The sequence below is a fragment of the Amaranthus tricolor genome, chromosome 17, assembly GCF_026212465.1.
Source record: "Amaranthus tricolor cultivar Red isolate AtriRed21 chromosome 17, ASM2621246v1, whole genome shotgun sequence".
Taxonomy (NCBI): domain Eukaryota; kingdom Viridiplantae; phylum Streptophyta; class Magnoliopsida; order Caryophyllales; family Amaranthaceae; genus Amaranthus; species Amaranthus tricolor.
The window spans coordinates 14,868,386-14,930,819 of record NC_080063.1 but is presented as its reverse complement, the minus strand read 5'-3'; the positions used below and the strand labels follow the sequence as shown (position 1 = coordinate 14,930,819).

The 62,434-nt window shown below is 32.9% G+C and overlaps 4 protein-coding genes and 1 non-coding gene across 5 annotated transcripts; 4 read left to right on the top strand and 1 right to left on the bottom strand.

Moving 5' to 3' along the window:
- Window positions 1-1,744: 1,744 nt before the first annotated feature.
- LOC130804570 (amino acid permease 6-like) lies at window positions 1,745-7,089 on the top strand. The gene is made up of 6 exons (XM_057669037.1): window positions 1,745-2,022; window positions 3,879-4,206; window positions 4,315-4,532; window positions 5,079-5,218; window positions 5,312-5,539; window positions 6,395-7,089. The coding sequence occupies exons 1-6, from the start codon at window positions 1,929-1,931 to the stop codon at window positions 6,818-6,820; spliced, it is 1,434 nt and encodes a 477-aa protein (XP_057525020.1). The 5' UTR covers window positions 1,745-1,928; the 3' UTR covers window positions 6,821-7,089.
- Window positions 7,090-9,361: 2,272 nt separating this feature from the next.
- Window positions 9,362-17,094, top strand: LOC130804569 (amino acid permease 8-like). The gene is made up of 7 exons (XM_057669036.1): window positions 9,362-9,541; window positions 12,706-12,939; window positions 13,764-13,857; window positions 14,477-14,694; window positions 15,874-16,013; window positions 16,250-16,477; window positions 16,590-17,094. The coding sequence occupies exons 1-7, from the start codon at window positions 9,424-9,426 to the stop codon at window positions 17,013-17,015; spliced, it is 1,458 nt and encodes a 485-aa protein (XP_057525019.1). The 5' UTR covers window positions 9,362-9,423; the 3' UTR covers window positions 17,016-17,094.
- A 183-nt stretch (window positions 17,095-17,277) lies between these two features.
- On the bottom strand, window positions 17,278-22,837 carry LOC130804568 (UDP-N-acetylmuramoyl-L-alanyl-D-glutamate--2,6-diaminopimelate ligase MurE homolog, chloroplastic). The gene is made up of 6 exons (XM_057669035.1): window positions 20,858-22,837; window positions 20,344-20,460; window positions 19,371-19,546; window positions 18,529-18,674; window positions 18,167-18,412; window positions 17,278-17,815 (listed from the first exon to the last, which is right to left on the bottom strand). Exons 1-5 carry the CDS (start codon window positions 22,779-22,781, stop codon window positions 18,394-18,396), a joined length of 2,382 nt encoding a protein of 793 aa, XP_057525018.1. The 5' UTR covers window positions 22,782-22,837; the 3' UTR covers window positions 17,278-17,815; window positions 18,167-18,393.
- Window positions 22,838-36,017: 13,180 nt separating this feature from the next.
- LOC130804567 (receptor-like protein kinase HSL1) lies at window positions 36,018-44,411 on the top strand. Its single transcript, XM_057669034.1, has 2 exons — window positions 36,018-40,086; window positions 42,099-44,411. Exons 1-2 carry the CDS (start codon window positions 37,515-37,517, stop codon window positions 42,485-42,487), a joined length of 2,961 nt encoding a protein of 986 aa, XP_057525017.1. The 5' UTR covers window positions 36,018-37,514; the 3' UTR covers window positions 42,488-44,411.
- A 7,367-nt stretch (window positions 44,412-51,778) lies between these two features.
- Window positions 51,779-51,886, top strand: LOC130804919 (small nucleolar RNA R71). The gene has a single exon (XR_009040098.1). It is a non-coding gene; the product is annotated as a small nucleolar RNA R71 (small nucleolar RNA).
- Window positions 51,887-62,434: the final 10,548 nt, after the last annotated feature.

The window sequence follows — 62,434 nt, the reverse complement described above, 5'->3', positions numbered from 1 at the left end:
TATTTCCCAAATTAGTGTTCATTAAGAAAAAAAACTAATTAAATCTATTTGATTGTGGTTTGGAAAGTTTCAAACCTCTTAAATATCTCCCAAGCAAAACAAAACCAAAACTAAATTAATTTCAATTCCAAAAATAAATTTAAAAAAAAATAATGAATAGGAATTGAAATTAGAGAAGGTATGAGTTGGAAATGAAGAAGTTGTTTTTTTACTTGGGTTGGAATTGTGTTGGAATTGGGCTAATTCCAATTTCAATTTTTCAGCTTAGCCAAACAATGAAATTGGGCGAATTCCATCAATTCAAATGAAATGACCCAATCCAAACATACCCTTAGAAAAATTTACCTATAATAATTCAATTTTTTTAGGCTTTTTCTATAATAATTTTACCAATTGATTAATCATGAATATTTATATTTCCAACTTTAGGGTGTCTTTGCCTGGAATATACTTGGGTAATTCGATGACCTGCTATAGTAGGTAATTGACCAAAAACGTAAACTGAATATTAATTTAAACAGAGAAAAATTTTGAAAATTTATATAAAAAATTCTAAATAATAATAAAAAAATCATAAGTTTTTTTTAACATTTTTAAAATATCTCTTTTGACATTTTATTTTAATTTATCTTTTTTTTTAAAAAAATTAAACTTGGTATAGTAAGTCAGCCGGTTACAGGGATCACTATAAGAAAATACCCCTCAAAGTTGGAATTATTTATGATTAATCACTAGGTGGGATTATTGCAGGAAAATTATAAAAATGTTGAATTATTCTGGATAATTTTTATTTAAATTTTAAAAATAAAGTAATTGTTATTATTAAGAAAGTGATGAGTGCATGAATTTAGTAAAACCTTCTATGTTTATAAGTTGTAATAGAGGAAGTGTTTTACTTATACCAATCCGTTGCCTTAACGTCGATAAATGAGTATTGTCTATAAGAGTTTTATGAGAGTAAATTTCAGAGCTACGGTTAATTAGAAGTTTAACATAAATGAATTAAAGTTACATATGGTTTTCATAATTAGAGAAAGTGGGTTAACTTAGTAGTATAACCCAAAACTTAAGTGAAAATCAACTTTTTGTGAACCTTTATGTTTTTTTTTTTTTTAATTTTTTAATTACTTTTTTGTTATATTTGAATAGTTTGGCCTCTTCAAAAAACTTGCAAAAATAATTTGGTTAATAGTTTTGTTCTTATACTTTTTTAAACTTATTTTGTATATTGCAACTAATGTTTAAACAAAAATATAGTTTTGTGGGATCTTGTTTGAATCCTCTAATCGCACACTTTCATAATAGTAACTTTATATATTTTTTAGATGTGTATAGTTTAATATATAAATAAACAAAATAACACATTAAATTGCGTAAAAAGTCAAATGTAGCAAGTATAATAGCACGGAGGAAGTATTATAAAGGATGGAGGCGAAAGCTAAACCTTACCAACCCTACACCCAATTGATAATATTTCCAGGGGCGGAGCAAAAAGTTCTAAATTTATTAAAAATTCTGTGCAATTTCAAAAGTTATGATATTTGTATAAGAATTTTGTATCTTTAAACACTTAACATGGAATACTACATAATTTAATATTGAGACTTTTAATTTATCGGAGCCCTGTACGATTGAACGTATTGATTATTGAACATGGTCAGAACCTCCTCTGAATACTTCTAAAGTAATTATTACTATAATTAGTGTAAAAAAAAGTTTATAGTTGGAAGAGAGATGTTTAGTTACTTATATAAGTAGGCATGTGACACAAGACAAACACTTCCTAGTTGATGAGAAAGTGTGAAAGAGTTTCCTCCAATTAGATCAATTATTCCATTAATCATTGCAAGGCTTAATAAATCTTCCTCTTCTAATATTTTTCTTTATCTTCATTTTGTTCAATAATAGAAAAAGGGAAAAGAAATAAAATGGGAGGCACAAAAGATGAAGAATTTCAGAAAGGAAATTACAAATTTGAAGAGGAAGGAGAGTTTGATGATGATGGGAAGCCCAAAAGAACCGGTAATTTTATTTAATACACACATTAATTACTTTCTTTATAGTATAAATGTATTTTTTTATTCGGGTTGAGTTAAAAATCCTTATAAATTAAAAAAAAAAATTATGCTTGTAAATAATTAGAATTAAAACTCTATCATAAGGGTGAATAAGAGAAAACTCTCAACCACTAGACAAATTTGAGTTATGATATAAGTGCACATTAATTAATTGCTATCTTTTGCATAAGTGTATATATTACTAAGTAGATTTTCTTTTCTATAATTACTGATTTAGCTAAATTAAACTTATTTCTTTACTAAATTATATATTTTCATACTTATTTTACTATTAGTTCCTAATTCAATTGGTTATCCGTTATTATATATTATGAAGAAATAGAGGGTGGTTTTACCAAATTATCGTTTAATAAAGTGTAGTTATCCCTCCGTCTCAAGTTAGTAGCAATATATAATTTTATGTCCATTTTTAAAGTTTGGGATTGAGTAAATATTTTAGGATTTAATTGTTTAAATCCATTAAAATAGAGATAATTGAATCAAATACATGATGTAATTGCATATAAGTAGGTATAAATAAAATTATTTAAATCTAAGTTAGATTCTAATGTTTGACAAGAAAAGGAAATTTTGCATTAAATTTGGGACGATTTTTTTTTTTTTAAAAATACTTTACGATTTACTAATTTGAGACGGATAGAGTAACTTTTATTATAGAAAATTTGTAGTTATAGAAAATTTGTAGAGTAGAATAATGGTTGATTAACAATGCGGTTGCATCATATTTGTTCTTGCTAGTAATTAATTAGGTGATAAATAAATGTTTAATTAACTAGTAATTAATTAGGTGATAAATCAGATTTTCCCATCATGCCTAGTGAACCATAGAGGAAAATGGAAAGCTATACTAGAGAATTATGAAGTCACTTTACAACTCATGATTGTAACATGAAAATGTTACTTGAACTTTTTTGCAATGTTAGAGAACTGAATTTTGTCTCAAGTTGCAGTGAATATCACTTTTTTTACGTAAGGTCTTATATATGTGTTAGAGGAACTAACATATTCTAGAGCTTTTATAAGTTTTAACTTTTGATTCAGCTGGTCTCTGGAGATGATATCAAAAGCCAACTTGACAAGAGGTCACGAGCTTTAAACTCACTCACCCTTCATTTAAAGTGAAATATTTTGCGTGAGAAGGATATGTGTTGCATCCACACTTCTAGCCTTAAATACTCTTGTGTGAGGGGGAGTGTGAAGTATAACATATTATGGAGCCTCAAACTTAAAATTTTGATTGAGTTAATATCCAATTTCGGAAAAATTCAATTACATATGGCCATCCCTTTTCCTTCTCCCCTCAATATACCCTAAAATAAAAAAATTAAAAACTTAGTTTGATATGTGGGCCAATGAAGATGTAAACACACTTTCTTTTCTTTAGTAAATTTCAAATTTTGGCTAAGCAATTTTTTTTGGTAGACTTTATTAAATTTTAGCCTTAATTTTTCATGTTATTTCAATTAAGGAATAATTTATAATAACAAAGAATATATTATATAGAAGGAGCAAAACTAAGAAAAGGACAATTAAGATGCCTTGTACTTCAAAGCTCAAAAATTGGATATAGTGCATGTCATTCTCATATTTAGTCTCTTATCTATTTAATTAAGTATTAATTTATATCAAATACAATAAAACTCTTATTTTGATTCGCGACTATTGGAAAATAACCCACATCGATGAATTAAAAAGGATTGACTAGCATATAAACTTCATGGATTACGACTCCTATTATCAATTGATTTTATGATCATGTTTCATCGAATTTGTTTCATTTGTATAATCGGGTTATGGCAGGGACTGTATGGACTGCAAGTGCACACATTATAACAGCAATCATCGGATCAGGAGTACTATCATTAGCATGGGCTACAGCACAATTGGGATGGATAGGAGGAATCGGGACCCTTGTAATCTTCTCCGGTATCACACTTTACACATCAAATCTTCTTGCAGATTGTTATCGATCTCCTGATCCAGTCACCGGTAAAAGAAATTACACGTACATGGAAGAAGTTCGAGCCAATTTAGGCAGATCGAGCTGCATTGCTTGTGCAGTTGTGCAGTACGCTAACTTAACTGGAATGGTTATTGGTTACACAATCACCGCGTCTATAAGCATGGTGTAAGACTAGACAAGCCCTTCTATATTCCAATACGCGAATATTTACTTTTATTGATTGGTCATCGTCTGAGTCTAACTAGTCGATTCTTTGATCGAACATTATTTTAGGGCGGTCCATAAATCGAACTGCTTCCACAGGAAAGGACATGGTGCAGCTTGCAAGTTTAGCAACAATCCTTATATGATTGGTTTGGGAATATTTGAAATTTTTCTATCTCAAATACCCAACTTTCATAAGCTAACTTGGTTATCAACTGTTGCTGCAATTATGTCTTTTGGGTATTCTTCAATTGGTATAGGACTTGCACTTACTAGGATAATTTCAGGTAATAACCTAATCTCCATAATTACAATGATTTCATTTGTAGTTATTACTCATAATAACTGTTAAGGAACCAACTCAACTAAAAGTTTAAGCTTATGATTGAAACGCTAGGATATTTTATATAATGCCTCCTTACACGAGAGCCTTTTGAACTAGAATTGTGGATGCACTATAGGCCCTCCTCATACCTGACGCTAAATATCCCACTTTAAACGAGGATGGTTGAGATTTGAATTCGTAACCTCTTGTCATGCGGCCCCTGATATCATATCAAAGAACCAACTCAACCAAAAGCTTAAACTATAATTAAGGCCCCAGGATATGTTATATACTCTAACAATACCGTCTTGTCTTGCCTGTATTGCTATTTATCTTGTCTATGACTTGTTTTGGGTCTTTCTTGAGTCGAGAGCCTCATTGGCTGCAACCTGTATGGTCTGCCCTCTTGACCTCTTCCAACTCCCCTTATTCTCTGTCATAACTTCTATGAGTGAGATATACTGGGTGATGGATATGATGATCAAAGTATTTCTTTTGCAATAAGTAGGGAACGGAGGCAGGACAACAATAACAGGGGTGGAAGTAGGCATAGATGTAACAGCTGCTGATAAAACATGGAGAATGTTTCGAGCGCTTGGAGATATCGCGTTTGCTTACACTTTTTCTCAAGTACTTGTCGAGATTCAGGTACTTTTTTATTTCATTACACAGAATACTGAGGAAATTGATGAATGATCATGTAAAATATCTAAAGACGGTTCCCTTAAATTCATTGTAAAGGATACACTAAAATCGACACCAGCAGAGAATAAGGTGATGAAGAAGGCAAATACGATATCAGTGTTCACAACCACTGCATTCTACATGATGTGTGGTTGCTTAGGCTATGCTGCGTTTGGAAATGGTGCACCAGGAAATATGTTAACTGGATTCGGGTTTTATGAGCCTTTTTGGTTGGTAGACTTGGCTAACATCTTCATTGTCATTCACTTAGCCGGTGCATATCAGGTATATTCCACATTATGCTTGGTTACATGGATTCATTCTAATAATCCTTGTTTGTTATCACTTAGAGTTGGAAACTTGGAATGTGTATTCTAGTCCAAATTATTTTGAAGTGATTGTTGATGTCTGAACTAGTGTAACATAATTCGCTAGTTAATTAGTTTTTTTAATTTGTGATTCGCTCAAATTTGTCCAAGAATAGCCTAAAATCGATTATAATTCACTTTTTTCGATTCACGATTTGCGAGGAGAGCAGCGAATCACGTGACAATGGTCTGAATTCATGAACTCATAATCTTTGTAATTCTTCTTCATTATCATACCCAATTAATCCCGCATATACCCATTCCAAAGAGAAGGCGGGAGGAATGTGACTCAAGTGACCTCAAAAAACTCATTATCTCTATAATTCTATTTGCTAAACTGAATTTTTTTAGCCAAATTTTCTACTTTGGAAAAAGAAAACCTTAAAGTCATACTCTATAAAAACTAGAAAATTGGAGAATTTTAAGCCTTATCATACTATTTTAGAGTCAATTTTTAATTTTTTGAATCAACGTTTCTTAATTAAGATCTAAAAATTTGTTTTTGCCCAAAAAATAAGAAAAACTAAATTTAAAGTTTAAATAGAAAGATTTACATAATATTTTATAGCTATTTATGGAGATAAGAATAAATTAATGATAGATTTATACAAATTTTTGTATAGGATGATTTTAGTGTGCTTTATATTTGGGTTAGATAACCCAACGAATACAAATTATGATCCTTTAGATTAAACTTGGCTGACCCGACTGACTAATTTGACTTGTGTTGTAAGAACTTAAATACTGAAGCTGTTTATTAATGATGGGCCAGGTATTTGCTCAGCCCGTATATAGCAAGGTGGACTCATGGGCCAGCGAGAAGTGGCCCAACTCAACATTTGTAAAAGGAAACTATCCCATAAAATTAGGCAACAAAACAATTTTCAGCTTGAACTTACTTAGGCTTATAGGAAGAACAATGTTTGTGATCTTAGCAACCACATTGGCTATGGCAATGCCCTTCTTCAACGATATTCTCGCGTTTCTTGGATCACTCGGGTTTTGGCCCTTGACGGTGTACTTTCCAGTCGAGATGTACATCGCAAAGAACAACATAAAACGAGGCTCAATGAAGTGGTTTATGCTCCAACTACTCAACATACTTTGCTTGCTTGTGTCCTTGGCTGCAGCTGCTGGCTCAATTCAGGGTGTTGGTGAAGCTCTTGGTTCCTCCAAACCCTTCCAAGTTAAAGTATGAAACATGATCAAGATTCTTTATCATAATCGTATTCAGTGTATTCCGCCCATAAAAACTATAATGAGGGTCTGAAGATGGTAATCCATATCTATGAATCATGAATATGATTTGCAATAGGTTTGTTCCAACTTGTAGTGATCAAGTCCTTTTTTTTTTTTTTTTTTTTTTTTTTTATGGCAATGTGTGTGTGGAAGTGATGTTATTTCTTAATTTATTTTTGTATTTTTGAGCATGCACTTCTGGTTCGACCAATCTATATACTTTGATCAAATAAGTTCAATTTTGCTAAATTAATTTAATAACAAAAAGTTCAATTTTGTAAAAATTATTCATGCTTAGAAAATTTATGTTTATCCAAAAATAGCACTTATATTATAGACTAAGTATAAAATAAGTAATGAAAAGATAAACAAATTTTATTCTAATATGTCAACAGATAGTAAATGATACACTAAAAAATTACAAAAATTTTATACTTGAATCAAAGCCTATTCAATCTAACCTAAAGATGAAAAAAACTTCTAAATTTTTTTAATCAATCAATAATGTCATTATTGGAGCAAGATGATTGATGAATATATTCAATTTTTCAAATTTCACATAATTAATTTAATAATGTAATTATTGGTACGACATGATTGATGAATATATTCAATTTTTGGAATATTTGCAATTATTTATACTGTGCTTTATTTTTTAATATTAATTAAATAATGATTCGTAGAATGTCTAAACATTAACTTTAGGAAAGATTAAGTTGATAATTTTTGCTTTTTGTAAAAACAAACATATTTAAAAGCAATAGCAACCCGTTACCGTGTATTATAAAGTTAAGAATGTAATCTAAAAAAAAAAAAAATTAAGCTATGAGACCATATCTTTCTAGAATATTTTTTTTTGATTTATGATTTGATGGGTTTAAGAGTAGCAAATCTAAATTATCGCCAAAATAAGATCCAATGTATTCTTAATAATAAGTTGACCATAATTCTTAATATTTTTTTTCTTCTATTTGTTTTTTTGTTGTTTAGTTTTATACTTCTATGATATTGTTTGAGTTAATTTGTTTATGATAGTTTTTTAAATAAATTAAGAGTAATTACTTTTTTTCTAAAACTTTCTATTTACAAGAAGATGACTTTTATATGAATGAATACCCCCACTAACAAATTCCTAGAAATTTAAAAATATAATGTTATAGTGTATATGTGTTAATTGTATGAACTTGTTGTGAACATCAGTACAAATGTTAATCGTATGAGTTGTTGACCTAGAGGTCTTATTATTTGATGAAATGATGACATCATATACTTGAACAACTTGTCTATGAGTTTTTCGTACTATTACCTATACGTTATTTTTTTCCGGGACTAGTGTTTTGTCGCTATAGTTCACGTAGGAAGATATAGTAATGAAGTAATTAGTTGTCAAAGAGCAACACATCGTTGAAGATGTCTTTTTAAATTGTCAATACTTTATATATTGGTGCTACCATTATTTTTCTTTAAAGATTCTCTTGATATATGTAGAAGTTGTATGTAGGTACTGATGTAGAAATCATTATTTTTTGAGTACATGATAGACTAGAAGAAAAAGAAGAATTAAGTGAAAATCAAACTCATAACCTTACTTGAAAAAATGATATTTACTCTCTAATTAAGACAAATCTGATTGTATCTCATGTATCCCAAAATAAGTGTATAATTGCTTGATAGACAAGAATTCAGTAGTACATAGGTATTGTAAGTACATGAGAATTGCACATTTGAGTGAAATCGACCGGGTAAGTTAATCCATATGCTAAGCTTATAACTCGTACGATAAGTACATAGACAAACGCCCCTCACCGAGCTCACCAAAATTGCGCCCATCACATATGAATTTTTCTTTTATTTAGTAAGTCACAACTTGAACAATAATTAATTGATTAGTGACTTGACAAATTGCAATTTTAACTGCTCTTGGGTTGTTATGTAAATTTGATATTGCAATTTGGGGTCTCATATTACATGCTTTATATATTAACAAATTTCTTATAGTTTATCGATCAAGCATAACTTAATTGGTGACGTGCTTCTTATGATATTGTTGTTAGGGGTTCCAAACCTACCAACCTTAAATATTAATCCCTATTTTACCATTAATAACTAACGAAGGCCTCAATTTTCTAAATATCAAAAAAGTAAATCCGCTAATATGATGTCATCTCATAATGAGACAGATTCATATAATTAGTCTATTTTTGTAATTAATCACTCTATAATTACAGGTGATCACTTTAATACACTAAATATACATGGACCAGCTTAATAGAGCTGTTATCACCATAAAACCATTTCATTTAAGAATTTGTAAAAGTAAATAACACCCTATACTATTTCCTCCGCCTCTAAAAGGTATTACGATGAAGTAGGTAAATGTAATTGTTAATGTACATGAAATTAATTACAGCTAAATTAGCAACAAATAACGAATCATAAATGAATAAAGTCAAAAATTAGCTGGGTGCCTATAAATAGCACATGTCAGAGTATTGTCAATATGACGCTTAACTAATGAAAACCAATTGATGTAATTGTGCCTCAATTTAAACAGTAAGTAAAATGGGAGGCCTAAGCGATGAAGAATTTCAACATGGCCATGGTGTTTTGTCCACTGATGCTCCTTACCAGCTTTCTTATGATCAAGAGTTCGATGACGACGGCAAGCCTAAACGAACCGGTATTTTCTCCTTTCTTTTTACCTTACTTTTTCATTATTTAGTTTTTTTCTTAAAACAATTTTGGAGTCTCGAATTAAAATTGTTTACTCCTAAATAATTTTATTTATGAACCAACCAAATTAGATCTAACTATACGTATTAAAAAACTATTCCTCTGTACCTTTCATTTAGCAATGTTTTGGATTTTGTCATTTCGACTTAGGTTCGTAAATTAAATGAAATAGAAGAGTATTATGATTGATTAATTGATTGATTTTATTGATGGGTCTCCTATGTTTAGAGGTATTCAAAATCGACCCGAATTCTAGTAACCGAACTCGACTTAACTCGACTTTGAACCACCTGAAAAATATGACCTGAAATGAATCCGATGAATCGAATTAGCACCTTTCAGTTTTTCTTCATTTGAGTTTTAAGGGTAGTGCATGCATGCGTAAGTGTTGATTGTTATGATTTGTTTGATTGGTTTTGAGTAATTGGTGGGCAGCTTCCCGACTCATTTGGTGTCAACATTTCTCTATCAACCTTGTTTACAGTAGTGACGGATCTTGTCCTATAAATTTATGAAGATTAAAATTATTATTTAAATAAAGATAAATAATTAGAAGGGTTAAGATTTAAACTCTATTAATTCACATATTTTTATGATTGTAATAAAACGTTTTTACTTCTATTTTCAAGGGAAATATAAATAATTGTTATTTTGATTCATAACAATTAAAAGGTTATTTCATCCACATAATTTTCCATCCATTCCCATTTTGTCAATGCATATATGAAAAAAATGAACACTTAAAATCTACATGTATTAAATTTCGTAAAAACGAACTTATGCAAATATAGTTGTTACAAAATTTCATGGTCCTCCGCTAATGCAGAAAATTAAAGCAAGTAGCTTTAATTGTTTTTAATCAACATGCATATACTGTTCTGAAATATTCGCTATATTAGATACAGTAGTACTATTTATCTTTTAATTTTATTTTATATACTGCGGCTAATGTGTAAGAAGTTATATAATATAATTAAGTGGGATCATGTTTGAATTGTTTAATCGCATACTTTCACCATGTCAAATTTTTATAAATTTTAGTCAATAATATTTTAAGATATAAGTGATCAGAATCACGCATTAGATTGAGTAAAAAGTGATATGTAGCAAGTATAATTAAATGGAGCAAGTACAATTTTTATAATTTCTAGTATTAACATTTTATATTTTTTACAAAATTCAGAATATAAAATTTATGCAAAAAATCAAATATAACAAATATAATAAAACGGAGATAAGTATATAGTAATTGCTACCTTGACCCTTGGGACAATAAAAATTTGCAACAACTATTCTAAAGTAGTTCAAGCAACACAAAGTGATCGTCATGAAGTATTAACTTCCCTGATTCTGTACGTGGGGTAGCTTTCAGTTTGGTCGTTGTTTTTATTATTTTCTCAGTTAAATTGTTACTCTATTATGTTTTTTTTTTTTTTTTTTTTTCGTAACAACTTATTTTCTCCATGCAAGTAATGTATGTGTGACACAAATTTGCCGGTAAATGTAATTTGTGAGTTACTATATTTTCTCCTTCAATTTTATATTAAAAATCTAAAATAATAGCCCTCTAAAAGCATCTTCATGGTTGTTTTTAGACATAGAATTCGTGATGGGCATTTGTGGGTCGTACTGAAGCAAGACTTTGTGCATTGATTGCCATACGTGTCATGTTATGGTGTCGTGTTAGACTGTTAGGCCATGAGTAGGTTGTTTTGTGTCATCTGTTTGTTGGTCCGACTTGACCTTTATATATGTTTATGTTATTGTATTCGAGATGAAATTGTAATCTTATCTTTATTTAAATTTTTTCCTTTTATATTACAAAGTTATAATTTATGTGATAAAAAATTACACATATACTGTATATTAGAGTATATGTAATATATTTTGAAACTTAACTCAAATCCAGCTCCTAATATATTGTATCCTGTAAATATACATAAAAGTATATTATAACCACATAAATTCTTTGTTAAAATAATTGCTAATTAGTTAGTGGAATGAAGTGATAGCAGCAAGACCCAAGGCCAAGGGTTAGTTGAAAAACTTTTGACACCATAAGTATTGGTGTATTTTACTTTAGGTTTTTATATTTATAATATAATATATACAAGTATTAGTAAATGATCCCAGCCAACTTTGTAACAAAAATATACGACTTGAATTGGACTTTAATATGTCTTAATACTCCCTCTCTTTTATTTTAAATATCTCTTATAATTTTTCACGTTTGTCAGTATACTAATTTACTACTTAATAGTGATAATGTGTAAAATTAAAAAAATATAAAATACAGATGTATGTTAAGACAAATCAAATAAAATTTTATTTTATTATATTTTAACGTGTTGGATTAAAAATAAAATACAAATTAAAATTAATTAATGTATAATAACCTAAAAATAAAGAGATCATTTGAAATTAAAGGAATAACATATTCGACGGTGTTAAGTGTTCAAACCATTGAGACACTAAAGTTTGTCTTATTATTAGTTGGGAATGAGGTATGAGAATTGACATGTTGACATACATTTATATGAAATAGACATTGTAAATAATAAATTAAATAAAATTTAAATTTAACATGAATACATATTTAATATAACAAACATAAACCATTCAATAAAAAAATTATTTTTATTACTAGAATATGAACAATATAATAATATATTAAATACAAATTATTTTATAATAATATATTAAAAATCAAGGATCTTAAGCAAACGGCTCACTTTGTTGGTGCCTTCAAAGCTCTTTTATTAACAAGCATCAATGATGCTCCAAGTTATTTGACTAGGCTTTAATCAAAATTACAAACTTTTTTTATGAAGGCATGCAAAAACTTGCAATTAGAAAAAAAAAAATGAAGTATTACTACATAATTCTTTTGTACATTTTGGAGTACATGTACTAGTAATATATTAATTAATTAGCAGTGTTAATTATTCTTAATTTTACACATTTTGGGTACATCATATATACTAGTAAATTAAACTTTTAACCTTTTTCTATAGAACAATTTAGTAATTTTATAATTTTTTTTTTGTTCTTTTAAATTTACTGTATTAGAAAGTTTTCATTTTAATTTACGTTATGTGTGTTTATTTGTAGGGACCATGTGGACCGCAAGTGCACATATTATAACAGCAGTGATAGGTTCTGGGGTACTATCACTAGCATGGGCCACGGCTCAGCTGGGATGGCTAGGAGGAGTCACAACTCTTTTAATTTTTTCAGGAATTATGCTTTACACTTCAAACTTACTTGCTGATTGTTACAGATCTCCTGATCCCATCACTGGAAAGAGAAATTATTCCTACATGGATGTAGTCCAAGCTAATTTAGGTACATTTTGGATTACTTTTTGTACCTTTAATTTCTTTGTACTACCCTCTCTTCCAAATAATGAAATAGCTCCAGGTAGAATTGTACTAAATTTTTTTTAAAAAAACGAATAAAAGGGTAAAAAAATATTTTATTAGAAAATAAAGAGAAGTGTATAAATGAGATAAAAAGTTTAAAAGTATATAGCAAAATTAAAGATAATGCAAATTCAGTTGAATGGACTAAAAGTGATTATATAATTGAAGGAATTTATAAAACAATATAAGTTTATATTTCACTAATGTCACCATATATATATATATTCAGTGTATTCCGCTCATAGAATACTAATGGTCAGGGTCTGGGGAGGGAAGAAAGAGGGCAACTCATATCCATAAAGGAGAGTGTGGTCAAAGAGTCCATCTGTTCGAAAAGAGTCTTTAAAGAGAAAAAAAAACTTACAACTATCCAGAAACCTATAACTTACAACCCACATTGATCATTTGAATTTTAAAACTGATCATGTCCATGGAAAAAATAGAGTGAATGGTATGGAGAGATGCACAATAATTTATTATTATGACACTAACTCTATAACAAAATCCATCCTAAAACTTATCATGTTCATGGAAAAAAAATTACAAGTGGCTATTTTTGGTTATTTCGATTACATTATGTCACAAAATAATCAACACAAGATAGTTGATAGCATGTGCATGGAATTGATCGACCATCTGAGTTGAACAAATTTATTCAATGTTTGGGGATAAAGATTATGATATTATTGTTATTGTATACAAAATAACTTATTCACTTGACTGACCCAAAATTGTTTGATTATACAGGTAGATTAAGTTGCATTACTTGTGGGGTAATTCAGTACGCCAACCTAAGTGGTTTTGTAGTTGGCTACACAATTACTGCACCCATAAGCATGGTGTAAGAAAACCTTCTATTATATATATGAGTTCAATTTTCTGCTTATCTACTATTCCGTTTCTTTGAGTTTGCTTTTTTAAAGAGTTTGTTTATCAATTGGGACAAACTCTAAGAGACAAACTGAGAATTTATTATATATTGTTCCTAGAGGTGTTCAACGCGGTGGGTCGACCCAACGGGTCAAGGGTCGGGTCATATTTTAACGGGTCATTAGCAGGTTGGGTCAATAACGGGCCTTAGTGTAAAGGGTCTGACCGGGCCGGGTGGGGTCAAATAATTATAGAAATTGGTTGCGAAAAAAATTTTACCACTTTTTTTTTTATATAATTTTATATGATATTATTATTTACATAAGTGAATTGAACTAACGGGCTATAAAGTAGAATAAAAAAACTATTTTTTAAACTTTTAAAAAACAGGCCAAAGTGGGTCAGATTTAAACAGGCTTTGACCTGGCCCGCCCCAATCCGGCCCGTTGAACACCACTAGACTTGTTCCGCCCCTTTGAATTTACCCTTTTGAAAGTTTTTTTTATTATCAAATGGGGCATTCTCTAAAAGACAGACTAAAGTATTTATTACTATATAATATAAGTTAATTTTCATTGAAATAATTTCAGGGCCATCCATAAATCAAATTGCTTCCACCAGAAAGGGCATAGCTTAGCTTGCAAGTTTGACACATACCCTTATATAATAGGTTATGGAATATGTGAGATCTTTTTGTCCCAAATACCCAAATTCCATCAGCTAACTTGCTTGTCTACTATAGCTGCAATTATGTCTTTTGCATATGCCTCAATTGGAATAGGACTTGCAATTGCAAGAATTGTCTCAGGTAATCAAACTAGTTTCCTCATCATGATTTGATATAGTATTTAGTCAACTATTAGCTTAAACTTTTAGTTGAGTTGGTTCTATAATATGATATTAGAATTTCAGGTCACAGGTTCGATTCTCATTCACTCCTCATTTCAAGTGAACTCTTTACACTATGTTTGTATAATAATTTTGAAGAAAAAAGAAAGGAGGAAAGGAGAGGGAAGGGAAGGAAAGAGGAAGAGAAATAGAAGTGAAATAGCTTTTGTTTGTATAGGGGAATGGAAGGGAAAGGAAGAAAATGGGAGTTTTCCCTTCAAATCTTTTCAACGTTGAAAAGATAGGAATTTTAACAAAAAATATCCATCAAATCCTTCTAATTCCCTCCCCTTCAAATCCCTTTCCTTTCAATTTGCTATTCAAACAAGAAATTCTTCCTCCCTTCAAATCCCTCCCTTTCCTTTCCCTCTATTTCCTTCCATCTAAACACACCCTATATGTCATGTATGAGAGACAACATATGTTAGATCCACATTTCTAGCCTAAAAAACTCTTACGTGAAGGGCATGATAAAAGTATATTCCATTATCTAAGGGCTCCAAGCCTCCAACAATTGTTTGACTTATAGTTGAATTGGTCTCTTTGACACATGATTTTCCCCTTGTTGGTGAAAAAGGTCGTCTCTGAAAAGAGCCATTACACAAGTCCATCACTCCAACTTTTGTAAGCTTGGTGTATGCTAAAGTGTCTGTTTGTTACCCACATATGAATTGTATCACATAGAGAAAGAGAATGGGCGTGATCACCAATTACTAGAGTAATTCCTACTTCCGCCAATTACTTTTAGTATTAAACCTACTTTGAACTTATAAGTGGGTTATTTCACTGTGACATGAGAGAAGAGCGCGGGCGTGATCACCAACATTTGTTTTTCTAACTTAAGAGGTTGGATTTAAACCTTTGCGCTTTGCCATTGTTGGTAGGAGAGGAGGAATTCCTACCCCAACACCACCATAGTTGTGACCCTTTTATTAACTACTCCTATACAAAATATGAAATTAGAGGGTTCCAAGGGTGAGGTCACAACCCGTACCCTCGACCCCCTCAGTAGGCTAAGGCCATAATTAATTAGTTTAATTAGAATTTAATCAAGTCTTTATGCAGTCAAGACCGAATTTAAGCCTATAAAGTTGTGTAGGGAACGGAGGCAGGACAACTTTAACAGGAGTAGAAATAGGCATAGGTGTAACGACTGCGCAAAAAACGTGGAAGATGCTTACAGCACTTGGAGATATTGCATTTGCTTATGGTTTCACTCAAGTTCTTGTTGACATTCAGGTAATTTCCATGCAATTCATAAAAATGTAAAGTTCTTGATGATGTTTGCTATAAGGGCAATCAGAAATAACCTTTTTATTTTCAGTATCAAAGATAAGCTTGCGTACATTCGATCCCCTAAATACAGCTTTGGGTTGATCGTAGTTAGCCAATTTGGTCTTAATCATGCATTTATTTGGATTTTAAAGCCTTAACAAAGCTTAAGAGTTGCATATGAAATTTGGTATCCCCCTCAGGACACACTAAAGTCGTCACCATCGGAAAATAAGGTGATGAAGAAAGCCAACGCGATATCTATGTTAACAACCACTGTATTTTACATGTTGTGTGGTTGCGTAGGCTACGCTGCATTTGGGAATGATGCACCAGGCAATATGTTGACCGGATTCGGGTTCTATGAACCTTTTTGGTTGATAGACTTGGCCAACATCTTCATTATCATTCACTTGGTGGGTGCATATCAGGTACTAATATCCCCTTCCTCGGTCTTTAAGGGATTCTCCAGCCTTATTCCGATTAAAAAATCGTGTTTACGATTTGTTAAATGGACTGAGTTTATTTGTTATGATGGGCCAGGTACTTGCGCAACCAATATTCAAGAAAATTGAATCATTGGCTATAGAGAGATGGCCTAACTCAAGTTTTGTGAAAGCAGAGTACCCCATAAGGATAGGTAGCAAAACTGTGTTGTGTCTCAACTCATTGAGACTAGTTGGAAGAACTACATTTGTGATGATAATAACCTTAATTGCCATGGCAATGCCCTTCTTCAATGACATTATTGCATTGTTAGGAGCCCTCGGGTTTTGGCCGTTATCAGTATATTTCCCGATACAGATGCACATCAACCAACACAAGATCAAACGACGGTCATTCAAGTGGTTTATGCTTCAACTACTAAATTTGTCTTGTTTGCTTGTTTCGTTGGCGGCTGCTGTTGCTGCCGTTCAAGGCATTAGTGAAGCTCTTAGAACATCGAAGTTGTTCCAGTTCAAAGTATAGTGAAAATCGACGTTTTCTTATTGATGATTAACGCAATGCAAATGTTTTGTATGGTTCGGTTACAAGAGTTTGACGTGTGTGAAACGATGCCGATACAAATATAAGAATCAATGATCTATAATGTTTCAATTTGCACCAGGTATTGTCAAATTTCAGCACACTGGACGACAGTTTCTCCTACAATCATCTAATTCATCATAGTGACCGAATTTTTGTCAAAAGAATAAGTAATGATAATGAATTAAATTTAATGCATGGTTCATGAAACGAAACAATACAAGTTAAGAACATTACTCATTCAGAAATTTCGTACAAAATCGAAAAGAGAAATCGAAAAGAGAAAACCCTCATTTTTTAATCAATCTAACATATGATCAACTGATATAAGAGATAGTACAGGAGAATATAGAGGTTCAACGATTTAACCATCTTCATGGCTACGTCAACAGAGCTTGTTAGTGTTGATGATCTCGCAGACCCGACTGATGATATCAGATTGATGGATTTTCTTTTACTTGCTCTAACACAGAATCACAATCGTAGCTGCTGTAATCGATACAAGTGAAAGCATCTACGAGACTTTTTCTCGTTTAGAGAAACTATATTGGTCATGTTATCACATAATTTTCCCTTTGAAACATTACCAACGCCAAAACTGTAATATACACCTACACTGCATCGTCATCTTGTTACAAAATTTGATTTTCAAAACTACGGCCTAAGTGTTAGCAGATAGACGAAAAGCCTAACTGTTGGGCTAATGCGAAGTAATTGTCCGAGTATAAGCAACAATCCGCACCCTGCATATAGACACAAATGAAAATTAGTGTGAACGTTTGCGAGAAAATAAAAAGAAAGATTGAACATCATGTGGAAAACTGAATCTTTAGTTACTATTATCATCTTAAAAGATCACATAGAAGAATCATACATCGGAAGTTACTATTACTCACCAATGAGAAATATTAAGTTCAAAACAAGTGATGATAGATGAAAGATTGGATAAACACCAAGGCTAACATTTTTCATGTGAAACTTATCATTAACAGTATATCAAGAAATTTTAGAAAAGATAGAAAGGGGGAACTAGACCTTCAACATATAATACTACATATAGTTCCAACTACAAAATAAAGATGTATAAATAGTACCTTAGATATATCCACATTGGAGCTTCAATTAGCTTAAAAAAAGGTCAGAACTATTATCGAAGCATGCCGCATTTCAACTTCAAACGTTCAAGATATTGACGTGAAACATATCATTGACAGCATATAAGTTCCTTTAGTCAATGGGTCTTTTCCGAGCACGATCGATGAGTGCAATAAGTTTGATTTTCTCTTCTTAGCCTCCTAGTCTGATATAATACGTACATATATCAATGACTCTCGGGCAACCTGCAATTGATGGAGAAGAATTCGATAACATTTTTCGGCAATACTAAGATCCCAGTGACAACTGATAACAAAGGAAAACAGATTCCAAAGATGGCAGGTCACAATTGGTATCATACCGCCATGGGAATTCACTGGTGTCTATTCCGGCTTGATGAAGCTCATCAACATACTGTAGTGCTTCCCTGCACTCCTCCCTATCATCAAAGAATTCGCTTTTTTCACCTTCAATCTGATATGCCTCATGACCCTTCCCAGCAACTACCTACAGTATTTGGATAGGAAGGTAGAAAAACAGGGCAAAATGAGAATTTAATATAACTTTCATCTCACATAGCTTAAAAATAAGGAAAATTACCATGAATAATTCAACCTTTCATGATTTTCCTACGATAATCCCACCTATTGATTAACCATGAATAATGGGGTATTTCCATAAAGTAAAATTGGATAACCGGATGACTTGCTATAGTAGGTAATTTACCAAAAAAGTAAACTGAAAATTAATGAAAGATTAGTGAAAAATTTTGAATACTAAAAAAAAATTTTGACATTCAATTTAAATTTATCTTTTTTTTAAAAAAAATTAACTTGTTATAGCAAGTCATCTGATTAATGGGTTTACTCTAGGAAAATACCACCTAAACTTCGGATTATTCATGGTTAATTAATAGGTGAGATTATTGTAGGAAAATCATAAAAAGACTGGATTATTCTAAGTAATTTTTCCTAAAAATAAAAGACAAAATCCCCAATGCAATATTTTCCATTATGCAAGACATGTCCAACAGTTCATCAATCCTATTACGAAGTCATATGCACACTATACGTATAAACATATAGAAAAGACATGAGCATATATAACTGAAATGCCTTTTAAAAAACTCGAGGCTCAATGTAGAACGTAACCATAACAATGAAATAAGAAATTTAAATTTTCACCTAAGAACGCGAAACTTACCACCATGTCACCTTCCTCACCCATAGCAACAGCACAGCGAACAGCTACGCGTCTAATATCATGAAGGAAAAGCCTGTGACCATTTGGAAGAGGAGGATAATAATCGTTCTCCCCGTGTTTCAGGTAATCTTGCATTGTCCATCCAACTCCAGCCAACATGTCATCCAATATGTCCACTAAACAAAGAGAAATGTACAAGTATTAGACACTAAGTAGCATAATACAAATTTTATAGTATCTATACGATCAATCATACACAATAATTCTCCTATATACATTCCAGAAGAAGCAAACTAGTGATTCCATACCCCAATATTTACACGCAATTGTAAGAAATGAAGCACTTTCTTACCTTCCCCCTTTTAGTATACAAAATCTACAATCTAAATGCAGATAAATCAAATTGATTGCAGTTGTGACAGTTTAGACAAGGATTCTCATGTACACAACAATAAAAATATCAGAGCCTTAATCCCAAAAGATTAGAGTCAGTTACATGAACCAATTATTAGTTCCACTGGTTGTCCACAGGAAGTCATAGAATTAAGGGAGTATGGCATAATTTAATTACTCCCTACGTCCCATGAAAATTTTCCCACTTTCCTTTTTAAACCATCCCACCAAATTTGGCCCAATTCTATTTTTGGTCATGATGCACACTTCTTTAACTATCATCCACACTAACTTACCTTTTCATCTCAAACACACAAATCTCCCAGTTTCCCATGAAATAACACTATATTAATTTTTCTAAATTTTCCCCACCCATTGCCAATGGGGCAATTTTCTTGAGACAGAGGGAGCATTTACACATTGTATTTACTATGCCGTTACCTCTCAAAATTGTCTGATATAAGCATATCGAAGATTACCAGTGTAAGCATATAAATCATTTGATGCAGTGTTAAAAAATTTTAGCCATAACAAACTTTTCTTCTTCAAATCTAACAGTTAAGCCTATCAGCATACTCACATGGATCTTCACTTCCTGGATTGTCTGATGTCAACATAGTTACATCACTTTTATCAGTTGCTATCTTAGTCAGCATGGGTCTCTTTCCTCTCTCGTTATCACCACAAGAGCCGATAACTGTATAAGAAAGAAAAAAAGACGTGAGCCACATTATGGTACAGGACATCAACACGCCTTACTCTAAAAGTAAAATAACTAGAAGTATTAATCATATAAACAAAATCAACTGAATGTTTTGCAAATATATCTAGTGAAATAGAAGCATATCTCAACAGACACTTGAAAGTTTCAACTTCAAAAGATTGCTTTGGTTAATATTTTCTGTCTGGAAACTCTGTTTCTCGGCAATTCCTTAGCTCTACTTCTATGTGTGAGGGTGCTCGGGAAAAAAATGTGAAGATATGCTAGAAAAACAATACAGTTTCATCTTATTTGCAAATACATAGCTAATTTAATGAATAACCCATAATAAGACATGACAATAGGAGGTTAAATGGAAAGAAAAACATCATACCAGTGATTATCCTCCGCGGTTTAAGCTCCCTAACTGAATCAAGAAGTCTAGACAATGCATCGGGGGTACGGGCATGATCCACAATCACCCCAAACGCCTGCTCTTCATCTATCAACTCACACCTCCCTGGGACAGCGTCAACTTCTTCAATACCCCTCACGATATCTTCCAACGGGGCACCAACTGCAATCCCTACAGCAACAGCTGCAAGGATATTGTAAATGTTATGTCTTCCCAACAATCCCGATGATATTTCCAATATGCCCTGAGGAGTATTGACCAAAATTGTGGTCTCAAAGAGAGATAGTTCAAACTTCAAAGGATGAACATCGGCATCCTTATTCTCAAGTGAAAAGGTTAAAACAGGAACATCCGGGTTCCCTTGAGCTATGAAGAAGGGTGCATTCTCATCATCGATGTTAACAATCTTCCGCTGTCTGTCCCGATCAACCATTCTAGAAAACAATTTAGCCTGAGCAAGTCTATATTCTTCTTCGGACCCTTGAAAATCTGAATGATCCCTAGACAAATTAGTAAAAACTGCAATATCAAAATCAACTTCCTCACACCGCCCCTGAGCCAACTCCTTCGAAGAGGCCTCCATAACAACCGCTTCAGTCCCATTATGAAGCATCTTCGCCATCAACTTCTGCACCAAAACAGCATCCGGATTCCCTTCCGGAGACTCCAACTTATTATCACCATGAACATAATACGCAACCGAACTCATCAACCCAGTCCTCAACCCCATAGCTTCGTACATACTCTTAATCAAAAACGAAGTCGTAGTTTTGCCATGAGTACCCGTTATCCCTATTACCGACATATTCTTAGTCGGGCTCCTAAAAAAAGCTGCAGCTAAAGCAGGAAGGGCAGCATAAGTATCCTCTACAAGCACCAATGCCTTACAACCTAAGGTCTCCTGAATATCAATCTCTTTACTAGCAACAACAGCAACAGCACCCCTTTTATCAGCCTCATTCAAATACAAATGCCCATCATTTTCAGTTTCAATTTCAGTTTCATTTTCATTTCCAACACAACATACAAACAAATCACCAGCATTAACTAACCTAGAATCATGCTCAATTCCAGAAATTTCAATTTCTAAATCACCATAAACTGAAATTGGAACTACCTTACATTCATCTAAAAGCTCAGCTAAAGTCATTTTAAATTTGGGTTCCACAATTCTAACCTTATTATTATTACCAAAACTATCAAAATTAAAATCATCAAACAAATTTGAACTGTTCTTACTAATTTCACTTACCTCATCACCATTATAGTTATAATCGTCCCCATCTGTTCCTTCTTCTTCTCCTTCTCGTTCTCCTTCATCTACAACTTTTAAACCTCGCAATTCATCAATCTCCTCCAAATCAACAACCTCTTCAGGCTCCAAAATGTCAATTTCTTCCTCTTCCTCAACTTCTACTCCACTTTTCTTTGGTGGGTTTGGTTTCAACAATCCTTGCTTGACAAAATCCTTCCTCTTTTGAGCAATTGCCTTATCGATTTCCCCAAACAAATCATCCCCAGAATTCTTGACATCCGTAGAGTACTCCTCGTTATCAGGAGCATCTTCAACGTCTTTAATAGCGTCGAGAAAAACAGAACGATTCTTGAGAAAATCCTCTTCCTCTAGTTTGCGGGCACGAGAAGCTTGGCGCTGAATTTGACGGAATTTGGAGACACCATGAGCAGTATCTTCGGGAGCTTCTGGAGGGTCGTCGGAAGATGGAGATGGGTATGAATTTCCGGCGGCGGAGATAGGTTTAGGACGGATAAGGGAGAAAAATGGGCGGAGAATGGGTTTTGGGAAATGGGTAGATGACGATGTGGAGTGGAGTGAAAGGGATGAGGAGACTGGAAGTGGGAGTGTGAGAAAAGGTTGAAGCGACATTGGAGACCCAAAAACCATGGCAAAGTAGAAGATGGAGTGAAGGATATATTAGAACTTATAGATTATAGTCTTATAGATATAGATTTAGCCATAGAAGATGTCAATGTAATTAATGTATAGTATTTAGGAATAAAAAAATTCATCCATATTATTTAATGCGTTAACGGTTAATGTGATTTAAGTTTATCTCATCTATGAGAAAAAAAGTTTCCCTTAACGCTCTCTTTTATTTTATATTTTATCTCATCTTATTTTCTCTTTTCTTCAAAAATATTATTACGACAAAAATATAATTCATAAAGTATTATTAAGATAAAATACCAATACAACAAAAAATTAAAAATAACAAAATTAAACTAATAATGTAAACATTAAACTACTTAAATACTACTTTTATAAAATTAGAGAGAAAACAAAATTGTGTCAAAAAAAATGGGTGTTTATTTATAGAGAATTTATTTATGAATGTTGGTATATTTTAATTTTTTAAGTCTTTGAAATTCAGAAATTGTGGGTCAAAAATAAAAAAATGGATATAATTTTTAATTAGTAATGGGCCCACTGTGAGGAAATCACAAAAATTTCCACCATTAAATTACTTTTTAGAAATATTTGAGTGTTTTTTTTTTGTAGATTTTCATTAGTGGGATGCATTTCCACTCAAATAAAATTTTCTCATCATTTGAATAGCTCTAATTATATATGGACGTCTTATGATCAAACAGTCTCACACAAGATAAATTGTAATACTTGTAATGTTAATAAGTTTGGTGTGAAGGAATGAGAATGGAAAGACTTTGAAAATTCAGCGCATCTCATATGTGATCGTCTCATTATTAGGACGTCGTATATGAGACAACATACTATAATCATATACTGCTTAAAAGCGTTCACATGTAGCTAAAAGTTCGTCACATATAGCTTTAAACTGAACACATACAGTTTATAAATTTTTCACCCCACTCTCCTCCATGGATATGAGCTATCGTCTTTCTTCCCTCCCCAGATCCTGACCATAGTTTTCTATGAGCAGGATGCACTAGGTATGATGATGATGAGTGCTTACTATTGTATTGACCTTTTTCATACTTCTTTAATTAAATAGGAATAATAATCTAGTAATGGAAAAATATATAATAATAATAATAATGATCACTTACACTTTAAATAATGATTATATATGCCTTAAAAATATACACATAGATGATAAAATGAAACATATAGTGTAAATTTATATCTACACCAATCGCATATAACTTAAAACCAATCACATATATATTAAAATCAGTCATATACAACTTAAGCTCGTCCTGTAATGTGATGGTCCTAAACAAGAATTTGTGTCGAAGATTTGGTTGGCAATTGATATTAACATCTCCTAGAAAAGTGCAATTAAATGGGATAAAAAGACTAGTTAATATATAGAGTAAGATGGATAAATAGTGTGTAAAAAATAAGTGGATAAAGGCAAAAGATAAAATGAATTTGTGAATGGGATTTAACTTATTCATGTCATTTATACTCCTAACTGGTAATTTATTTGGATGAGTTATGACACTTTTTTAGTTATGTTTTGGTATTATTACACCGCCACTGATGACTTTGGGATTTTATTATATTTTTGAGATGAAATTGAGTATTTTATGTGCATTTTAAGACAATAAAAGGATGAAGTCTAGGAGAAAGAATTTAAGATAGATAACATTTCACTATCAAAGAAGCTACGAGTCACTATTCAAACATATAGGTGTTCAATAGCCTAGCTCGGGGCGGGTTTGGTTAAAATTTAAATGGGTTGATTTGGAGTGGGCGGGTTTGGTTAAAATTTAAATGGGTTGATTTGGAGTGGGTCATGTCAAATATTAAATGGGGTGGGGCGGGTCAAAATCCGTTTAAGTCCGATTCACTTTGGCCCGTTTTTAAAAAGTTCATAAAAGACTTTTTATTATACTTTAAGGCTTGTTGGGTCAACACACTTATGTATATAATAATATCATTTAAAAAAATAAAAAAAGTGGTAAATTTACCACTTTTTTCACAATTAATACTTATAATTATTCGACCCAGCCCGATCCGACCTTTTACACCAAGGTCCGTTAATAACCCATTAAAATATAACCCCATTCTTGACCCGTTGGATCGACCCGCCCATTGAACACCTCTCTTTATAACCTAATCAATATCTTTCCTTTGTTTTAGTTTCAATAGTAACCGTAGTATTAATAACTGTAGTATTAGTAACTGTAGTATTAAGTATTAATAAAAAAGGCTATTCTTAACCTATTCTTGGTGGTCTTTGTTTTAGTTTAATTATTGAAGTAACAAAGTTGCATATGTTGATCTTATGTTCTTGTTGCTTACACTATAAACCAGGCTATATTATTATTGGTCGTTGCTTCTAGCCTATTACTAAAGGAGTGCTGCTAGATACAAAAACTTCAAACTTAGTTGTAATAATCCAATATTTTTATGATTTTCTATAATAATCTTATTTATTGATTAAATATGAATAATCTCAATTTTAAAGAGTATTTTTCTAGACTAAATTCAATAACCAAATGACTTGTTATAGCAAGTTTTATTTAAAAAAAAGATAAATTAAAAAAATGTTAAAAAAATTCGAAATGTTTTAGTTATTCATAATCTTTTATATGTTAATGCTCAAAATGTTTTGTGAATTGCCTACTATAGCAGATCATCGGGTTACCCAAGCTTATTCTAGGAAAATACCCCCTACAGTTGGGATTATTCATGGTTAATCAATAGGTGTGATTATTGTAGGAAAATGATAAAAAACATGAATTATTTTAAGTATTTTTTCCTTTTTTATATATGAGACCTTAAAGTTTTGGAGCCTTGTGGTTGGGCTTCCCGCACACCTCTAAAACCGCTCATACTTCTAAGCCACCATATTGGTTCCATTTATATACTACCTCCGTTCCATTATATACTACAAAAGAATAAAAAAATTGCGACAATACTTTAGTCGCCCTTTGATACCTAAATGGTTAAAAAGTGGGTCGGGCGACGAGTTGGCGATGGGAACCAAGGCCGTCGTCTTTTCGTTTGTCGCTAAATTAAAAGTGGACGTCATATCCTCGCCAAATTTTCAGATACCATGGGGCGACAACCTGGCAACGACCTCCCCTCGCCAAAAGCAGTCTGACATGGCAACGAAAACTCTCCTCGTCAAATCTCTTGCCAGCAATATGCGACCAACCGGCGACCACACGCCCGTCGCCAACTGGGCGACCACCTGTTCCTAGCCATTCCATAGCCTGACTTGGGCGACCATGTGTTCATCGCCATATTGTCGCCAAAATCAGTTGAATTTTCATTCTGCATTATATATATATAAATATATATATATATATATATATATATATATATATATATATATATATATACATATATATATATATATATATATATATATATATATATATATATATATATATATACATATATATATATATATATATATATATATATATATATATATATATATACATATATATATATATATACATATATATATATATATACATATATATATATATATATATATATATATATATATATATATATATATATATATATATATATATATATATACATATATATATATACATATATATATATATATACATATATATATATATATATATATATATATATATATATATATATAACTATATATATATATATATATATATATATATATATATATATATATATATATACATATATATATATATATATATATATATATATATATATATATATATATATATATACATATATATATATATATATACATATATATATATATACATATATATATATATATATATATATATATATATATATATATATACATATATATATATATATATATATATATATATATATATATATATATATATATATATATATATATATATACATATATATATATATACATATATATATATATATATATATATATATATATATATATATATATATATATATATATATATATATACATATATATATATATACATATATATATATATACATATACATACATATATATATATATATATATACATATATATATATATATATATATATATATATATATATATATATATATATATATATATATATATATATATATATATATGCATATATATATATATATATATTCTATATTTGTTGTAATATTAAGATAAAAATATATACACATAAAACAAATAAATAAGAATAAAGAACTGGGACATATTATATATAAAACAAAAGTTTATTTACAAGGTCACAAAAGGTGGAGGAGGGGGTTGATACAAATTCAGATGCGATTGAATAAATTTCAAAAAGAGTTCTCGTTCTCTTTGGATTTGTTCAGTCAGCCTTTGGTGATTCTTATAGGCAGTCTGAGCATTTCCCATTTCGTACTGCTTCTCATAATCGATTGTTGAACTCCATTTGCCGTGCTTCTAAATCCGCAAACCTTTGTTGAATGATGGCATCATAATCAGGTTGTGCAGGCTGAGAAGACAGAATATCCGTTGGCTCAAGTGGATAAATAATTTGGGAGGCGGACCCAACCCCAAATACCTTTTTGATTTTTTTTTGTTTTTTGTGCTTGACCCGCTTTCCACTTTTTTTAATAGCATCCAACCAAATTTGACTTGGGTCGCGGGTTGGATGCTCCTCCATTAAAACACGATATTCACCCTTCAATAAAACAAAGAAATAAATTACAACTAACAAAGTATTAATTGATACTTAAAAAAATAAAAATAAACCTTTTGCTGTAATTAAAAAATTAAAATTAAAGAAATAAACAACTTTAAAAGATTATTACATTAACTTTTTGTGCCTTGGTATTAGTCCATTGGGAATAATCCCCAGTTTCAGTGTCAAAGACCCCATGTGTTCGTGTAAATATTTCATAGGGTGTGGGTCTTTGACCTTTCGATTGTTCCTGAAATATATAAAAAAACGATTTAAAATAAAATAAAAGATAATAAACCAATTCAATATAATACTACTTAATTAACTAAATACTCACCAAATCCCGCATTGTTCTGGCGTGCGCGACTGAGCTACCTATATGGGTGGCTTCAGCTTTGTCTCATCCTCCACGTCGATTGAAGGAATTCCTAGCCGATACAGCTTTATTATCTGGGCGTTCCCAATCAACTTTCCATCGCTCCCAAGTCTCATTATTGATGGAAGGGGGTTTAAAATCAGGCTTGCTTTTCAACGTTCTACGCCATTTGAAAAGCATATCCGCATAGCACTTTGTGGCTTTTTCCTCCCATGACCTCCGAACGAAATGTTCGAGGGAGGGTCCCAATTGTATTGTTTCTAAATACGTAAATGTTTCATCAAATAAAATACTTAAAATAATGTCTATATAATAGGTCTCAAAATAAACAACTAGATAATAATTATACCTTAAATTCATTAAAATAAAAATCTTTCGTGGGTTTGGTGACACCTTTCCAATTACTACCTTCAACATCTTGTCTATAGTTAAAGGTTGCCCTTATTTTTGAAGCAATGATATTCCCGAATGTCGGATGAAATCTTATAATAATTAACAAAATTAGTTTACAATGAAATTTTAATAATGAAAAAGTATTAATGATAATAAGATTATAAAAAAATTTACATGTTTATGGTTAGTAGCCATGGAAGATTCGGACGAGGATCGTCTCCATCGTCTTCTTCCATATTATTTATGGAATCACTTGGAGTATTTTCATTACTCCCATCAACTTGGTTATTGTTTTCTTCATCGCTATTGTCCTCGTTGTTAATTGACATATTATTCAACAAGATGTCGCTAGCCCAATCATTAGGGTCACTGCTCATTTTGCCTATAATATTTATTTCAAACCCTAATATTATTTTCAACTAAAATCAATCTCATCTATACCATAAAAATGTCCAATTGACATATTCTACAACTAATATTCAATTAAACTAACATTTATACCTACGTAATAAATATTATCATCCCATACAAAACATTTCTACCTATAGTATTAAAGTAATTCGAAAATTACATTTAAAAATAACAAAAAAAAAACTTGTATAAATAACATTAAACATGCTCAAGTTATACCATAATTTGAAAATATAAAAAAAAACATATAAAAATTTCAAAACAAAATAATAACATCATATCAAAAATAAATTACTCCATAATTCCAAAATTACATTTTAAATTAAAAAAATCTAGAAATTATAACATTAAACATGCTCAAAATATACCATAATTCGAAAATATCATTTACAGTAAAAAAAATGGAAAAAAATCACACTAAACATGGTCAAAATATACCATAATTCGAGAATATAAAAAAAACATAAAAATATGTCGAAAATAACATAAAATAATGACAACCATAAATCGAAAATAAAATTTAAAAATAACAAAAAAAAACTTAGAACAAAATAACATTAAACATGCTCAAATTATACCATAATTCGAAAATATCAAAAAAAAACATACATAATTAAACATGAACATTATGAAATAACATGAAAAAACATGTTGAAGATGATAATGTACTCTATAATTCGAAATCAAACATAAAAAAAAAAGACATACAAACATAATTTATCATCATAATCATCAAAAAATATAAAAAAAATCAAAAAAATAAACAATAAACACTAACCTTTTAGTAAGAAGATGAGAATTTTAGAGTTAAAGATGAGTAGTAACCACAAGATAATGAGGATGAGATTAAGAGAGAAAAGAAAAATTAATAGATAATGAGATCAATGGAGTGAGTAGATGAAGAGACGTAGAGAAGATAGAAAGAAAATGAAGAAGTATAGGGTTATGATTGTAGGAAATGAGAAATTAGGGCAAAACATTACCTTTTTTCTTCGGGAATTGGCGACCAACTGCACCCGTCGCTGGTTCGTCGTCATCTGTTTTGAAATAACAGGGTTTGACTTTTGGGATTTAGCGACCAAACCACTCGTCGCAGGACCGTCGCCCATCCTCGGTAATGAGCAACTTTTGCGTAGCACAGTAGGAAAAATCATTAGGGAAAATCGGCATGGTTGATGTTGCAGCCAGTTGGTCGCCTAGTCATAGCCTTATTTCAAAATTTCGAAAATCCCGCCTTTGCTAATCGTGTAGTTTTAGTAATTCTTATTATTAATTATTATTATTATTATTATTATTATTATTGTCAATATATGTTATTAGCATTGTTATTATAATTATAATTATTATTAATTTTATTATTGTTATTATTATTATTATTACTGTTATTATATATTATTAGTATTGTTATTATTATAATTATAATTATTATTTTTATTATACTTCTTATTATTATTATTATTATTGTTGTTGTTGTTGTTGTTGTTGTTGTTGTTGTTGTTGTTGTTGTTGTTGATGTTGTTGTTGTTTTTATGTATTATTAGTATTGTTATTATAATTATTGTTGTTATATATTATTATTGTTGTTGTCATTATTATTATTATTATTACAAAATACTAATAATTCGGAGGAATATAATAAAATTGTATTAAATATTACAAAATATTAAATAATTACATATAAATAATTAAGGTACTCTTCATCACTAAAATACTCGTTGTTCTCAGCATCTTCATCTTCGGATTCTTCATCTTCTGACAATACAAGATCCACATCTTCTTCAGTATCTTCATCATTATCATGCACCTGTTGAACAATTTTGCCAGATGGATCAAGAAGCGGTGTTTGGGAAACATCTTCTTCAATTTCAATACGGTCCCTATTTTCTTGTTCGAAAGTAGCATCTTTGGATTCTTGTTCTATTACTTTGTCAAATTTATTTTGTTTGACTTTGCAAACCGCTCTCCAATCTTTTAAATTTTGTCTTGTACTCGGATACGGAAGATAATATACCTGACATGCTTGACTTCCCAGCACCAATGGATCATATAAACGATACGAACGACCCTGATGTATTTCAACTAACTTATATTGTTTATGAATGTTTGTTCCGTGGCTATTTCCAGTAGTAGTTGGGTCATACCAATGACATTTGAACAACGTCACTCTTTTAATAGGTATCCCCGGGTATTCAACCTCTACAATTTCAAGCAATTGCCCGTAAAAATCATCTTCGTCAGGACTGTTGTCAGCAGTTTTGACGCACACTCCACTATTGTCTGCAGATTTATTTGATGCATGAAGTACTGTGTGGAATCTATATCCGTTTGTGTAACAGACATTGTAACTCCGAGCATGTTTAAGTGGTCCTTCAGCCATCTGCTTCAAAATGTCACTGTTTACTCGGTTATCGAATAATCCTTTTCTTGCTTGTCAGATAAATGAAAATAACTTTATGAATTTAATTAACGTAATTTTTACATACATAATTAAATTAAAAGATGAACAACATACTGCTGTTCTGAACGCATTTGTAAAATTCTCTTGCACAAACGCTTCAATCCTTTGACTTAACCAATTCGGTTCATGTCTTTGAATTGAACTTTTAAACTCAGATACAAATATATCCACATCTGGACAGTTCATTAGCACGTATCTATGGGCAATCTTGTAATCTCTTTCATCCAAAATATATGCTTTTCCTTTTCCATGAAATCTTATTGGATGACTAAAGATTGACAATACACCAAATACAATATTGTTGTAACTTCCATCATCATTCCTAGGAAGGTCTCTAACCCTGCATCGCACATGTGGCTCAAAATAATGGGAAACAAAATGCGATGCTTCCTCGGTTAAATAAGCGTTGCATATGGACGCTTCAGCATGAGCTTTATTTTTCACATTAAGTTTCAAATGTCTAGGGTACCTAATGAAAAAATTAGTTCACCGGTAGAATAATAAATGACCTAAATGTATAATAATTAAACAAAAATTAATTACATATGATTTATATACCTCTCAAATGGATGCATCCATCTGTATTGGACCGGTTCTGCAATCCTTGCCTCATATGCCAAATGGATAGGAAGGTGTTCCATGCTATCAAAGAATGTGGACGGAAATATAGTCTTTCCAGTTTGCAGATGATAACCGAAATATCTGCTTCCATCTTTCTCAAATCTTCCACACATAGATTTGTGGTTGTCAAACTTCTAAAATATAAGCTCAAGCAATTCTCTGAATGCAATTGGAATTAAGCGTTGCATGAAAACATGACAGTCGTGACTTTTCATACCGAACAATTGATGCTTGGCCATGTCCATATTCCTTGCCATATTGGACACATAACCATCGGGAAATCTAATACTTTTCAACCATTGAAGCAAAGCACAAATCTGGTTCATTTAATGTATAGGAAGCTTTAGGAATAGACGTACCTATATATAATCAAAACAACATGTTACATGAATTATTATTAATTCTAAATTTAAAACTATAAAGGTTTGAGAGTACACGGACCTATAGTATGCAATTCTGAATGTATACCAAGTTCACGCAAATCGTGTCTTCCCTTGATGTGATCCTTTGTTTTACTTGGCACGCACAACAAAGTGTTGAAAATGTTATCAAAAACATTCTTCTCTATGTGCATAACATTCAAATTATGTCGAATTATGTTAGTTTTCCAATATGGCAAATCTTAGAATATGCTCATCTTCTTCCATCCAACAGAGTACTTACTAATTTCCTTATTATGTTCAGGTGCATCTTCTTCATTCACTGTCAAAAATCTAAACTGGTCTAATTCATCAAGCAATTCATGTCCAGTCCGAATAATAGGTGGATCTCTTTTCTCAACAAGGCCTGATCTGAAATTTGTTCAATTTGTTCTATTTCTCCTATGGGGATGACTTCTATCTAAAAACTTTCTATAACAGTCAAACCAACACATCTTCTTGTTATGCGTAAGGTATAAGGCTTGTGAATCATCCATGCAGTAAGGGAAAGCATATCAGCCCACAGTACTCCACCCAGACATCATTGAATCAGTTGGAAAGTCATTGATCGTCCACATTAAAGTTGCTCGTAGTTGGAAATTCTCCTTTCTTGACACATCAAATGTACTTTTAGAAATATTTCAAGTGATACTTGCTATTGATAGTGACATATTTCCACACAATCTGTCACAATTGGATGCAAATATTTCAGACAAAAAAAGTATGAAATAATATATATATCTTCAATATATCAACATATCCAAATATGAGTCTAAAGATCAGAGATCAAGGAATCCAATACTTTCACATATGTGTAATGGATGGGGCCATGCACTTCTAGAAATTACAGGACCAGTAATCATCAAAATGGAAAGATGTCCATAATCTCCACAGGCCGTTCTTTGTTCTTGATCAGAGGGTTCATTTTCTACTACGTTAATGGGGAATTATTGTCTACTATACTAAAAAGTATTGATACTTTAATTGATGCTAATTCACAATATATTCATATTAATATTCATATTCTCCATGTTAAATAACATTTGGCACTTTCTTTGCATGCAAGAAAAATGTTGTCATGTTGTCTCTTAGGCTTAATTAATGGAATTCAAAAATAAATTAATTTTTACTCAATTCGTTGAAAATAAATTTAATTATTGATTATTTTTAAACAAATTTATTTATTCAATATAATTGCTAAAAATAAACTTAATCATTATTTATTCTTAATTGTTTGATCACAAAAAGTTCTGAAAATGATTATAAACAATAGATGTGTTTATATAAAAATAAACAATAAGTATATGTATTTCTAACGGAAGTAATAGACCATAATATCATATGGTCGTTTTTTTTGGTCTATAGTCATTATTTCAGAGAATTTCATCAGACAGCCTTTAAGAAAATATCATATATGCTAGAATTTTAATCGTTAGTGCGTGTTAAACGGATTGACATTTATTAGGGCTTCAATTTTTATGTGACAGCCAAAGAAAACATGAAGTTTCAGAAACTTTAGTCAAACAACCTTCATGAAATTTTCATATTTCGGTTTTTCTACTATTAGATCATGCTAACATATGGTCAACTTATTGGAGCACAAAGGGCCTTGTTATTAATTTTCAATTTAGCCTTTTGATATCATATCAATGAATCAACTTAGTTAAAAATTATTTAAATTGATTTCTTACAAATATGATATATAGTTTAAAAGAGTGTAAGAATATATAAAAAAGATTACTATAGCTTAATGGTTAGAGTAACACATTTGAAATCTAAGTTTAAGGGATTAAACTTTAATATAAACAATTACTCCCTCCATTTTTTTTCTTTTTATTTACTTTTTGCACAGTTTTTCAAAGTAATTTTGAGCCTTAATTTCTCTAAATATCATCATAAAAAATTATAAAAAAATATATAGTAAAAAAAATATACATTAAGATGAATCTAATGAGATCTCACATGGATATATTTCATCATCTATATATGTCTTAAAAAACTTAATCAAATTTCTCTCTTCAAAATAGAATATTCAAAATGGGAAGAACATTAGGAAACAGATGAAGTAATTTTTATAGACTAATAGAAATATATTATAATATCATTACTCTTTATCTGTCATAATTTCACATTCATTGTTTTTAATGTGTGTTTATATTTTTGTTATCTTAACTTTAATAGTGTTTTTTTTAGAGACTTAGTAGGCAAATATATATAGTCAAAAACACTTAGTTTTTTCAAAAATGATAATTATAGAGAAGCTTCAACTCCATTTGTTATATGTAATTTTTACAATGATTCAAGTTCATTTCAGTATATATGATCTTAAAATTTCCATAGTTTAAATAGTTTTTACTTTTTATATTATATGGTAAATAATTTACTAATATATTAACAATTTGGCCCCCAAATAAAAATCTTGTTATAATATATTTAGGATACAATATCTTCTTCGTATATTATTTGTATATATTTTACCTTAGTTATAGCATTAGTTGATTATTCTAGGATAGTCAATATGCTCTCTATATATTTAGCTTATTCTTTGCCTAATATTCAGCTGGTCATTGATGTATATATATGGCGGTCCACAACTAAAGTCAGGACAGAATACAATTCTTTACTTATAATCCTATTCTATATACTAAAATCATTAATAAAAACACACATGTCACTTTTTCTTTCACTTCTTTTGAAGTTACATTCTCATTTATCCTTTTAACACGCAATTATACAGAAAATAATGTTCATACTCTTGTTTTTTCGTAAGAATTTAAGGTGTCAATTACATGTAGACATGACACATTCATGAACAACGTAAAAGATGGGTCATAAAACGAGTAAACAGCAAGTAACAGCCATGCACTTCAAGAAAAAGCTAACCAATTCTTATTTGTCGCCACCATTTTCATTTTATCGCCACCCCTTCGAATGAAATTACGAATTTGTCTCTGGAATTTAAAACGAGAAGTCCTACCATCCATCTCTTCTCTCCTGATTGACTGTCTCACATTGTAAATTTGATTCATACTAGCATAAAAACGAGGAAAATTTCTTCTAATTGAAGACATTATAAATGCTGGTTGCATGCCAGTTGCACTTAAATATGATATGATCATATGTTGCAGGTTAAGTCAGGGTTGTGATTTTCGACCCAATTAACTAAATAGTTTAGATTTGGGCCAGAGAATTTATAACTTGATTATATATAGCTCGAACCCAAATTTGACTCAATTCGATCTATTTGACAGGCCTATTGATGACCCACCAAAGACTACGTCAAGAAATAAAGTCCAGTAAAAGTAAACGATTGGGTATCTTAGTACCACCTAGATGAAGATTGGAGACCTAATTTCAACAACACACTTTTTTTTAGATTACAATACGTGAATACCTCCAATAGCTTTTTATATGGGACCAAAAAAAACTTAATTCGTCAAAGATATACTCAAAACAACCATAATCAAAAAAGAAAATAGTCGAAAAATTAAGTTTTATTTTAGTTGGAGTAAAGGCTATCTAGGCCTGGCAAAAGTGGATCAGACCTGTTAACTCGACCTAAATCTAATTCGAAATAAGTAGGTTTGGGTTGAAACTTTTGACCTAATTAATTAAAAAGATCGATTCGACTTGATCTGTTTATTAATTGTTTTAGGTTCAAGTTAAGATTTAAACCTGAAACAAACCTGTATAACCTATCTAATGACATGAGCTAATTCCAAGTTAAATCAATAAATATAACCTAAACTAAATTTATTTAATATTTTCTATTTTTCATAGCAAATACAAAATGAACTAATAGTTTAAAATTAATGCCTAAAAATTAAATGCAGTCAGTGGTAAAAACCTTAATATGAAAAAAAAAAACTCTAAATGTGTTAAGTGGGTCGAAATCAGGTCGACCTGATCTGTTGCAGGTCGAGTCAGAGTTGTGATTTTGATCCGACTAACTAGACAAATTAGGTTTGACTCAAGAGCTTTCTAACCTGTTTATATATGACCCGAACTCTAACCCGACCCAATTTAATATGCTTGACAGGTCTAAGTTACTACTTTTTCCAAATAAAGACCTAAATTCAATTGGAAAAATTACCCTGAATAATACGAACTTTCACTGATTTCCCAATAACCAATAATAATACGAACTTTCAATTAACCATGAATAATACGAACTTTTACATGTGTTTTCCGCTGGTATACTAATTTACCTGTAACCGGATGTGCTGAGCTCTTTTTTAAATTTTTTTTCTGATAAAATTAAGGAAAAAAAAGAGCCAATTTCATCTTCACAAATCTTCAGCCAACTCAATTGAATCTCTCTGGTTCTGATTTCTGTATATTTATGTAATTATTCCCTTGAGTTTTTTTCTTCATATGTTTCTCATTTTGGTTGTATTTTCTTTTCACTCTTATGTTTTAGTTGTAGGGTTAAGGTTTTGTCATTATTGTTGTTGGTCTCACTTTCTTTGTATTTTGTTTTCACTCTTTTGATAGATTTTGTGTGTATGTGATTGTATCTTTTAAGCATGGTGATAAATTCGATTAAAAAATCTGACTTTGAGCAGGAGGAGTCAGAGTTGGATTGGAGAAAACTCGGACATGATTCTGACAATGGAATTGATTTGATTATTTTTCCACAATTGATTGAATTTGAGCCGAAGACTATAGGCCTTTGATTCTAAAAGGCTAATACAAATCCATTCTATTGATCTATTCTCGCTACAAGATCTGGAAAATCAATATGAAGATGGTGTATCTATCCTTTTTTACCTGCAAAAGATTTTTCCAGGTTTTGTATGGATTGCTTTTGATAAATTTATATCTTCTTAGGAATAGACATGAATCAATGACTTGGTGCAAACTGGAAACAAGCAATAGACATGAATCAGGTTGCTGCCTGCTTGTAATGGCTTTTGTTATACCATTTTAATGGTATTAAAATGAAAGAGCAAAGTGAGGAAATGAGGAAGATAAAGGCTGCTGATCTACTGCCTAGTATTATATCTTCAGGGTAATTTTTTCAATTCAATTCTCTTTCGCCTTTCATTTTCTTTCTCAATCTAATATAATTCCATAAACGACCATAAATCCTAACTTAGAAGACTTGTGCTTGACTTGGAGTCAACACACTCATTCAAATTATTCGAATCTTCCAACGTTACATAAATCCTCTCATCTCATCCATAACAAATAACCAGCACCCAGAGTTCCAAACTTATCCAAATACAGTTGACGAATGAGTAATGACAAACTAACTTTCCCTCTAACCTCTAACCAAAACTTTTCCCGCCATAAGCTCAGCCACTTAAGCAACCAAAACAGAGTATAGAAACTACCTATAACCAACTCTCATAATGCTTATAAACATCATTATCCTCCTAATCCTCCAACCCATTTTCGTAATTTCACAATCTCAAACCCCAGAAAAACAAATCTTGCTTAAAATCAAGCAACAATGGAGTAATCAACCTCCATTAACATCATGGAGTTCTTCCACTTCTCCTTGTCAATGGCATGGAATCATTTGTTCTGAAAACAAAACTGTTATAGGAATCTCCATGAATACCCAAAACATTTCGGGCGAAATCCCGCTTTCAATTTGTGATTTAAAAGATCTTACCTTGATTGATCTTGGAAACAATACTCTCACAGGAAATTTTCCCACTGTTTTATACAATTGTACCAAGCTTAAAAGTCTAGATCTTTCTGGAAACTTCTTTGTTGGGAACTTACCAAATGATATAAACAAGCTTTCTTCTAATCTTCAACACCTTGTTCTTGGTTCCAACAATTTCTCTGGTGATATCCCAATTTCATTATCTCAACTAAAAGGGTTAATCACTTTGCAAATGGATTCCAATTATTTCAATGGAACATTCCCAATTGAATTGGGTAACTTGGAAAATCTTGAGAGATTAGAGTTGGCTTACAACTCATTTTCTAGTATGAGTTTGCCCAAAGAATTTGGGAATCTCAAGAATTTGAAGTTTATTTGGATGACTTCTTGTAATTTGATTGGTGAAATCCCACAATATTTTGCTAATTTAACAAGATTAGAGCATATAGACTTAGCAAAAAATGATTTGGTGGGTGAAATTCCAAGTGGGTTGTTCTTGCTTAAAAACATGACTTATATGTACTTGTATACGAACATGTTATCAGGGTCACTTCCATCCTCTATCAAGGCCTTAAATTTGATAGAAATCGATCTATCCGAAAACAATCTGATCGGAACAATCCCTGAAAAGTTTGGAAATCTGTCTAAATTACAGATTTTGCATTTGCAACGGAACAATTTTCATGGGTCAATACCATCTAGTATAGGAAGGCTTCCTTCCTTGCTAAAATTAAAGTTGTTTCAAAACCGATTTTCGGGCATACTTCCTCCTGAACTCGGCCTACACTCAAAGCTCGATGGGGTAGAAGTGTCAGACAACGCGTTCACAGGCCAATTGCCGGATCAACTTTGCTTTGGTAGAAAGTTGAAGGGTGTTGTTGCATTCAATAACTATTTGAACGGATCAATCCCACCTTCTCTAGGCCAATGCAACACTTTATTGGTTGTTATGCTCTATAACAACAGTTTGTCGGGCGATATACCGAAAGGAATGTGGACTTCGAGTCGAATGATGCACATACTACTCAGCAATAACCATTTTTCAGGACAACTTCCTGAGAAATTGGCTTGGAATTTGACATCGGTGGAAATCAGCAACAACAAATTTTCAGGGAAAATTCCTATGAGTGTAAGCAATACTTGGAGGAATTTGTTGGTTTTTAAAGCTAGCGATAACTCGATCACAGGTACGGTTCCTTTAGAATTAACTAGCTTATCAAAACTTAACACACTCTGGCTTGATGGGAATCAACTCACAGGTGAGCTTCCCTCTCAAATAAACTCATGGAACAGGCTAAACAGCTTGAATCTGTCTCATAATCAGCTTTTCGGGTCAATTCCTTCTGCTCTCGGATCTTTGCCTGAGCTCGATAATCTTGATTTGTCGGATAATCAGCTTTCGGGCAAAATTCCATCCGAATTAGGTCAAAAAAAGTTCTGTTCACTCAATTTGTCAGATAATCAGCTCACCGGGAAAATCCCATATGAACTAGATAATAGTGATTACAATGCTAGTTATCTAAATACATATTTGTGCACCAATTCTGGTCTTTTACGCCTTCCCAAATGCCAAAAATTTCCCCTCAAATTTCTTCCTTTAGTCATTTTCTTAACAATTCTAGTCACTTTTACAGCTGTATACTTCATAGTATTCGTAAACATCGAAATCTGGCAAAGAAAACATAAACAACATAAAGAAACATGGGTATTAATCCCCTTCAGTAAGCTATGCTTTACAGAAGAGAAAATCTACAATAACTTAACCGAGAAAAATGTGATCGGTTATGGAGGATCCGGTAAAGTTTACCAAATACCCTTAAATGAAATGGGTGATATGGTCGCGGTTAAGAAGATTTGGAACACAAAAAAGATGAGTAGAAATTTGGAGAAAGAGTTCAATGCTGAGGTACAAACTCTGAGTACTATAAGGCATGTCAATATAGTGAACTTACTATGTTATATTTCGAGTGAAAACTCGAGATTACTAGTTTACGAGTATATGGAAAATCGAAGCTTGGATAGATGGATCCATACAAGTAAACATGGGCTTTCATCAGTGGATTATCCTGTGTTGGATTGGCCTAGTAGAAAGAAAATAGCAATGGATGCTGCTAAAGGATTATGTTACTTGCACAATGATTGTTCACCTCCTATAATACATAGGGATGTGAAATCTAGTAACATTTTGTTGGATTCTATGTTTAATGCTAAGATTGCTGATTTTGGGTTAGCTAAGATTTTGACTAAGGTAGGTGGACAGCCTAATACTACTGGCTGTCTTGCTGGATCTTTTGGTTACATTGCTCCAGGTAAATTGTATTTCCTCTGTTTCCCTTATTTTGCATAAAATGTCATTTTGGGCCATTTCATTATTTTGCTTTTTTTTTTTTTTTAAATTTTGGACATGGCCCACCACTTCTTTAATCTCATCCATACATTTAACTATCTTATAATTTCATCAACACAATTCATTTTCTTTCTTCTTTTATTATCAATATCTATTTTTTATTAATGTAAATCTCATTGGTACAAAGACAATATCAGATATACTTTTCAGCCAAGACAAAATTAATTCAGCCTTAAATTATTATTTTTCTCTTGATGTTGATCTTTGAAGCAGTATTGGTTACTCTTTGTCTCTAAAAGATTGTGACATTTTTCTTTTTAATTCAGCTCTTTTACGTTGCTATAATTTTTTAAATGGAAATTGGAAATGTCACAACCACTTTTTTTTGTCCTTAACTACATATTTTAACTTTTAATATTATTCACACAATTCAAATAGCCTTACCATTTCTTAATCTTTATGCAATATACAATTATGGCAATTTCTTTGAGACGAAGGGAGTATTAATGATATATTCCTTCTTATTCACTAGGAATATTATTGTCTCGTTTGTTTTTTATACACTTTATCAATCACTCATAATGTGCTTTGTTCTCAATCTATCTAAAGTTAAAATATAGTCAAGTGGATTTTTTTTGATTCGTTTCAATTTAAATTTGATTAATATTAATTTTTTATAATTTTTATCCAAGCACATTTGGACATATTTAATATTGAAATAGTGCTTTAGATTGAGTGAAAAACAAAACATGTAAAACAAAATAGGAGCGGTAGTAAATAATATATTTTGATGCTCCAACCATCGGTTTCAAATGTTAAAGATACTCCGTATATAGTATATAATATAATATCAAAAATCAACATGATAAAAGGTCATAAATTCAAATTTCAACGACGCCTCATTTCAAGGAAAATATTGAGCGTCAGCTACAAGGATGTTTAGTATTGCATAGCCCAAAGCCGAAAGGCTCGGGATATTAAGTATTGCAAAGAGAAATTATGGAGCTTTTAAAAAATTGATAATAAATAAAAACTAAAATGAATTGTGTAGTTGAAATTAAAAAAATTAAATTTATTAATAGGATTAGAGAAAGTGGTGGACCATTATTCAAAAATAAAAATGATGTAAAATGTGTAGGACGTATAGAAATGACAATTAATGCAGAATAAGTAGAATAAAATAAATGTGTTGTTATCAAGTGCTAAACTAAGAAATATAGACATAAAATACATAAAATGATTAGAAATTTAATTTCCTCAACTAAAAATTAATTACATAGAATTGGAAAATAACAAAAATGGAAACAAAAGTCAAATGATAGGGTTCATGTAAAAAAATTCTTACCAAAAAAATATACAATAATTTTATTTGCTTAATTACAAAAAATATTTAAAAAAAAAACAATATACTATTTTTAAGTGTTAAACTAAGAAATATCAACTAATCAACACAAAATACGAAAATTGACCAACAATGTAACTACCTAAACTAAAAACTAATGACGTAGAATTGAAAAAAAAATAGAAAAACAGGTCAAATGATCGAATTTGGGTCAATTTTCAGTCAGATTTTAAAATCTGATAAAAAAAATAACAAATTTAGGAGACAATAAACTATATATCACTTTTTACAATTGACTATGAAATATTAAACATTTAGTTAAGTTAAATGTTGTGTTTTTTTTTTCATATATTAGTTTAAGCTAATGTTTGAGGCTCCTTGATATGTTGTATACTTTAATACGTACTCTTACATGAAAGCCATTTGGTCTAAATTATGTATCTCCATATCAGGCCTTGAATATTTCACTTTATACGAGGGGTGGTTGAGATTCGAATCTATAACCTCTTATTACGCTGACTCTGATACCATATTAAAGAACCAACTCAACCAAAAACTTAAGCTAATATTTCAGGCACCAAGTTATATTATATACTCTAACAAGAAACACTGTTGTTATGTGAAAACTGTAGAGTATGTGAAAACCTACAAGGTGAATGAGAAGACTGACGTTTACAGCTTTGGAGTAATTCTGTTGGAGTTAGTGACAGGGAAAGAGCCTCATAAGGGAGATGAGTACTCAAGTCTTGCAGAGTGGTCATTCAAACATTACAATGATGGGCAACTAATTCAGGATTCTTTTGACAAGGAAATACTTGAGCCTTGCTTTTTGGATGATATGATCTATATGTTCCAACTTGGGTTAATGTGCACTAGTATAGAACCACATCATAGGCCATCAATGAAGGAGGTTTTGAGGTTGCTTGAAAAAAAGAACAATCTAGAAGATTCTAGAAGTGATAAAGAAAGGAAAGATCATGATTATTCCCCTCGTTTTGGAGGTAATGTGTTGAACATTTAGAGTATATAAACTTAGATTTGTATATACTACATACTTAGTATTTATTTTAGAGTATATAAACCTAGATTTGTATATACTACATACTACATAAACCTAGATTTGTATATACTACATACTTAGTATAGTAGTGGGACTAAATAAATATATTATAAGTCCAAATAAAAAGTCTCAAAGAATTTGATGAATCATTACTTTGATTGATAAGTTTTGTTTGATGAATCATTACTTTGATTCATAAGTTTTGTTTGATGAATCATTACTTTGATTCATAAGTTTTGTTTGATGAATCATTACTTTGATTCATAAGTTTTGTTTGATGAATCATTACTTTGATTCATAAGCTTTGCTTGGTGAAATATTACATTGATTCGTAAGCTTTACTTGGTGAAATATTACTTTGATTCATAAGCTCTGCTTGGTGAAACACTTTTGCTTCAAAAGGAGGTATGGTTTGATGCATAGCTCTATAAATAGAGATTGCATGCCAAGGGACATTCCATCCATCTCCATATCATTTCTTATTTCTCTCTTCAGAATACTCCTATTCTTATTTTTCCTTTCATGAGATAATATTGAGAGAGTGATTGACTTTCAATATCATCAAAGTTCTTAATTCACCACAATACTTGTATTTACTACTGCAATTTCCTTGTGCTAGGATTTTGTTGTGTAGATTGTATCTCATTGTGAATTTCATTTTATCATCCAAGCACCTTTGTGAGAGAAATATCACAATAGGAAAGTGCATGAACGTCTTCTAATCGTACCAAGTTTCCAAGCGACTTTTTTGAGTGTCGCAACCTTATCTTCATGGTGTCCATTTGGTGATTTACAAAACAAGAAGTTATATTACCATCCACACAAAGGAAAATACAAATCGATTTGTTTTATTTGTATTTGCTCTATATTTCTAATAATCTATTATGATATTTTCATTAGGGCAAGCATTAAGGACTCACATCAAACTTCATGAAATTGAATAAGTATTTTGATATGGAATTTTGATGATGGCAAATGAATTATTTATTATTAGGGTATCTTTAGTAAGAAGAAGTATCATGGAAAACAAGTAAGTTTTCTTGAGATTTATTAATCATAAATTATATTTGATATTTTGTGTTTAAAGTTGTGAGAAAGTATTTTACATACAATTAAAATCTTCTTTTGGATGATCATATACACGTGTTCAAATTTTAATTTGAAGTAAAGCATGTGGGTAATAGTATTTTATAAATATATGATCTAGAAAAGTGGTTATGTGTTATTTTGATGATAAAAATTTATGATGGAAATCATAAAGTGTTATTTTTCTTAATAATTAATTAAGAAAAGAGAATAGAAATCTATTCATGTGATCATCATGGTTGATAGGCAATGAAATTTTGTAGTATGGAATAAAATTACTACAATGTTAGGATTTATATATTATATATAAATTAAAATTTCCAAGTATACATTAAGTATGTGTATGTGTTTCATCGAATATTGATTGATTAGAGTATATTTATGTTCTATACTTGATGGAATTAATACTTCATGAGGCATGTTTAAAGAAAGTGATTAATTTTGTTTTATCATATTGATAATTGATGTATGTCATGTAGCATTAAAACCAAAGGTATGAAATAAAGTATCAATTTAATTGATGTAACCATATTTGTGGTTCGTTATGGTAGTTATTTGTAAATAACTACTTATAAGTAATTGATAAATTTATTGACTTTTGTCAAATATCTCAGATGATGAGACATAAATTAAGGTGACATAAAAATACTACCCCTTAATCTTAGTTATGATATAACTAGATTGACTTGGGAAATAACATAACACATTTGAGTATGCCAAAAAAAATCATTTCCCTTTTTATTTATTTATTTATTTATTTGAATAAATTTGGATAAATAAAATATATGTCACCATAAATCTAAATATGTCATATGGAAATACATATTTGTGTATATGAAATATATTAAATCTAAATTTAATGGTTCGACCATTATTATAATAATTACATTTAAATGATTATGTATAATTCAACAATATTGTAATTATAAGTAAGTGGTTGATTTATCATTACTTATGAAGATAGTTTTGAAATAAATGTTATTCTATATAAGAGAATAAATTAATTTGTATTGATTTTGTAAATTATGCTTTATGGTGATGATAGGTCGTTTTACTACCAAAAATAATTCATAATTCACCTAACTAGTATAGTTGGGAAAGTAGGGTCGAATCATTGTAGAAGGACAAATAAAGTCACAATTTGAACCAAGTTCACTATTGCTAACAATCAAATGTTGGATTTTTGTTTATCTAAGTAGAATGCAAAAACAAGAGATGAATAAAATTCAATAATTAAAAACCTAGGGCTAAAAGGATTCACTATGCATCGATCATGATTCATGAACAACAATTGGGATAGGAATGAATATAGGCGAAGGAAGATGTTGCTCTCGCAAACAAATTCGACAATCAAACAATAAAACAAGCTATTGCGATTAAGGCTTAATTGTTCAAAGAAGGAAATCGTTCACTCAAACTCGCAACTCTCGCTTATAGAGTTGAGCGAATAAAACTTGCAAATTGGCCAAACATGCAATCAATCTAAAACCCATCAATTGAATCGCCTAGACAAACCATATTTAAATCCTAAAATCAAACAAGAATCATGACCTTTTGCATAGTTTCACCAAACCCTAGAAATAAAACTACTCACTAAGCATATTAAAACTAACTAGAGATTCAACAATTAAATTCATGGAGGAAATCAAATTCAAATTTAATGGAGAAGCAAACATTCAAAAATAATAATGATAAACAAGAACAAGAGATTAGAATTGAAACTAATACCTTCAACATAATTAGAATTACAATGTTCAAGTGTTGATTAACAATCCCCCATGACAAGTAATATGAAAAATCCTTGATACCGAACCCTCAAAAACATAGAAAAAAAAAAAACTATCCTGGAAATTCCCCTCAAAAGCTATTTATATCCTCCTCTAAAGAGATCGGAGGATACGGGAAGTTACTAAAAAAATAACTGCTTGAGCCGACTTATGTGGAAACCCGGGCGGGTGCGAGGCATAACTAAATCTCAAAGATCAAAAAGTTTCTAAGTTCAGGAGTAAACCCGGCCGGGTACGCAGTAGAGCATTTTAATCTTCAATGGAAGCTTGGCCGGGTATGTGGAAACTCGCCCGGGTATGAGAGGCTCACCCGGCCGGGTATGTGGAAACCCGGCCGGGTGCGTGTGGCAACTTTTTCTTCCAAATAGCGTCTTCAAATTCTTCTAAGTATCAAGTGCAAACCCGGTCGGGTATGTGGAAACTCACCCGGGTATGAGAGGCTCACCCGGCCGAGTATGAGGAAACCCACCCGGGTATGAGACCTGGTCAGCACAAAAATGACCTTTGCGTAGCTTATGACCTTCCAACTTGCAAATCTCGCTTCAAGAGTCGATTCCTAGCATAATTAGAGCTTTGTACCTACAAAATAGATAAGAAACAAACACTCCAACCAAGCATAAAAACCAATAGAAAATTGAGCAAAATACGCGAGAAATGCTATGAAAATACAATGGGGGCATGGTAGAAAATAATATATAAAATACACACATCAAACTCCCCCGAGCCGAACCTTTGCTTGTCCTCAAGCAAACAAGACAAGGTTCTAAGAATAAAAGTATGCTTCACCCTATAAAAGCAACATCGCAAAAGACTTGTGATCACATCCTCTCAATCAAAGCATTCAAATAGTTCAATACCAATCCAAGAGTAAAATATCATACAAGCGAATTCAAGCCTTATCATTAAGGAATAACGAGAAATCAAGGAAAGAGTTCTCACGGGTGACACTCCTCTATCTGTGGTGAGTATAAAATGTACTCGATCGCTCTCCGCCCACAAATATGCAAAAGATGTGCATATGAATGAATTTTTGTAGCCTAAAATGCTAATAAGGCACCCTCCCATCTGAACAACACTCATGTGTTTAAAAGGGAAATAATATCACTCGACCTATAGAAGTCGACTCGAAATGCATCACATACTCTTAAATCTTGGCAAGATATTAAATCGAGGAAGCACATAAAACTGCATGATTGTCAAGAAGGTCTTTATTAAGCTTGTAATGGGGTTTGGGTCAAAGGTAGGATTCAATTTGAAAATATGCGAGCTGAAAGTCTATTTTGGGGGAGCATAATCTAAAAAGTAACGTAGCCTAAAGATGAGGCTAAAACAACTCCAAATAACTTCAACTCATAACTACCGAACCAACCCAACTAATGGAAAGCACCGTCATATCATCATCAAACGATAAGAGATTTACAACTTGCAAAGGCGAAAATGTACAATAAAATAAAAGATGTGAGGCAAATTTTTCCTTCTTTTTTCTTTTTTATCCGGGTATTTGGTTTTTCTCTTTTTCTTCTCTTTTCTTCCTTTTTTTTTGTTTGTTTTTTTTTTTGGAAATATCACGCACCCGGGTGGGTACTTAGACTGATGTGAACTCTCCAATCGGGTTACCTCCCGACAAGTGCTGGTTTTTAAGGTCCCGCACGACCTTCTTGTTCGACCAACTTAAGAGGAGGAAGAAGGATGAAGGTGGATAACTTCCATCGTTCCAACAACATTTTCTTCATGGTAAAGCTTTAAACGTTGTCCATTGACCTTGAAAATATCACCTTTCTCATTTTTCAATTCTACGGAGCCGAACTTATTCACATTAGTAATCAAGAAAGGACCAGACCATCTAGACTTTAGCTTTCCGGGAAAGAGCTTGAGTCGAGAATTGAACAATAACGCCTTATCTCCCTTTGCAAACTCTCTGGGGAAGATCCTCTTATCATGCCATTTCTTAGTTTTCTCCTTGTAAATACGAGCACTATCATAAGCTTTGTACTCTAACTCGACGGGAAGATGACATGATTTTCTGTACACAAGCCGGTATGGGGAAGTGCCAATAGGTGTTTTGAAAGCTGTTCTGTAGGCCCAAAGCGTGTCATCAAGCTTCATACTCCAATTTTTCCTAGACTTTGCAACCACCTTTTCCAGTATAGATTTGATCTCGCGGTTGGAAATCTCAACTTGACCGCTTGTTTGGGGATGATATGCAAGTCCAGTACGATGATAAACTCCATACTTCTTGAGAAGAGAATCTAACTTTCGTTCATGAAAATGCGAACCACCATCACTAATGAGAGCTCTGGGAACCCCAAATCTCGGAAGTATGACCTTGCTTAGAAGCCGGATGACCACTTTAGAATCATTGGTGGGAGATGCGATTGCTTCAACCCACTTAGAGACATAGTCGACAGCGACCAAAATGTAGCAATTCCCATTAGAAGATGGGAAAGGTCCCATATAATCGACACCCCAAACGTCAAAAATTTCGTCCTCAAGAATGCCAATTTGGGGCATCTCATGCCGCCTCGAAATGTTGTCGGTCCTCTGGCAAGAATCACATGACATAACAAAAGACTGAGCATCCTTGAACATCGTGGGCCAAAAGAAACCAGACTCATTCAGCTTGCGAACGGTTTTATCTGGCCCATGATGTCCCCCATAGGGTGAGCTGTGGCAGCGTTGGAGGATCCCATGGACTTCCCACTCAGGAATGCACCTGCGATAAATTCCATCTGCACACTCACGGAAAAGAAAAGGATCATCCCAAAAATAATATTTAACATCATGCAAGAACCTTTTCTTTTGTTGGTAGGACAAATCAGGAGGCAAAATGCCGCCTACCACATAGTTAGCATAATCCGCAAACCACGGACCCTGTGATGTGACTGCAAACAACTGATCATCAGGAAATGAATCATCAATAGAGGAGGAGATCTTACCATCATCATACCTGATTCTAGACAAGTGGTCTGCAACTACATTCTCCGCTCCTTTCTTATCACGAATCTCAATATCGAACTCCTGAAGTAAGAGAATCCACCTAATAAGCCTTGGTTTGGTTTCCTTCTTAGCAAGAAGGTACTTTAAAGCTGCATGGTCAGTATACACAATAACCTTGGAACCAAGAAGATATGATCTAAATTTTTCTAAGGCATAAATAACAGCTAAAAGTTCCTTCTCAATGGTGGCTTAGTTGACCTGAGCCTCATCCAAAGTCTTGCTAGCATAATAACTAGCATGCAAGACCTTGTCCTTTCTTTGACCGAGCACAACTCCAACCGCAAAATCACTTGCATCGCACATAATCTCGAATGGGAGTTCCCAATCGGAAGGACGAATGATGGGTGCGGTTATGAGAGCTTGCTTTATCCTGTTAAAAGACTCAGCACATTCCTCAGTAAAGTCAAAAGGTGCATCTTTAAGAAGAAGTTGGGTTAGTGGTTTAGCAATTTTAGAAAAATCTTGAATAAAACGGCGGTAAAACCCCGCATGGCCAAGAAAACTCCTTACCCCTTTCACATTGACTGGTGGTGGTAATTGTTCAATCACCTGTACCTTGGCTCGATCTACCTGTATGCCCTTATCAGAAATAATGTGGCCAAGAACCACACCCTCAGTCACCATAAAGTGACACTTCTCCCAATTTAAAACCAAATTACATTCTTCACATCTTTTCAAAACTTTAGTGAGATTAGCCAAACAAGATTCAAAAGAACTACCATACACACTAAAGTCATCCATAAAAACTTCCATGATAGACTCTATGAAATGAGAAAAAATGCTCATCATGCAACGTTGAAATGTAGCTGGTGCATTACATAATCCAAATGGCATTCTACGGTATGCAAAAGTACCATAAGGAAAAGTGAATGTTGTCTTCTCTTAGTCATCAGGATGAATAGGAATTTGGAAGAATCTAGAATAACCATCCAAATAACAAAAATATTTATGTCAAGCTAACCTTTCAAGCATTTGATCAATGAAGGGGAGAGGGAAATGATCCTTATGAGTAGCTAAATTTAGTCTCTTGTAATCAATGCACATGCGCCAACCAGTGACAGTTCTAGTGGGAATTAATTCATTTTTATCATTTTTAACAACAGTCATCCCACCTTTTTTTGGAACCACTTGCACAGGACTTACCCACTTAGATGCAGCAATAGGAAAAATAATGCCTGCATCAAGTAGTTTCAATACCTCACTTTTCACGACTTCTTGCATGTTAGGGTTTAAGCGCCTTTGTGGTTGAATACAAGGCTTGTGATCTTCTTCTAAATGAATCCTATGCATGCAAAAGTCGGGACTAATACTTTTCAAATCATCAGCACTATACCCAATGGCCTTCTTATGAGTTTTCAGAACATCCAAAAGTTGGGAAAGTTGGGCATCATTGAGTGTAGTGCTGACGATAACAGGGTGGAGCTCTTGCTCATCAAGAAAAACATACTTAAGATGGGAAGGGAGAGGTTTTAGTTCGGGCTTCTTTACCTCAACTTTGCATACAGGCCGAACTAACCTCTGCACTCTCCTGCTCTTGCTGTGACTAAGCTCTTCATTACAAAGAGCTTGTTCAATAGCATCAACTTCAGTCTTTCAAATGCTAGCATCACCTGTAGAAGATTCAAGACAAAGAACGGCCTCCAAAGGATCTTTCATAAGAGTTAGGGGCAAGTTATCATGACAAATCACATCAACTACATCAATAGCATAGCATTTTTCCTCAAGCATGGGACCTTTCAAAGCATTGCTCAAATTGAAAGTTACATTGTCATCCCCCACAGAAAGTGTAAGTCTACCATTTTTCACATCAATAACTGCTCCTGCCGTATGAAGGAAAGGTCTTCCTAAAATAATAGGAATTTTTCGATCTTCCTCCATATCAAGAACAACAAAATCAACAGGGATATAAAACTTACCTACCCTAACAGGGACGTCCTCTAAAATACCCAAAGGATATTTAACAGAACGGTCGGCCATTTGTAAAGTAATATTGGTAACTTTTAGATCTCCCATTTTCAGTTTAGAACAGACAGAAAAAGGCATTACACTGACACTAGCTCCTAAATCACATAAAGCTTTATCAATAAACAGTGTCCCAATGTGACAGGGGATGGAGAAACTACCAGGATCTTTCAGTTTTGGAGGGGATTTGTTTTGTAGAAAAGCACTACATTGTTCAGTAAAAGCAACTGTTTCCACCTCACTAAAAGCTCTTTTCCTAGTCAATATGTCCTTCATGAATTTAGCATAAGCAGGCACTTGTGTGATTAATTCAGTAAAAGGAACTGTTACCTGCAAATTCTTAACCACCTCCAAGAACTCACCGAACTGCCTGTCAAGTTTGTTCTTCATTTGGCGGTTGGGGAAAGGAAGTGTGATGGGAGGCACTTGCAATGCCTCTTCTTTTGCTTTCTCTTTCTCGTGCACTGCCTCAGAAGGTGCTTCATTAATAACCACTTCAGGAATGCCCACATCTTTTGAATTTGACTCTTCATCGCGAGGCATGGGTGGCTCATCATAACTCAACCCGCTCCTTGTAGTGATTGCATTGGCGGTCTCCTTGCCATGTGGTTGAGTGGGTTGGCCGGGCAATGCTCCTGCTTGTCTAGAGGAGCTAGATGCAGCTAATTGAGTGACTTGAGTTTCAAGCATTTTATTGTGAGTACCGAGTTGCTCAAGCTGTTTGGCCATTTGGTCCATCATGTTTTTCAATTCCCCCAATTCGGATTGGGGTTGTTGGTTCTGAAATTGCTGTTGTTGATGGCCTTGAGGAGGCCTTTGGAAACCGGGTGGTCCTTGATTGGGCTGAAATTGCTGATGTTGCCCATATTGTTGTTGTGGTGCTTGTAGTGGAAAGTGTTGCTGTTGAGGATTTAACACATTGTTGCTGCGATATGACAAGTTAGGATGATTCCGAATTCCAGGATAGTAGCTATTGTTGTTGAAAGGAGTGCGAGCTTGAAAAGCATTGACTTGCTCTGGCACTCCCATAGCTCCATTGGGATTAACAGAACACTACATTAGAGAATGACCATGCATACCGCAATAATCACAAGCAACTCCACCTTGGCTAGAGCTAGCCATAGCATTGACGGGCATAGATGTATTAGCATTCATGCGCATCCCATCGATTTTCGCATTCAAAGCTGAGATTTGTGATGATAGAAGGGAATAAGTTTCAACTTCATGCTTCCCCTTCCTTGGTGCTTGAGCTGCGCGCCTAGATGAGCTATTCCATTGATTTTCAACAAGAGTATCCAAGAGTGAAATAGCCTCAGAAGTTTGTTTGTTCATGAAAGAGCCGCCAACCGCACCATCTACCATCCTCTTAGTCTCATTATCAAGACTATTATAAAAAGATTGCATAAGAAATTCCTTCTCAATACCGTGATGAGGGCACATATATTGGTAATCTTTGAATCTCTCCTACGCATCATGAAAAGTCTCCCCCGCATCTTGTGAGAAACTATAGAGCTTAACTCTGTAGTCATGAGTCTTATAACTGGGATAATACTTCACTAGAAAAGCATCAGACAGTTGCGCCCAAGTAGTAATGGTGTTGGGAAGAGAGTTATACCAACGTTGAGCCTTGCCTGCCAAAGAGAAACGAAAGAGGTACAAGTAGAGCTCGTCGTCAGTCATCCCAGTAATCTTTTGTAGAGAACATGCTTGAAGGAATTTCTGCAGATGATCGACGGGTTCTTCATTGTCAAGACCATAGAACTGATTTCCCGTGATCATATACATAACATGGGATTTGATGTCAAAGTTTCCAGCATTAGTAGTCGGCATTCTAATCCCCGCGGTAACATTGCTAGCCTTGGGCTGTGTAGACTGCCTAAGAGTTCTCTCGGGAGCCTGACCTGCCATGTCAAGAGATTGAGACGCTTGTTGAGCTTGTTTACGAGCCTCCGCCCTCCTTTTCTTTGCACTTGCGTGTGTTCTACGAGCAGTTGCCTCAACCTCAGGATCAAAAAGCAAAGGTTGCTTGTTGGTACTTCTGGTCATGCACAAAAACACTAAAACAAACGTAAATACGCTCGAAGAACAGTTGTTCCTCGAGTGGGTTAGCAAAAGAAAACGCTAAATTCAAAAAGAAAAACTGTTGCCCTTCCCCGGCAACGGCGCTAAATTTTTGATAGGTCGTTTTACTACCAAAAATAATTCCTAATTCACCTAACTAGTATAGTTGGGAAAGTAGGGTCGAACCACTGTGGAAGGACAAATAAAGTCACAATTTTTACCAAGTTCACTATTGCTAACAATCAAATGTTGGATTTTTGTTTATCTAAGTAGAACGCAAAAACAAGAGATGAATAAAATTCAATAATTAAAAACCTAGGGCTAAAAGGATTCACTATGCATCGATCATGATTCATGAACAACAATTGGGATAGGAATGAATATAGGCGAAGGAAGATGTTGCTCTCGCAAACAAATTCGACAATCAAACAATAAAACAAGCTATCGCGATTAAGGCTTAATTGTTCAAAGAAGGAAATCGTTCACTCAAACTCGCAACTCTCGCTTATAGAGTTGAGCGAATAAAACTTGCAAATTGGCCAAACATGCAATCAATCTAAAACCCATCAATTGAATCGCCTAGACAAACCATATTTAAATCCTAAAATCAAACAAGAATCATGACCTGTTGCATAATTTCACCAAACCCTAGAAATAAAACTACTCACTAAGCATATTAAAACTAACTAGAGATTCAACAATTGAATTCATGGAGGAAATCAAATTCAAATTTAATGTAGAAGCAAACATTCAAAAATAATAATGATAAACAAGAACAAGAGATTGGAGTTGAAACTAATACCTTCAATATAATTAGAATTACAATGTTCAAGTGTTGATTAACAATCCCCCATGACAAGTAATATGAGAAATCCTTAATACCGAACCCTCAAAAACATAGAAAAAAAAAAACTATCCTGGAAATTCCCCTCAAAAGCTATTTATATCCTCCTCCAAAGAGATACGAGGATACGGGAAGTTACTAAAAAAATAACTGCTTGAGCCGGCTTATGTGGAAACCCGGGCGGGTGCGAGGCATAACTAAATCTCAAAGATCAAAAAGTTTCTAAGTTCAGGAGTAAACCCGGCCGGGTATGTGGAAACCCGCCCGGGTACGCAGTAGAGCATTTTAATCTTCAATGGAAGCCTGGCCGGGTATGTGGAAACCCGCCCGGGTATGAGAGGCTCACCCGGCCGGGTATGTGGAAACCCGGCCGGGTGCGTGTGGCAACTTTTTCTTCCAAATAGCGTCTTCAAATTCTTCTAAGTATCAAGTGCAAACCCAGTCGGGTATGTGGAAACCCACCCGGGTATGAAAGGCTCACCCGGCCGGGTATGAAGAAACCCACCTGGGTGTGAGACCTGGTCAGCACAAAAATGACCTTTGAGTAGCTTATGACCTTCCAACTTGCAAATCTCGCTCCAAGAGTCGATTCCTAGCATAATTAGAGCTTTGTACCTACAAAATAGATAAGAAACAAACACTCCAACCAAGCATAAAAACCAATAGAAGATTGAGCAAAATACGCGAGAAATGCTATGAAAATACAATGGGGGCATGGTAGAAAATAATATATAAAATACACACATCAGGTGATTAAAATTCTATATGTCTGATATGATGTTTATATGATCTATATGTATTTGCATTTGCTCTATTTGTCTAATATGATGTTTATATGATCTCTAGTTGTCAGAATAGTAAAAGGATAGTAGATGATGATGATCATATTGATGTTCATAATTTGTTAGAGTATAAAACATATTCTGAAGCCTTAATCATAACGTAAGTTTTTGGTGAGTGGGTTTCTTAATATAGTATCTGAGTCAATGGTTTAATGGGGTCTCAATCAAAAACTTAGGCCTAAGTTTATGGTTAAGGTCATTGGATATGTTGTATACCCTAACAGAATACTAGTGTATAATATTGTCTCCAATTCTTTTTAGCTGCCCCTTTTCTTTATTTGAGTTCTTCACCTTTATTGTTCATTTTCATTTCAAGACATACATTTTTAGGTGGTCCTCTCATTTTCTTAACATTTCTATTAATTATTAAAAATATTCAATATTGCATATGGGTCTACTATTTTAAATGGTACCCTCATTTTCTCAATATTTATGTCCAAATAAATAGGACAACTAAATTGAATTAAAGAGAGTATCTAAATATGAAATCTAGTCTTGCGTCGAATTGTTTTGGTTAGACCGTTTTCTAATTGTACATATGTACGTAAATATGTAAATACTAGTCCTAGTGTATAATATGTAGGTAAATATGTAAAAATATAGAATATATAAATATGTAACCTATGTGTGATTTAGTGATGGTCACGGAGCGGGTTACCCGGAACCGAACAGGTCTCGAATCGCTTGAAACCGTCCCGGAACCGAAACCGTTCGCGACAGGTTTTGAATCGGCTCGAACCGCGAAACCGCCGGAAAAAATCGCCTGAATTGGACCAAAAAACAGCGGGCCGATTCACCCGGACCACCTGTTCCAAAGAACCGAACCGGTAAAAAACTAGCCGTTGTGGATTTTTTGTATAAATGCTCCACACTTTCAATCATTTTCATTCACAATTCATCTCTTTTCCTACTTTCTCTCTCTACTTAATTACGCAATTATTCTCTTAATTACATAATTAGTCTTTTAATTATTTCTTAATTACATAATTAGTCTGTTAATTATTTATTTATTTCTTAATTCCATTATTATTTCAATATTATCATGTCTTCTTTTTTGAAAAAAACCTCTAAAAAAGTTGCTAAAGTGGCAAAATCTTTGGGAGGTTCTAGCTCAAAAGAAAGGCCACTTCAACTACGTCGGTATTAACAACACCTTCGGTTAGTAATTATAATTTTGATCCAAATTATCCAGAATAGTACGACCAAGAATCACACGATTATTGTAGCAGGCTCAAATTTCTTAATCTTAATCTTCCGATTAATTATTCCGAAATTTCTTTTCGAATTCCTAATCCTTTGGTTATCTAATTCAAATCACCTTTAATTTCTAAACCTTATTCCGATTTTTGTAATTTCTTCCAAATATTAAACTTAAAAATGTATATATATTCTTAAATTTCTTTATAAGCACTAAAATATTATTTTATTATTTTATACTACGAAAAGTAAAATTTTAATATTATATTTACGGTTTTATTAAAACGTTACGTTTCAATTTCGTTTCCTTAAACTAACTTTACTACTTATCATTTTAACTTTACAACTTTGATTTAATTATTTTATACCTAAAAATTAACTATATTTTTCTTATTAACTTTAAGTATAGTTTTAACTAAAATTTTCTAAGTAAACTTTCATATTTCCATAATCAAACCTTAATCATACTTTCCCATTAATCTAAAACATCTCACTAGCATAAACTAGAACAAAAATTTGATGAATCAAAATCCTTTCTACATCAATCCATAATGTTCATCACTTACACAAGCTATCACCATTTCCTTACACAAGTTAACCTTCTTCTACACTCCAAACTCTTACACATCCACTTACACACTCCAACTCTTACACATTCACTTACACACTCTAAATCACTTACACAAGTTAACCTTCTTTTTCATACAATCTTATGAACTAAAAAGTTGCCCAAAACCCATTATAAATACCCCTCCTTAGCCATGAGATCACTTGCACCCCCATCATCAAATCTTTCTACCATTCTTTCTTATATCTTCACTTCATTAACATCTTACTAACTTTATACCCTTTTTATTTGTTGAAGAATCAAATGAAGATGGAGCTTGATCTTATCACTTCTTAAGCTAATAATCATCAACTTTTGAAAAGTCAAGTATTATCTTTTGGAACTTGGATATCATTTTCTTTTGGGTAATTGAAGATCTACTTCTTTGAAGCTTGGAACATTGAAGACTTTCTCTTTTGGAGCTTATTTCCTTAAGTTCTTATTTTCCTATTATTATTCTCTTACTTGGTTTAGCACCACCTTCGGAGGAAAATGGTACACATTTTCTTAACTCTCTCGTTATGTGATATTTATTTATGGTTACTCGATAATATAAAAGCATGATCAACATGATTTTATTTTAGTCATTTAAACTTTTTATGGTAACATTAAAGTCATATCCAGTTTAGTGATATTTTCGTCAAAACAATAATACTTTTGGGACACTTGAAAAAAAAAAGTCATATATATGGAAATTTTTGATTAATATGATAGTATAAATATATATGAATTTTACTAGTTAAATAAACTTATGTGTTTAAAATGATTCCATATCATCTTGGTGTTTTGATAAATTTTAATCGGTTTATTGGTAAAATAGTCAAACAAATTTGTTAAAATGCTTAGCATTGTTTTTCTTGAAAACTCATCTCATATAGATTTCGGACCCTTAATAACTTGTTGGATTATGTTATTTTTATAGTGATGATAGATCCGTTTTACTATTTTACTGGTTATTTGATAAAATATGTTATTAAGTACTTAGAAATATTACCCTTGACTGTTATGATTATTTATGACACAATAATGACTTAGTTTAGCCTCAGGAATCTTAGTATAGCTACGAAAATTTGTTATTTAATTAATATTAATTTATTAGATACTAGTAATTTGTTTCTATTAAAAGGGTAGAATTGTCAAAAATTTGACTAGTGGAAGTTTGACTTATAAGAATGTAAACTATTTCGGTTTAGAGTCTTGTTTGATATTGCATGATATTGATTGTATGACTCTGATAGTAAGGTAACGTCGAACCATGGACCGGCATGTAAAATCCCGGCGTCCGTGTTAGCCGGCACGTAAAATGCGGTGTCAGACAGGGGGTCCGAGAAAAAACCCATCCTGTGAAGTCTCGAGCATAACAGTATTGAGAGGAGTAACGACTCCCACCACAGTTAGGGTTTAGGACTACGGTCCTCACCTAACCAGACCCTTACATATATCAGTTGTCATTATTGTTGTGATCTTGTGATGTGCTATGATGGTAAAGCTATGAGGCTTAATTGAACTTGATTAAATAAGCATTAAGGTTACCAAGTATTTAGTAGCAGTAATGAACTTCTGCAAGTATTGAGAATGTAACTTAATGGCTTAGTAAAGGTAAATAATGAGTAATAACCTTCTATATTGTGCTTGATGATTATTCTGTAAGCATGATTTAACTATCGCATCATAAGCTTGTTGAGAAAATTGTACTCGGCTTTATCGCTGACCGATTTAATCGGCTGTCGTCCATATTATGGATGACAGTATTTTGCAGGAAAATTTAGCTCAGGTTTCGATCCAGGCCGCAACTTTAATTATTCTATCAAGGACTTAGCTTCAATGATTTTACTTGATGACTATATTGTACTTATTGTTTTTTTTTTATCGTATTTAAGTAAACCTTATTTTATATTTTCTCAGTTGTAAGATATTTTTTTTACTTATGTTTTGAACAATTTTAGTTTAAATGGTTTTTAGCAGTTCGGCGTTTTACACTTCCGCATTATTTATCTTAAGTATAATTATTAATGTTAATTATGTATCGAGAGTGTCGAGCCTGCTACACGTGGTATCAGAGTTAAAGTTACTCGAATCTTGGAATTTTAGTTCCATGTGAAAGGCTCGATAGCCAACTAAAAAAAAATAAAAAAATAAAAAAATAATTTCAAATGAATTTTTTCAAAACAAGTCTTCCTAAAATATCTATTTGTTTTCTATGTGCTTATGTGATTATGTGTAAAATTACGTGCCAGATTAATTAAGTTAATGTGAAAGTTAGTCACATGTTTAAAAATTTTTTAGGTAAGAAATGGCGTAACTTCATCTGATCACGAAGCTAGAGTTCGAGAGCTAGAAGCACAACTAGCTCGGATGGAAAGGACAAATGAGCGACTGATCACCCTCATGGAGAATCAGGCTCAAGAGGCCAATGACGACGGGAAATACTTTAAGAATATAGCATATCATCGTCCACCGCAATACGACGGAGAAGCTGATCCGGTTCGCTTCGAGAATTGGCTCGCAGAGATGGAGAAACTTTTAGAGGTCATTAACTGTCCAGCGCACCTAAAAGTAAAGCTGGCTTCCTTCTACCTATCTTGTTCAGCAGAGTTATGGTGGCGTTCTATCAAGGCCACTATGACTGATACCTTTTGGGATGATTTCCTTATAACTCTTCGTCAACAATTCTATCCGCCATCACTCCAACGGAAAAAGGAGAATGAGTTCTTACATCTTCGTCAGGGTCTTATGACCGTGATTGAGTATAGTTGTAAGTTCAATGAGCTATCTCGATTTGCTTCTGACATTGTAAGCAAAGAAAGTGTTCGTGCATCCCGCTTCTTTGAGGGTCTTAATCTTAAGATCCAAAAGGGGATTGGGAAGTATTCTGACTTCCGAGATCTCTACGACCGAGCGCTTGAGTATGAGAGGATCCTTGACAAGGAGGACAACACCAACAAAAGAAAATTTGGCGGAGGCAACAACAACAGGAACAAGAGGCCAACCAATTGGGATCGCAAGCCGTTCCAACCAACAACTTCAACAAGAGTCACAGTTTGGAAGTGTCGCTTATGTGGTAAGGATCACCAAGGTCGTTCATGCACTGGGAAGATCATCTGCTTCAAATGCAAAAAGGAGGGTCATGTTTCCACTAACTGCCGAGAAGGGATCCAGTTGGGAGCTAGTAGTACTGGTAATTATGGAGCTCCTAGTTCTTTGGGAATTGTTCAGAGTATTGCAGCTAGGAGGACTGCCGGTTTGCACGCTATTAGCAACCATGTAGATAATCTTCATCAGGCATTTGAGGGTAAGGTCATTTCTGGTCACTTTGTCGTAGGAGACTCTTTGGCTCATATTCTTTTTGATTCAGGAGCTGACCGATCTTTTATCTCTTCTTCTTTCCTTCATAAATCCTCTATCTCTCTTGAACCTCAAAAATTTAATCTCCAAATTCTATTACCTGACGGTTCACCATTCCTATGTGACCGTATCTTTCCTAATTTCCCTCTTAAGATTTCGGACAACCATCTACCTGCCGATTTAATAGTGTTTGAGTTGGGTACATATGATATTATTTTGGGGATGGACTGGTTGGGACGTCATCATGCGGAGATTTTGTGTAAAGAGAAGATCGTTCGGGTTAAGGCTCCAGGTGGAGAATGTTTGATTAGGAAGAATTCTGTGTTTCCCATTCAAACCATTTCTGCGGTTCAAGCCATTGAGATGATTAAACATGGAGATAAGGGATATTTGTGTTTTATTGCTAGTAGTGAGGAGAAAATCAAGTTAAGTCTTGAGGAAACCCCAATTGTTTGTGATTACCCTGATGTTTTCCCTGAGGATCTACCTGGTTTACCTCCAAGGAGAGAAGTTGACTTTCATATAGATCTAATTCCTGATGCTACCCCTATCTCTAGGACTCCGTATCGTCTTGCTCCAGCTGAGTTAGCCGAATTGAAAAAGCAATTAGATGAGTTATTGGAGAAAGGTTTTATCCGACCTAGTGTGTCACCCTGGGGAGCCCCTGTTCTGTTTGTGAAGAAGAAGGATGGAACGATGAGATTGTGTATTGATTATAGGGAGATAAATAAGATCACCATTAAGAACCGTTACCCTTTGCCCAGGATAGATGATTTGTTTGATCAGCTAAGAGGCGCTCAGGTGTTCTCGAAGATTGATTTAAGGTCTGGATATCATCAATTGAGGATAGCCAAGGAGGATGTTTCTAAAACAGCATTTCGGACCCGATATGGACATTATGAATTTTTGGTGATGCCATTTGGGTTAACAAATGCACCTGCAGCATTTATGGATTTGATGCAGAGGTATCTTCGTCCTTATTTGGATAAATTCGTGGTTGTTTTTATCGATGATATTTTGGTATATTCAAGGAGTAAGGAAGAACATGAAGAACACTTAAGAATGATTCTAGAGCTTTTGAGAAAAGAGAAATTGTATGGGAAGTTTAGTAAGTGTGAGTTTTGGCTTGAGGAAATTTCTTTTCTAGGTCATATGGTGTCTAAGGGTGGAATTTCTGTAGATCCTGAGAAGATTAAAGCAATAACCGACTGGCCGATTCCTAGAAATGTGACTGAAGTTCGGAGCTTTTTAGGATTAGCTGGGTACTATAGGAAATATGTTGAAAACTTTTCTAAGGTTGCTCGTCCCATGTTTAAGTTGTTGAAGAAAGGGATACGATTTCAGTGGAATGAGAGGCACACAATTGCTTTCGAGGAATTAAAGAAAAGACTTACTACCGCCCCTGTTTTAGCAATGCCTGATTGTAGCAAGCCATTCGAGGTCTATTGTGATGCTTCATTCGAAGGTTTGGGTTGTGTACTTATGCAAGAAGGAAAGGTCATAGCTTATGCATCGAGGCAGTTAAGGCCACATGAGGTGAATTACCCCGTGCATGACATTGAACTTGCTGCAGTGATCTTTGCTTTGAAGTTGTGGAGACATTATTTGTATGGGTTACCGTGTAAGATCTACACTGATCATCAAAATTTGAGGTATGTCTTCAACCAAAAAGAATTGAACATGCGCCAAAGGCGATGGCTTGAGGTTATTAAGGATTATGATCTTGAAATTGTGTACCACCCTGGAAAAGCGAATAAGGTAGCTGATGCCTTGAGTAGGAGACCGAGAGTGTCTGTGAATGCCATTATGTCTGTACCATGGGAGTTGTATCGTGAGATGCAGAGTTTGGGATTAGAGATTTGTAGTCGACACGAGGTTGGTCAGTATTTGGGAGCAATGACTATACAACCCACTTTGTTTGATCGTATAATTGAGGCACAACTTGAGGATCCAGAGGTTGTTGAGTTGATCCATAGAGTTGAGAAAAATGAGACTGATGCTTTTGAGTTAGGAGAAAGAGGAGAGTTGAGGATGAACGGTAGATTGTGTGTTCCAAATCAATTTGAATTGAAGAATAAGATTCTAAAGGAAGGTCATCAAAGTTTATTTCATTTGCATCCAGGTCGAGATAAGATGATTGAGGAGATAAGAGAGATATTTTGGTGGAAAGGTCTAAGGAAAGATGTCTCTGATTTTGTGTCTAAGTGCCTAGTCTGCCAGAGGGTAAAGTTTGAGAGACAAAAGAGTTCAGGGTTGCTTCAGCCGTTGCCTATCCCAGATTGGAAGTGGGACTCGATTTCTATGGACTTTGTGGTAGGACTTCCAAGGACCCAGCGAGGGAATGATGTTATTTGGGTCATTGTTGATAGATTGACCAAGGTCGCTAGATTTGTGCCAATGAAGAATACTTGGGGGGCCAAGCAATTAGCAGATGCCTATGTCCGAGAGATTGTCAGACTTCATGGTGTTCCGAGGACTATTGTTTCGGATAGGGATCCGAAGTTTTTATCGAGGTTTTGGGAAAAGTTGCAGGAAGCTTTTGGGAGTAAGTTGTGCTTGAGTACTGCTTTTCATCCTGCGACTGATGGTCAGATTGAGAGAACTATTCAGACTTTAGAGGATCTTTTAAGATGTTGTGTGTTGGACTTTGAGGGTTCTTGGGAAGATAAATTACCGATGGTGGAGTTCGCCTACAACAACAGTTTCCAATTTAGTATTAGGATGGCACCGTATGAAGCTCTTTATGGAAGGAAGTGTCGAGTACCTTTGTGTTGGGATTTGATGGATAGGACCATTCCCGAAGGTCCAGATGTGATTCAGGAATCCATTGATGCGCTGAAGATTGTTCAACAGAACATGAGAGCAGCACAGAGCCGACAAAAGAGTTATGCTGATAATCGTCGAAAGATGTTGCAATTTGAGGTTGGCGACAAGGTTTTCCTAAAGGTTTCACCTACAAGAGGTGTCCAGCGTTTTGGAGTTCGAGGAAAGTTGAGTCCAAAATTTATTGGACCTTTTGAGATCCTAAGGAGAGTCGGGGAAGTTTCTTATGAATTGGCTTTACCTCCAAGTTTAGCAAAAGTTCATAATGTGTTCCATGTTTCACAGTTGAGGAAGTATGTTCATGATCCGTCTCATGTTCTAGCTCACGAGCCGCTTTTGATTGAGGAGTCTTTGGTG

Excerpts from the sequence above, each read along its gene's own strand:
- LOC130804568 (XM_057669035.1), bottom strand. The coding sequence starts at position 22,781 with ATGGTTTTTGGGTCTCCAATGTCGCTTCAACCTTTTCTCACACTCCCA. Across the intron at positions 20,461-20,857 it reads ACCGCGGAGGATAATCACTG|TTATCGGCTCTTGTGGTGAT; the intron begins GTATGATGTTTT and ends TTTCTTATACAG. Across the intron at positions 18,675-19,370 it reads GTGAGGAAGGTGACATGGTG|GTAGTTGCTGGGAAGGGTCA; the intron begins GTAAGTTTCGCG and ends CAAATACTGTAG.
- LOC130804567 (XM_057669034.1), top strand. The coding sequence starts at position 37,515 with ATGCTTATAAACATCATTATCCTCCTAATCCTCCAACCCATTTTCGTA. Across the intron at positions 40,087-42,098 it reads TTTTGGTTACATTGCTCCAG|AGTATGTGAAAACCTACAAG; the intron begins GTAAATTGTATT and ends TGAAAACTGTAG.
- LOC130804570 (XM_057669037.1), top strand. The coding sequence starts at position 1,929 with ATGGGAGGCACAAAAGATGAAGAATTTCAGAAAGGAAATTACAAATTT. Across the intron at positions 2,023-3,878 it reads TGGGAAGCCCAAAAGAACCG|GGACTGTATGGACTGCAAGT; the intron begins GTAATTTTATTT and ends GGGTTATGGCAG. Across the intron at positions 4,207-4,314 it reads ACCGCGTCTATAAGCATGGT|GGCGGTCCATAAATCGAACT; the intron begins GTAAGACTAGAC and ends ACATTATTTTAG.
- LOC130804569 (XM_057669036.1), top strand. The coding sequence starts at position 9,424 with ATGGGAGGCCTAAGCGATGAAGAATTTCAACATGGCCATGGTGTTTTG. Across the intron at positions 12,940-13,763 it reads TGTAGTCCAAGCTAATTTAG|GTAGATTAAGTTGCATTACT; the intron begins GTACATTTTGGA and ends TTGATTATACAG. Across the intron at positions 16,478-16,589 it reads ACTTGGTGGGTGCATATCAG|GTACTTGCGCAACCAATATT; the intron begins GTACTAATATCC and ends ATGATGGGCCAG.